The sequence below is a fragment of the Tinamus guttatus genome, unplaced genomic scaffold, assembly GCF_059628265.1.
Source record: "Tinamus guttatus ecotype Peru unplaced genomic scaffold, ASM5962826v1 Tinamus_guttatus_pri_ptg000259l, whole genome shotgun sequence".
NCBI lineage: Eukaryota > Metazoa > Chordata > Aves > Tinamiformes > Tinamidae > Tinamus > Tinamus guttatus.
The window spans coordinates 274,616-340,550 of NW_028288793.1; the positions used below are offsets into that span (position 1 = coordinate 274,616).

The 65,935-nt window shown below is 63.8% G+C and overlaps 5 protein-coding genes across 10 annotated transcripts; 1 reads left to right on the forward strand and 4 right to left on the reverse strand.

Moving 5' to 3' along the window:
* Positions 1-6,338: 6,338 nt before the first annotated feature.
* On the forward strand, positions 6,339-13,133 carry SOX13 (SRY-box transcription factor 13). The gene is made up of 13 exons (XM_088526933.1): positions 6,339-6,539; positions 7,125-7,230; positions 8,025-8,114; positions 8,480-8,652; positions 9,278-9,346; positions 9,460-9,574; positions 9,656-9,738; positions 9,820-9,979; positions 10,205-10,314; positions 10,475-10,571; positions 10,857-11,000; positions 12,558-12,774; positions 12,860-13,133. The coding sequence occupies exons 1-13, from the start codon at positions 6,339-6,341 to the stop codon at positions 13,131-13,133; spliced, it is 1,839 nt and encodes a 612-aa protein (XP_088383059.1).
* A 2,098-nt stretch (positions 13,134-15,231) lies between these two features.
* Positions 15,232-22,574, reverse strand: ETNK2 (ethanolamine kinase 2). Its single transcript, XM_010224719.2, has 8 exons — positions 22,284-22,574; positions 18,780-19,039; positions 18,094-18,231; positions 16,972-17,114; positions 16,776-16,859; positions 16,273-16,448; positions 15,769-15,842; positions 15,232-15,463 (listed from the first exon to the last, which is right to left on the reverse strand). The coding sequence occupies exons 1-8, from the start codon at positions 22,572-22,574 to the stop codon at positions 15,391-15,393; spliced, it is 1,239 nt and encodes a 412-aa protein (XP_010223021.2). The 3' UTR covers positions 15,232-15,390.
* Positions 22,575-24,831: 2,257 nt separating this feature from the next.
* Positions 24,832-27,612, reverse strand: REN (renin). Its single transcript, XM_088526869.1, has 9 exons — positions 27,506-27,612; positions 26,936-27,092; positions 26,742-26,865; positions 26,408-26,526; positions 26,069-26,265; positions 25,551-25,673; positions 25,294-25,438; positions 25,123-25,221; positions 24,832-25,037 (listed from the first exon to the last, which is right to left on the reverse strand). Exons 1-9 carry the CDS (start codon positions 27,604-27,606, stop codon positions 24,876-24,878), a joined length of 1,227 nt encoding a protein of 408 aa, XP_088382995.1. The 5' UTR covers positions 27,607-27,612; the 3' UTR covers positions 24,832-24,875.
* Positions 27,613-31,263: 3,651 nt separating this feature from the next.
* GOLT1A (golgi transport 1A) lies at positions 31,264-32,338 on the reverse strand. Its single transcript, XM_010224717.2, has 5 exons — positions 32,299-32,338; positions 32,004-32,095; positions 31,699-31,877; positions 31,441-31,504; positions 31,264-31,302 (listed from the first exon to the last, which is right to left on the reverse strand). The coding sequence occupies exons 1-5, from the start codon at positions 32,321-32,323 to the stop codon at positions 31,264-31,266; spliced, it is 399 nt and encodes a 132-aa protein (XP_010223019.1). The 5' UTR covers positions 32,324-32,338.
* A 2,374-nt stretch (positions 32,339-34,712) lies between these two features.
* Positions 34,713-48,787, reverse strand: PLEKHA6 (pleckstrin homology domain containing A6). 6 transcript variants are annotated; one of them, XM_088526874.1, is made up of 25 exons: positions 48,712-48,787; positions 48,470-48,584; positions 48,284-48,388; positions 48,129-48,201; positions 47,714-47,814; positions 45,430-45,605; positions 44,859-45,326; positions 44,256-44,766; positions 43,938-44,024; positions 42,989-43,042; positions 41,046-41,126; positions 39,787-39,855; positions 39,410-39,490; positions 38,993-39,142; positions 38,546-38,641; positions 38,345-38,456; positions 38,127-38,266; positions 37,613-37,762; positions 37,011-37,128; positions 36,689-36,798; positions 36,369-36,545; positions 36,082-36,246; positions 35,864-35,997; positions 35,644-35,786; positions 34,713-34,970 (listed from the first exon to the last, which is right to left on the reverse strand). In XM_088526874.1, exons 2-25 carry the CDS (start codon positions 48,569-48,571, stop codon positions 34,918-34,920), a joined length of 3,456 nt encoding a protein of 1,151 aa, XP_088383000.1. In that variant the 5' UTR covers positions 48,572-48,584; positions 48,712-48,787; the 3' UTR covers positions 34,713-34,917. The 6 variants fall into 6 exon arrangements, with proteins under 6 accessions (XP_088383000.1, XP_088382999.1, XP_088382996.1 ...); XM_088526873.1 differs by lacking the exon at positions 34,713-34,970 and adding an exon at positions 35,285-35,400 and having other exon boundaries at positions 45,430-45,545; XM_088526870.1 differs by lacking the exon at positions 34,713-34,970 and adding an exon at positions 35,285-35,400.
* Between the last annotated feature and the right edge of the window lie 17,148 nt (positions 48,788-65,935).

Below are 65,935 nucleotides of genomic sequence, written 5' to 3' on the forward strand. Positions count from 1 at the left end.
GCGCCGGGGTGCCGGTGCCGGCCCGCTCTCTATTTCTGGTGCTTGCAGGAAGCTCTGCAGTTTCCTGCTCGCCGCCGCGCGCGGGGAGCCGGGCTGAGGCCGGAGCTGCTCAGGCAGAGCTTGGAGAGGGCAAAACCAGCACAAGGGAGGCTCTAAAAACCCCTCCATCTAAAACCCCTTTGGTCCAGGCTCGTGGGGATGGGGACGGTGGGTGCTGGTGGCTCCGGGGTCGGTGCCCGCTCCGTGCTGCTCCCGGTGGGAACCCGATGATATCTCACGGGAGGAACCACTAGGCAGGTCGCTTTGGCTCTGCTGAACCCTGTATGGGGAAAAATACCATGTTTTTTTCCCTTGAACAAAAGCGGGAAGCTTGATCGGGAGCCGAGCGGAGCGGCTCCCTGGACCAAAGGAGCCGTAGTGATAAAAACAGCGCAGGCCGGACCCCCGGCTCCGTCCTGCCTGCAAATGAGCCCTCCGTGCGAGCTGCGTTTTCCTTGGGGATTTCCATGCGTCCCCAGCCAGCTGTGACTCTTCCCGGCCATGAAACGCAGCCGTGGTGGAGGGAGGGTGGCCTTGGCCATCGCGGCCGAGCAGACCCTGTCTCGGTGGCCCTTCTGCCCAGGCTTTCTCGTTGCAAAAAGTGCAAAAAATGGGCACTTTGGGGTTTCCGGGGAGCGCTGCGGCGAGGCAGCGCGAGCAGAAACGCGCCGGGAACGCCACGCTCCGATGTCAGCCCACGCGCCGGGGGCTGAGCCTGGGCCCACCGGGGCGCCCGTCATCCCACCGGGGGTCCCCCAGCTCTTCCGGAAAAAGGAGAGGGAGTAAAAGCCCAAACGGGCTTGGAAAAAGGGCAAACAGGCCCACGGATGCCCCACGCGTGCGGAAAAAGCCCCGAAACGGCTGTGCCTCCCGGCGCCCTCGTGCCCGATAGGTGCGCGGGGGCAGATAGCATCAGATCCGCTCAGATCCGCCGCGTTCCTCCTCCGCAGGCACCCAGCGGGCGAGGGAAGGGGGTCACACGTCGTGGGCCCTCCGACGGGTGATAGGAAAGTCCTGGTTGCGAGCGAGCGCACGAGCGAGCGCGGAAAAGGGCCCCAAACGGCCCGGGGAGGAGTTGGAGGCGGCTTGGGGACACGGGGAGCACCGAGGTGGTGACGAAGAGGAGGGAGACGCAGCCCCCGGCACTGGGTAAGTCGCCCGCTGGACCCTCCCGCCCTGCCCATCCACCCGCCGATTTATTATTACTTATTATATATGTAATTATATGCATTATATATATATATTATATGATTTCTTTCTCGTAGCTGGTTGCTTGCTACAAAGAGGTGATTAGATTTGCAAAGCTGGAGATGGCAGCGGGGCTGCGGTTCATGGAGAGGATGGCAGGGAAGGAGCAGGGCACAAGGACCCCCCAGTGCAGCAGCGGGAGCCAGGCCATGCACCTGTGCAAGGAGTTTTCCATTATTTATATGTCTTTTTAGCCAAAAAGAACCAAAAAAGAGGGGAGTAAATGGGAACGAGCAGCCCGTCTCATGGGCTCCCTGCACTTGGTCCTCAGGGCTTTGCACGAATTTAAATAATTCCAGCGCGATGGCGTTTCCTCCCCTTCCCTGATGAGCTCATTCCCAGGCCAATAAATATCACCCACAGGAAGTTCCACCTGATGTTCGGTTTAATTTTTCCCCTACTTAAAACCCTCCTATCACTCATTGCAGCAAAGGGAAAATGTGTTGGGTCGCGGCTGTGCAACCGGTGGAGCTGCCAGTTTGCGCCCGCAGAAGGATCCCGCGGCCTCTGTATTTGATTTAATTATTTAGATAGTTAAAAAACTGCTGCTCGGGCATGAAACCGGGACCAGGATTAGGGTTATGGCAAAGCTCGGCTGGATGCAGGGTGCCTGTCCACAGTCCTATGGATGCTGAGCAAATCCTGTGCATCCCGCACGGGGATCATTTGCATTCCCATCTCTGAGGGTTTGGATTTTGTACGGCGGCAGCTCCGGGTGGAAAAACCAGCCCAAATGCAGATGCCACGTGGTGGATTTGCACCAGAATTGGGTCTATCGGGGAGGAGAGCAGGACCCTGCAACAAGGGACACGGAGGAACCTGCTCCGGCAGCACCGGAAAGCGCCCGGCTCCCATGCGCCTCCCCACCAGCAAATCGGCAGCGAAACCTCAGAAACCCCAAGAAACCCCAACGAGCAGCGAGCTGGAAACTGTTAGTAAGAGAGGGCTGGGGAAATGGCCCAGTTAAATGGTGCCAACAGGACTCGAACAGACTCGAGGACCTGGTGAGAACAGGAGCTTTTTGGTGCATTTCTACCCCGTTCCCCTGGAGACATTTTCACCATCATGTTCCTACCTGGATCATCCTGCGTGGCCAGTCTGATGTCCCTATCCCTTCCCAGTGCCTCCATGGGTGTCTCCGAGGACTAAACCTGCTCTAGCTGAGCAGTTTTGAGTGCTCACACACAAAACTAGGATCTTATCCCACTGTATGCGGGGAGATGCTGCCGTTTGCTTAAGAAACCCAGATCCTTCCCCTCCGCCGCAGCCTTGCAGTTCAGATTTCTTTTTCATCCCTGTCTTGCAAGTGCAAATTCTGAAGTGAATTTAGTGCTTAACACATTTTTTCCTCCCTCCCCAGGTTTTGAATAGCAGGGCTGATTAGGTGTCCCCGTGACAGGCTCCTCTGCTGCACCAGTGAGATGTGCATGTCCTCAGCAGCGCTAGGTACGGCCGGGAGGCTCTTGAAAAGGGCAGGTTGGATTTTTGGAGAGAATTGGAGCTATTTGAGCTGCTCCTAATTGCTCGAGGGTTGAGTTTTGCTGCTGAGCAGTCTTCCGTGGGCCGTGCAGTAATAGGACCCGCTGTTTTTGTCATAGTAGATGGAGAATCAGTGGAGGAGCTCGAGGAGCTGTAATGTGACTGCGGCTTCCTCCTTGCAAAGAGGCAAAGGGAGTCCCCAAATCCTTCTCCTGGTGGGGACATGGGCACAATCCGGAGAGAGGGGACAAGGGACCCGGGGAGGGTCACGGTGCTTGGGGGTGGCACATGGAGAGCAGGGGGGGCCCTTTCCCGGGAGTTTCCGTGACGCTCCCCGCGGCGTCACCGCCGCCTCGGAGCCCGTGGGACGTTTCCGGACGGGCTCAGCCCCAAATCCACAGGCTCTGTGCAGCCCCGGGGCCGGTCCCGGCAGGAGGGACATTCCTGGGAAGCGACGGGAGGCTGGACAAAGACCAGTGTGTCCTGCTCGGACAGCGGGAAGACCTGGATCTCCCCCAAGCGAGAGCCGCCTCCTGCAATCCCGACTCCTGTCGGATGCCCTGGGATCCGTGGGCCGCTCTGGGGCAGAGCAGCCACCGCTGGGGACGTGTCCAGCTGCTTGTGAGCCGCTTGGGGCACCTTCCCCTTGTCCATTTGCCCTGGGGAAAGCGCAAGGCTCCAAAATGCACCATTTCCACTACCGTTCCTGTAGCAGGATGCCCTTGGCCACCAGAGCTAGCTTTGCAAACCAGAGTCCGCTGGAAAACACAAATGTTTGTCCCTCAAAGGTGTCAACCTCTATTTTATCCCACTGTAAATGGGTACGTTCTCCCGGGAAGCTGCTCCAGGCCCTAGCTGCAAACCAGGTGGGCCGAGACCCTGGCTCCGCGTCGTGTCCAGAAACCCCTTGATGATTATTTTTGCACGCACCGAGCTGCATTTCGAGCCGCCAGCAGGATGGCCACCCGGGGAAAGCCCCCGGCCTGGGGACCCGGGGGGCACGGCCGCCCCTGGCCACCCCCCCGCGGGCACGGAGCGGAGGAAATCATCTATTCTTTTATGTGCGAAGGCGGAAACGGTTGGAAGGAGCCCCGAAAGGACATTCCAAGCTCGCAGGAAAGCGGCACGCTCGTCTGGCAGGAGACGGGCTATTGTCTCTCCTGGTGGCCGGCGGGGATTCCTCGGGCTGCGCTGGGAGGAGAAGCCGTGCGCGGGTCTTATTTTTTCCTCTGCCCCCTCTCTCTGTCTCGGGGCCGCGGATGCTGCAGCTCCCAAACGCACCGTGCAAACACAAGGATGCTCAAGGATCCCCCAGTCCCACGGAGCAGTGGGAACAACGGTGCATTGCACAGGGATGGACCAAGAGCGACCCTTTCTCCGGGTGCTGCTGCAAAACGGAGCTGCGACCGCCGTCATCTTGCAGCTCCTCCTGGCCCCGTGGCCGCTCAGGGGTGTTTGCACCTTGTGGCTTTTTCCCCGCGATGCTTGAGCGAGGTTTGGGTTGCAGGCAGGCTGGGGCATCCCGCAGGGGCCGCTCCGGACCGCAGCGCTCGCTCGTGGTCTTCCGCTCGCCCTGCTAGCAAACCCCTCCTTGCAGCAGGGTTTTTTGTGAATATAAGTGAATACACCCGGGTGTGCGAAGGAGGAGCAGCGGCAGCGTTTCTCTGCCCGTGTCCGAGCACCGTGCGCACGCGGGCCGGCGCTCGCAGCGCTGGTTTCTGCAGCGCCACGTGCTCGGGGCGCGCGGAAGCAGGCGCAGGGCTCGGTCGCGGGGCCGATAGCATCAGCTGGTACCAGGAAGGGTGGCCAGAACGGCAGGATGTGCCCTGCGGAGCCGCACGGAACAGCCCTTGGAGCGGCGGGAACGGGCTGGGCCCCACTGCAAGGGGAGGACCCCCCGTTTGTGCGCGCAGGGCTGCAGCACCCAGGATCGCTTCCACGTGTCCGCTCCGGCCCCACGTGCAGCAGCAAAGCACAAGCGCGTGGGCCGGGCCACCGCGGCCACCGCAATTGTTCCCGGTCCCATTGTCTTCTTGTGCCGAGCACCTGAGCCACCCCGCCGTGCCGCAACGCGATATCCGCGCTCCCGCCCTCGCCTTTTCTCTTCTCTTTCTTTTTTTGTTCAGCAAGCCGTCTAACAAACCCACCTCTTTCAAACAGCCCCCTCTTATAGTGCCAGTGCCCGTGTCCGCATTTAGCTCCCCGTGGCAGCAGGCGTGATGGGAATGGGAGCCAAAAGGCACCGGAGGAGCGCGAGGCTGCGCTGATGCCCGGCTCCGCGTGCCTCAGTTTCCCCCTGGGAAAGCTGCGGGATGCGCGGGACACGGCGGGACACGGCCCTCCGGCCGCGCCAGACGAGCTTCCCGCTGGCTCCCGGCCACGTCCCGTTTTGCAGCCAAACGGGCCCGTTTCCTCCCCGGCCGGGGCGCGCAAAGGGCACTTGGCAGGGCGCTACGAGCGCGCCGGGCAGGGGGACACGTCCCATGCCCCGTGTCCCATCCGCACCGTGATGCCGATACCATCCCGAGGCCGGAGCGCGCCCGGAGAGCGCCGCGATGCGCCGGGCAGGGAGCGGAGATTAAAAAAAGCCCCGCTAAGATCAGAAAGGCTGGCGCGCACAGTGCCCCATTGTGGAGCTGTCACACTTCCCTTTGCTTTATTGCTTTTGTCCAACACCCTATTGTTCCACTTCCTTTTGTCCCCTATTCAGAGCGCTGGCTTTTCATTACCCAGCCGGCCTTGTTGTTTTCGTTTCTTTTGTTTGAAGTTCCTGAGAGGAAGGTTTTATTTTCAGCGGTTTGATTAATTCGCAGCTTGAGCCCCGCTTTGTTTGTTATGTAATTGCTGCCCCGGGCCGGGCCGCGGCGCCCGCACCCCTCGCCCCCCATTTCGGGGCCGGTGCGGTGGTCCCTGCCCCATTCCACAGCCCCCCTGGTCCTGCGTATCCTGCATCCTTGGCCGGCCTCCCGCTGCTTCCCAAGTGCCGCTTGTCCCCGTTGGAGCTCTTGGCTTCCCAAGCTGGCCGTGGTCACCTATAGCCCATTCCATGGGACAGGTCGTGCGCCTGTGCCAGGCCGGGAAGGGCAAGGACCCCGCTGCGGCCCCCTGGCCCGGCCGTTCCCGTCTCCGAGCCGCTCCGGGGACTCCCACAGGAGCGGCTCTGGTTGCAATCCCAGGCATTGTTTAGCGAGGCCAGGATTTCCATTTCCCCTTGGAACAGGAAACGCACCGGGCGGCCCGCCGGCTTTCGAGGCACGCTCGGCTCGCCAGCCCGGGGGGCGCCCGCTCCGTGCGGGTCTCCGGTGCCGCACGGCCTTGGATCCCTCTCCCGCAGCTTCCCCGCACTCGCTTTGGGCCCAAATCTCATGCTTTTGGGTGGCTTCACGCCAGGGCTTGGTTTAGCATCCCGCTCCCTTTGCAGCTGGGATGACGGATGTGGTGGTTTTTGGGGCCAAGACCTGGAAAGTGGGGAATGATGCAGGCACCGTGGCAAAGGGTGGCACCGGTGCCTGCAAAATGGGGGCGAATGGGGCACGCGGTGGCTCCGCTGACATCCCCGCCGGTCCCGCAGGATGTCCATGAGGAGCCCCGTTTCTGCCCAGCTGGAGCTCGATGGAGCCGGCACCATGGTGAACTGCAGCATCAAGACGGAGGAGAAGAAGGAGGGTTGTCCCGAGTCGCCGCCGGGGGCTGCGCCCAGCGCCGAGCCCCGCGCCAGCGACCTGCCCGCGCCGCCCCCCAGGGAGGCCGCCGACCCCCAGGCCCTGCCGCAGGTGGGTCCGGGCGCCCCGCGCTCCTCCGTGGCGTTTTGTGCCCACCCGCAGTAGTGGCAGGTCACCCGCTCCCCTATATCCCGTGTCCCGCCGGGCTGGCATTGCTCCGCAGCCGGGGACGCGTCGGCCTCCGTCCCCAGGCACATGGGGTTGTTTTTCCTCCCCTCCCATTCCTTATCCCGAGGAAATTAAGCTGAAACCTGAGGCTCCCCTAGGCTTTCTGGCCGCTCTCGGCTCAGCGCTCTTGCCTTGTGCCCAGAGCCTCCATCCCTCCCTGCATCCCCGTCTCGTTTTCCCTTTTTAATTGCTTTGGGCTTTTCTCTGCCCCTGACCAGTAGCCTCAGACCTCCCGCTCCCTAAGGGGCTCAGGGACACAGGGCAGGCGAAATAAATAATAGCAACGTGCTGCGAGCAAGTCCTTGCAGCGTGACAACGAGAGGCGCTGGCAAAGTCCCCGGCAGCTCCCAGCCCGGCACTGGTCCGGGAATATGCTGTAGGAAGAGGGTCCAGGCTGGGCTGGCTCGGAGCATCCCGGGTTTCCCACCCGCCATCCGCGGGTTCCCCGGCAATTTTTGCACGTCGCAGGAGTCCTGCTCGCCGGGCAGCGACGCGCAGGAGTCCGGGCGCTCCGCCTTCGAGCCGGCCGCCGGCGGCCAGGAGAAGCTGGACTTCAACAGGAACCTCAAAGAGGGTAAGAAAAGCCCCTGATCGCAGCGGGACGGACTCCCCGGGGTGCGTTTTGGGCCCCTGGGGACGTCCGCGGCGGTGTTGGCGGTGCGGGGCCGCGGGCCGGTCTGAGCGCGCTCGTTGATCATGAAGCAGCAGTTGCCCTCGTGGCCAAGAAGGCCAATGGGATCCTGGGGTGCGTTAAAAAGAGCGTCTCCAGCAGGTCGAGGGAGGGGATCCTGCCCCTCTACTCAGCCCTGGTGAGGCCACATCTGGAGTACTGTGTCCAGTTCTGGGCTCCACAGGACAAGAGGGATGTGGAGCTGCTGGAGAGAGTCCAGCGCAGGGCCACAAGGATGATCAGGGGCCTGGAACATCTGCCCTGTGAGGAGAGGCTGAGGGAGCTGGGCCTGTTCAGCCTGGAGAAGAGAAGGCTGAGAGGGGACCTGAGCAGTGTCTAGAAGTACCTCAAGGGAGGCAGTGAGGAGGATGGTGCCGGCCTCTTTTCACTGGTGGCCACTGACAGATCTAGAGGAAATGGCCACAAACTGAAGCACCAAAAGTTCCACAGGAACTTAAGGAACAATTTCTTGACAATGAGGGTGCCAGAGCCCTGGAACAGGCTGCCCAGAGAGGTTGTGGAGTCTCCTTCTCTGGAGATCTTCCAAACCCGCTTGGACGCAGTCCTGTGCCATGTGCTCTAGGTGACCCTGCGTGTGCAGGGGGTTGCACTGGATGATCTCTAGAGGTCCCTTCCAACCTTAAGCATTCTGTGATTCTGTGATTCTATGATTCCTCTGCCCTGCGTGCCCGCGGCAGCAGTGATGCCCACCATCGAGAAGCTGCTCTGCAGCGACTGGAAGGAGCGGCTGCTGGGCCGGAGCGCCGCCGAGGCCAAGGAAGTGAAAGGTGAGTCCTGCCGCCCACCGACACCGGCTTCCTCAATGCGCTGGGCTGGGAACTGGGTTTTCTGGGCTAACGGGAGGGGAAATGGGGGTGTCATCTTGCATATTGAATCAAAACATGTAGCTTTCTAGGGAAACATTGATTTAAGTTGGGGTGGAGGATGGCGAGAACTTGATATGGCGTTGCAAGGACTTGCCTCTGAGTGCACAGAGGTGATGCTGGAGCAGGAAGGTTCCCGGCCTATCCCAGAGCTTGCCAGGACCTTCGCATCCCATGTTGGCCCTGCCAATGCGTCTCCCACGAGCCCCCAGCTGCAGGGGCACCGCGAGCCCCTGACCGGTAGCTGTTTGGCTTCTCCCTCGGCCCAGGAACCCAGGAGAGCCTGGCAGAGAAAGAGCTGCAGCTCCTCGTCATGATCAACCAGCTGTCCACGCTGCGGGACCAGCTCCTGACGGCCCACTCGGAGCAGAAGAACATGGCAGCGATGCTCTTCGAGAAGCAGCAGCAGCAGATGGAGCTGGCACGGCAGCAGCAGGAGCAGGTGGGTGCCCGGCGCCTTCCCTGGCCCCATGGGAATCCAGGGGGGCTGGTGGTCGGGACCATCCGTCCCTTGGCACATCCCTTTGGCGGGTGGTGCTGGTGGGAGGGGGGATTTGCTGTCAGGCGCACTCAGGCTTCATCCCCTGCTCTGGAAACCTGTCCCTTTTCCATGCTGTGCCACCCCCAAGACATCCCGCTCTGCTCCATGATGCCAGCAGACTCCAAGTCATTGCTGTCCAGTCCCCTTCTGCATGTGTAGATGGGTGATGGGTGTCCAAGGAGATGGAAAATTGCTCTCTTTAAAATAATTAAACCACACTGGGTGTCTTCTCTCTCCTTTGCTCTTGAACATCCCTCTTTTTCTCTGCAGTGGCCCCTATGGCACTGTGATGTCCCCAGGCACGTGCTGCCGTGAGGCCTCAGCCCTGCAGCCCTTGTTTATCTCTGCCCGTGTCCCTGGGGCGCTCGCTGGTGTCTCCAAGCAGAGCTTGCCTGTATCCCTTGGGAGTCTCGGCAGAGCCGGGCTGTTTGTGCCGGCAGCGGGGTCCCTGGGGAGCCCCCAGTGTGAACCCCCCTGTTTCGCTGCTCCCAGCGCTCCTCACCCTCCCTATCTCCCTTCCCACCAGATCGCCAAGCAGCAGCAGCAGCTCATCCAGCAGCAGCACAAAATCAACCTGCTGCAGCAGCAGATCCAGGTACAGGCGGGGGCACCTTCCCGGGACACCCCCGGCAGCCCGGCTCCCGTTCCCCGGAGCCGCATCCCTCGACGGTTACCCAGCGTCTCCGCTTCTCCCCGTCTTCCCTCCAGCAGGTCAACATGCCCTATGTCATGATCCCTGCCTTCACCCCCAGCCACCAGCCCCTTCCCGTGACTCCGGACTCCCAGTTAGCTCTGCCCATCCAGCCCATCCCGTGCAAACCAGGTGAGGCGGATGCCGGCTCGGCGTGGGTGGCCGCGCGGGGTGGCCGTCCCCTGCAACGGCTCTGCCCTTCTCCTCCGGCAGTGGATTACCCCGTGCAGCTGCTGCACAGCCCCCCTCCTCCCACGCTGAAGAGGGCCAGCGGCTCCGGCCACCTCCCCATGCAGGTTTGTCCCCTCCCTGTCCCCGAGGCCGGTGCGCGGCGGGTCCCGCGCGCTCGCGCTCACCCTCCTCTGCCTCCTCCGCAGGAATCCTCGCAGCCGCTCAACCTGACGGCAAAGCCCAAGGGCTCCGAGCTCCCCAGCGCCTCCAGTTCGCCCAGCTTGAAGATGAGCGGCTGCCAGGCCCTCACTCCCAGCCACGGGGCCACCAGGGAGATGCAGGCGAGCCCGTCCAACCTGCCCTTGGGTGGGTACCCGAAGCCACCGTCACTGGATGCTCCTCTGGCCTCCAGGGCTGATTCCCCCCCTGGCCATTTCCACCTCCCTTAGGAGACATCTCTGCTCCCTGGGGTGCCCTCAGGGCATAGAAGCCCCCTCGCTGCCCCGTGTCACCCCGTAGGCTGGGACAGCTCGCTGGGGTGGGCCCTGGCGCTGGCTTGGGGTGCTGAGGGACGCCCCGTTTTGTCACCAGGGTTCCTGGGCGAAGGCGACGCGATCACCAAAGCAATCCAGGACGCGCGGCAGCTGCTGCACGGCCACAGCGGGGCCATGGAGGGGAGCCTGAGCAACCCCTACCGAAAGGTGAGCGAAAGCCGCCGTACCCATGTGCTTTATCTCGCCTTATCCCACCAGGAATGGCCACGCTCAGCATCCCCATCCACAGGCACATTCCCATCTTGGCACCTGCACACAGCTCCGAGCTGCCCCGGCCGGTGGTAGATGCTCCTCTGCTCTCTTGCAGGACCATGTTGGGATCGATTCTTCCCCAGGAAAGGAGCGGATGGAGGAGACCCCTGCCCATAGGCTGGACGAGGCCCTGTTGACCTGCGAGATGGATGGTAAGGGTCCAGCCCGGGCCAGTTTCTTTTGCTAAAAGCTCCAGGAACCCAGCACTCATGAAAATCAACAGGTTTGCAGCCCTTCTTGTTGCTGGCCCCAAGATAGCCCTGTGGGGATGCTAAGATACCTGCAGGATTTGAAGGTCTGTGGAAGAAGTCAGCACTGCACATGACTGAAAGGCTTCAAGTTCTCACTCCGTATCGCAGGCTGCTGTTTGCTCCTTCCTCTTGGTGTCCACATTTTGTCCTTGGTCTCAACATCTCTCTCTGTCTCTTCCTTTGCAGGCTCGCGGCACTTCCCCGAGTCCAGAAACAACAACCACATAAAGCGGCCCATGAACGCCTTCATGGTGTGGGCGAAGGACGAGAGGCGGAAGATTTTGCAGGCCTTCCCGGACATGCACAACTCCAGCATCAGCAAGATCCTCGGTAAGTGTTCCCGAGCTTCCCTTGCTGCTCTTGTTGGGGACGGGGAGGCACAGGTGAGGCCAGGGCTCCGCTCCCGCCTCCAGGGCTCCGAGGGGTGACGGGAAGGAGAAGGTGTCACATCCAGGCAACACATTCCTGCCCTGGGAGCACGTGGCCTCGTGCGCAAGCAGGGCTTGGGTGACCCCTTCCAGCTGCCCCCACACAAAACGAGGCCCTTCGGGGCAGATTCCTCCTTTGGCCGAGAACCTCCTGGCCAAAGTCCTGAGCCCAGCACTTTCCAACCCAGCAGACTTTTCCCCTCGCTGAAATCCTCACATTTGAACCCTTCCAAGCACTCTCCTAGGATGCCCTTTCCCACAGAGCTCTTGGAAGTTCTGGCCTCGACATTTGTCGCCATCCTCTTCCCCCTGTCCCCAAAGCCCTGCAGCTGCAGGACGCTGCTGTCACCTGCTTCAGCCTCACGTCCCCTCCACTCTTGGGTCTTCTCCAGCTGCTCACTGGCCCATCTACCTGCCGTGACCTGGGTTTTTTGGCCCGTGCGAGCGACCGCAACGGCGCAGGCCCCGTCTGGTCGTGTCTTGCACCCTTCTGACGCTGGTGGTTCAGCAAGGGCTCTGTCACAGCAGCCCTTTCCCTCGGCTGTGGTCATGCAGAGGGGGACCGTTTCACCCTGGCCTCACGCAACCCCTCTAGCTATTAAAAGAGAAGCCGTGTGGTCTCCGAAAAGCCCGTCCGAAGGGCTGGGAGCGAGCGCGCAGCAGCCGGGGTTTTGTGGGTTACCTTGAGCAGAGGCACCTCGCTCAACCTTGGACTCATTTCAGCAGCTCCGCTATTTAAAGACGAGGCGAAACAAGCCCCGGCCTTTTCCCTTCGCACGGCGCTGGCGGGATGCGCTCTGTGCGCCTCGCGGCCGGGCGATTCGGGAGCAGGTGCTCTGTGGTGCGCAGGCCGCGCTCCTCGGAGGGCTCCGCAGCTGTAAATAGCGAGCGCGGTTCGTGCGTGCGGAGCCCGACTCTCTGCTCAAGGAGTGCAGATTTAGCAGGCGATACCTGCGTGCGAGCGCACCGGGGCTCGCAGGAGGCCAGGACGGGGGGGTTCCGGGCTCTGCTTGCACCGTAGCTCCCCAAAAGCCGGGTCTGCACCCAGGCAAGCGGCCAAATGCACCGGGAAAGGAGGCAGCACAGGGAGGTTCCCGCGTGGAGGAGCCCCCGGGGATGCGCTCGGAGGACACGGAGCAGCCGGGGATGACAATAAAGGTCAGGGCTAGGGGGAACGCGAGGCTTGAGGCCGCAGGGGCTGTTTTAGCCACGGCACCTGCTCCCGTACCTTGGGGAGGCCGCAGCAGCGCCAACCCCGCAGATGTGACCCACAGAGGTGACATGGGGAGGTCAGCGGGGACATTGCGAGCATCGGGGTCCCACGTGGCGCATCTCCGGGGCCAGCACCGTTTGCACAGACGGTTCTCGGTGCCCGAGCCCCTGTGCAGCGCATGCGCGCGGCTTGCAGCCCGCTCGCCAGGGCCGGGGGTAAGCGTGCCCGTGGCTGCTCTACGCACAGGCTCGCGGTGGAAGTCCATGACGAACCAGGAGAAGCAGCCCTACTACGAGGAGCAGGCCCGGCTGAGCCGGCAGCACCTGGAGAAATACCCCGACTACAAGTACAAGCCGCGGCCCAAGCGCACGTGCATCGTGGAGGGCAAGCGGCTCCGTGTGGGCGAGTACAAGGCGCTCATGAGGAACCGGCGGCAGGACGCCCGGCAGGGCTACGTGATCGGGTAACGCGCCCCGTCCCGGGCTCTGCGCGCTGCGGCGGGAGCGAGCGCCGTGCCCGCGCGCTCACGGCATCCCCGTGTCCCGCAGGCCCCCGGGCGGCCCGCTGCCCGCCGCCGCCTCCGACGTGCTGTACCCGCGGCCCGTGGGCGTGCAGCTCACGCCGCCGCTCGTGGAGCACTACCTGCCGCGCGCCGCGGAGCCCGGCATGCCCGTCATCATCAACACGCGCAGCCTCAAGGACGGCGACGGCGCCGACGACGGGCACTCGGTGGCGGACGGCGAGGGGTTCCGCTACAGCGAGGACGAGGACTCCGAGGGCGAGGACAAGAGCGACGGCGAGCTCGTGGTGCTGACGGACTGAGCGGGCGCGCGCGGGAGCCAGGAGAGCCCCCCGGTTCGCACACGCGTTTTGCAATGGGGAAAAGCAAGAAGCGCCATGTGCTGGGGGTGGCACTGGTCCCCTTCCCGCGGGGACCCAGCAGGGATGCTCCAAGCCATCCCTGTGGCTTTTCCCGCTTGTCCGGCAGAGCAAATCCCCACGGAGGCTGTTTTGGCTTGCCTGAGCACTAGCCAAGGGCTCACAGAGGCCTTGATGCTTCCGGGAGCTCCAGCCCGGTCTGTAAATAAAGCACACTGCCCCAGCGCTGCAAAAACTGCAGAGGAGGAGCAAAACAGCAGCAATCCACAAAACAAACCAAAAAGCAAGGCAAAAAAGTGTCTAAAAACCGCCCGCACGGGCATGGAGCCCGTGCACCGCCTGGTGGCACCAGTGCAGGGAGCGAGCGGCAGCGCGCGGGCTGCAACGCGGGGCATCGCCACCAGCCGCGCGCGCGGCCCTCGGAGACAGAGCGGGGAAAAGAGAGGGAAGTCCAGGCAAAAGCCAAGCGATAGAGCACGTTGGAGGGGAAAGGACCAAGGCTGGTCCCTCGGCGGCGGCCTCGTCCCCCTCGGCCTCCTCCAGTGCTTTATTTATTCCCCATCCCGCGCTGCTCTCACGGGTCGGGTTGTGGTCCCCAGGGCCGGTGGCTGCCGGGAGCCACCGTGGACCCCCGGCCTCGCATGTGGTTCTCTGTTTTCCTTTTTTCTTCTTTTTCTTTCTTTCTTTCTTTTTTTTTTTTTTTTTAAAGAGACTGTAAATATAGATAGAGCTTTATTTTGTTAATAAGACGACGAGTAACTTAACCTGTGTTTTTCACACACTTGTTTACAACCGTCTCCCCTCCCGCCCCCTTGGCACAATAAAATGACTTTTTGGAGCAGAGACCCGGCCTCGGACTCTGCTGCTCGGGGTGTCCTGGCCACGGGGCTCCTCCTAGGCTGCTTTTTAGCTCCTTCTCCCACGCGGCCGGGCTCTAAGGGGTCCCCTCTGTTTTTCCCTCCCTTGCCTGTTACTATCCGGCTGCCTCATCCCTCCTCCTGCCCTGGCAGCACTTGGGTGCCGGCTCCGCATCCTGGGGATGGAGACACGGGACTGGCCCCTGGCTCTGCAGGGTGCCTGGGACAAGGACAGCAGGAGCCGGATCCCACCCATTTCACCTAGTTCCCTTTTCCAGTTCCTTTTTCCTTGTCGCCTGCTCCGCATGGCCCGGGATGCTAAGGGGATGCAGGATGCGAGGGGACATGTGGGGCCAGGAGGGGGGACCCGGCTGTGCATCCTCCAGCCCCTCTGCTCCTGCATCCCTGACTCACCCCCTCATGTCCAGCTCTTTTTTGTGGCCCCAAACCAGCCCCCGGCTGCTGCAGAGGCTGCGGCTCATCCCGGGGCAGGTTTCCTGCACATCCCAAACCTTTCCCTGCTCTCAGGCACCGAGCGGCTGGGCACCAGCTGTCACGAGCAGGGCAGTGCTCAGCAGGGGCCTGGACAGGGGTAGAGCTGCTGCCCGTGCCCACATTGGCTTCGCCCTCTTTAACCCCCTACCAAAAGAGACCTGAGGCTCCGCTGCGCCCCGGAGCGAGGATGGAGCTGAGACCCCGTCGCGGGGACCAGGATGCTGCCAGCAAAGCCCGGAGCGGGGAGAACAGCAGCAAAAAGAGACCTCGGAAGCAACCAGGCATGGGCAGGGGCTGCATTGCAGGGGGAGCAGGTACCTGGCGCTGCCCGCAGCGCCGAGGACGCAGCCCGGCCACGAGCAGCAAGAGAAGCACCCGGGAAAGCCGCTGTTCCAGGGTGGGAAGGGGCCGGGAGGGACCTGGGGCTGGAGCAGCAGCGAGGGGGGTGCAGCGTGTGCGTGGGGCGGCTGCAGCAGCCGGGCAGCCCACTCAGAGCTGTCGAGCGGCGGGGACACCCGTGTCCCTGCCTTGGGGACAGCGCAGAGGGAGCAGCCCGGGCGCCAGGCGAGCGGCGGCAGCGCCAGCGCCGCTGGCCCCGGCGTTAAGGCGATGGTAAAGGCTTGCTGGTGGAGGCCGGGGCCTCGCTGAGGCCGTGGCCCTCTGTAGCGTCTCATGGTCCAGTCTCAGTGTGTCCAGGGTCTCCTTTAATCGGTGGCTGGGGCAGAGATCCTCTTCCCCCTTCCCACCATCGGGATCTGCCCTCGGCCCCGGCTGGGAAGGGCGAGAGGGAGGCGAGGGCTGGGACGCAGCAAGGACAAAATAGCTCAGGGTCTCGCGGGCCGGAGATGCTATTTGGAAAGCTGCAGGGCTGTGACTACCGGCTTCATCTTGAAGTACTGTTTAAATCTGAGCTTTGCATATCTGCCGAGAGAAAGGGAGGGACGTGAGACGCCTGCTCCCGCGTACAGAGCATCCCTGCAGCACGAGGGCACCGTGGGGATCCATTTGCTCCAGCCCTTTGCCACTAGACCACGCTGGGAGCAAATGCCAGGGACCCGAGCGGAGCTGCTGCTTTTCCGGGAGCTCCTAGTCCAAAGGAACGCGAGATGGCAACGGAACGGCTGCTGCCACCGGCCACTGCCCTGCTGGGGAGCAAGGACACGGACACGCTGCTGCTCGGGGCTGCTGTGGCCAAGGAGGGCCTGCCAAGCATGGAGCTCACTCACCTTAGGAAGTTAAAGTCTATGGTGGAGTATTTAGCTTGGATGAGGCCCCAGCATGCCCAGAGGAAGTGGGACGCCTGCAAGAGACAGAGCCCGGGTCAGAACCTGGCCCAAGGTGCCCTCACCCGTGGCAAAGCCACTCGCCGCCCTCCCGGCCACGTCCCTGCCCTGGATCCCAGCCCGACCCCTGGCTTTTCCGAGAGGATTTTCCGGCTGCACACGGTGTCTTTGGCCGTGTGTGCCCAAGGTTGCAGCCATCGGGGACACGCTGTCCATTGGCAAACAGTGGTGGGTGGCTGGAGGCCAGGGCCATCTTTGACCTTCTCCAGGGGCTTGGTGGCCCTGACATGAAGCCAGGCTCTTCGGAGCAGCATGTCTGGACCCAGCCCCACACCGATGCCCATGGCGGCGAACCACAGCATCCCCAGACCCCCAACAAGCCCTTGTCCCCTGTTCCCTGCAAGAAGGGCCACCTCCTCCCCACAGGTGCCACCCTCGGGCACTCACTAAGGAAAACTTGTTCACTTGCACGTAGAGAGCCTCCAGCTCCTTTTCCGACACCACCGCTCCCCGGCCTCCTTGGTCGCCCTGCGTGAGCTGCTTGTAGGCCTGCAGGTAGGAGCGCAGCCACTGCAGCTGGGTGTCCTTGCTGGGGTACAGGCGGTAATCCACCTCCTTCACGCCTGCGGAGAGCCCGGTGTTACCGCGGACGGCGGGAAGAGGACAGGAGGAAGGGGACGGTTTCTGCAGGGCAGAGCACGCGGCCAAGGGGCTCCACGCACGCGACACCCATGGGTGCAACCACCGCGGGTCCAGGCATCACGGGGCCCAATAGAAGGAAAGACCCTCCCTGGCTCATCGTTGCATCCCAGCGCGGCCCTCGGAGGAGCCGCCTCCGTTTCCTATGGGAGCACGGGGGATTTAAGCACATCCTCCCTTCCTGGAGGACGTGGAGAGCACTTGCAAGCTGGGGGGTGGCCTTCGGTGTCGCGGAGAAGAGCCCAGCTCACCCGCAAACTCGTTGAAATGGTTCCCGATGTCGAAAGCCTGGTAGTTGTAGCCGGTGTACTCGTAGTCTATGAAGCGCACGTGCTCTGCGGGGGCAAAGCGGGACGTGTCACAGAGCTGGGGACTGAGACCCGCACGCCAGGACACGGCTGCAGGGACAGAGCCTTCCCAAGGGGCCCCAAAGCCCCCGGCACCCACCTTCGGTGCCGTTGTAGATGATGTTCTTGCAGAGCAGGTCGTTGTGGCAAAGTACCACAGGAGACCCCAGCTGGGAGAGGGTTTCCTTCATCCAGGCCAGCTCCTGCTCAAGCACTTCCAGGCTGGGCATGTCCGGATGGAGGCTGGGGAAGAAAAAGGGGTGGAATCACCGCTGCTCACGAGAGACCTCTTGGGAGGACAGAGGGAAGAGTTGCCCCCTGCTTCCCTCCACGCGTTCTATATACGGGTTGACCAAGAGCACGAGGCAGCTCTAACGAAGCTGGTGGTGGTGGAGACACCAGCGTGGGGTGCCCGTGTCTCCTCGGATGCTCCATGCAGCATCCGTGGCACCGGCACGGGACATCCCCAGCCTGGCCCTGCTCGCTGGTCCTACATCCATCCCCGAGTTTCACAGATCGGCACAAGGAGCCCCCAGCGCTCGCTGGCGAAGCACCCACATAACCCCAGGGCACGGGGAGGTTTTTGGACTCGCCGCGGGTACAGATTCTTTTAATAAATTCCAAAGTTTCAGTTGCAAGAAAAGCTCCCGTTAATGATTACCCCGCTGTCGGGATGCGAGGGGCAGGTTTGGGCGACGCGCAGCAGCGCGAGGAGCAGCCCCGGCGCCGGTCACGGCCGCGGGGCCGCAGGGTTAATCATTCGCTCGCCCTCGGGAGCCTTCCCCGCCATCAGCATCGGCGCATCCCTCAACGCGGCCACTCACCTGGCACGAACCCGAGCTCCCGGCGAGGCCTGGGCCGCCCCAAAAGGGAACGGATTTGCTTGGAATGAGGCCTGCTAGCTCTGATCCATGGGGGATTTCTAGCATTTCGAGCAGGGCTGAGCTGAGCCCCATCCTATCTACAACTGCAAACGCAGCCCTCGAGCCCCTGCTTGCAGGGCTTCATCCACATGTTTGCTTGCTGATGGAGCCAGTCCAAAGGCAGCTGGTGCCAGCATGGACACATTCCCCAAATCTCCTGCTCGCAAATCCCAGATTCCAGCAAAGTTTTACCTGGGAAGCGGGGCTGCCTCCCCCAAGCCCGTACGAGCAAGACAGAGACGGATGGGCAGCGGATGCCCAAGCCAGAGGTTGGCTCTTTGGGATCCCTCTGCCTTTACCTGGGGTTGGATACCTTTGGGCTGAGGTCCATCTTCACGAGGGCGAGGTATTTGTGCAGCTTCTGCCACAGGATGGGCTTGGGGATGCTGCCGTTGGCGTGGATGGCGTGAACCCGGGCCATCTCCTGGGCCACCAGCCTGCAGCGAGGCACACAGAGCAGGTTAGACCCCAGAGCAGCCCCCCTGCAAAATTCAGCCTCTCAAAAGCAGCTCCCCAAAAGCAGCGCTGAAAAAGTCAGCGTCCAGATGGCCAAAATTCCTCTCTGCAGCATTTTTAGATGGGTGTCTTTGAAAAATCTCAAGATACTGCCTAGGTCAACAGCAGCAATCCCCTTTCTGGGGTAAATTCAGATAAAAGACGAGACTCTCATGCAGTTCCCTTCATGCACCAAAACACAGCAAAAAACCTGCTGCTTCCTTGGCATCACCAGGGAATTTGGCCTGGGGATCCTTCATTCGGCTTAAGAGATGCAAGAAATACCGCAGAACACAAGATAAAATAAAATAAAATAAAATAAAATAAAATAAAATAAAATAAAATAAAATAAAATAAAATAAAATAAAATAAAATAAAATAAAATAAAATAAAATAAAATAAAATAAAATAAAATAAAATAAAATAAAATAAATATTGAGGAAAGGGAGAGGAAAGCACCCGCTTGGCATTGCTCCCCACAGCCCCCCACCTGAATATGCAGGGGTCCCGCACGTGGTCCGGTCCCAGGGCGATTCCCGGCAGGAACTCGTAGCACAGCCCGTTCTGGAAGGCGCAGTAGAGGTCGGGGGCGCAGCCGTGCGCTTGCAGCACCTGGAAGTTTTTCAGCTCCGTCTCCCGGTCCACAAACAGCTCCGTCTTCCTGCCGTAGACGCGCACCAGCACCGCGTCGGCCATGCCCTCGTCCGTGTAGCAGGCCACCAGCTTGTTGGTGATGCCGTCGGTGAAAAGCTGGAAGGGGAGAGGAACACCGGGGAGTTGGGGACGGCTTCGTCGCAGCGCAAGCCCAAGGCAGTAACAAGCAGCGTCGGGAATAACCCGGATCCCTCAGCCCCATTTCTGCCCCGGTGCAATGATGGGAAAGGCTGGAACCAGCACCAAGCTGCAGCACCCACAGCTGGGAAAAAGCTGCGGCAGGTGTGATGAGTTTGGGAGGCCTCGAAGCTCGTTTGCACACCAAGGCTCTGCAGAAGCTGCAGAGCCCGGCTGGGGTGGAAATCCAGTGCCGCTTTTCACCCAGGAGCTGTGGAATAGCTAGAGGTGCCACAGCACCTGAGCCGCACTGGGAACCGGTCCCAAAATCGGCGCAAACACCAGCACTTGGTGCAAAACAGCGAACAAGGGCGAGCAAACACCATCCCCTCCCGCCGGGCCGCCCCGCGCGGCCGGAGTCGCTGGTAGGCAGAGACGTCGCTGCTGGGGACGTCTCTTGTCACGGCTCTGACGGCTCCTCGCAGATGGAAAGCGAGTTTTGTTCTCGCGCCGCCCGGCCTTGGCCGGCTGCCCGGGCACATGGAGCCCCCGCGGCCGCCGGAGCCGCTCCGGGAAGCGGAGGCCGCTCCGAGCCTCGCGTCCCGCGGAGCCTCCTCTGCTCCCGCCGTTTCCTTCGTCGCGTTCAGTTCGGCGGGATGCGATGCTGCCGGCCGGGATGGGAGCGACGGCTCGTGCCGCGGGAGCAGCGGCGCTCGGGATGGGACAGGCGCCGTCTAATTTTAGACCTCTCACTCGGCAACTCGCCCTCCTATATGGGGTGCCTATATATAGGGCTCCCTATGCAGCCTCTGGAGGGAATCTCAAAGCGCTGGAATTAGATGCCTAAAGTTAGCGGCACAGACGCCCCTCTCTGCACAGCTGCTGTGCGGGGGGCTGCAAGCGGCCCCGTAGTCCGTGCCATCACCTGCAAGCAGAAGATTTCAAGCAACCAAGTGGCTCTTCCCATGCACAAATAATTTGTGTTTCTGCCACACTTTGCTGCCTCTTCTCTTTGTCCAAGATACCAGAAATTCAGGCAAAAACTGCCCTGGCCCTTGAGCCGATGCCCTGTGCAAGCGGCGTGCGGGGACAGCTCCACGCAGAGACACCCAGTCCTCGTTGTGTTTCATTTTGTTTTGCTGCTCCACAGCCCAGCGAGCCCTTTCCAGACATTTTAATGGGATTACGGAGCCTTTTGCCCCCAAACCAGCAATTTTGAAGACTGGTGTGTCATTAGTTGGTGCATGCACAGAGAGGGTCTTGGTTTGGAGGTGGCACCTCCTGCAGCTCCTTGCAGCAAGCACGGATGCTCGGGAGACGCCCGGAGATGCTCCTCATGGATCCGGTGTGCCAAAGGTGCAGCTGCGGCCCTCGGAATCCCAGGAGCCTGGCAGCAAGCGCCGAGCGAAGGCCTTGGAGAAGCAGCTCTGGGCTCCGCTGCAGCCGCCCTCCTCCTCCTCCGGCTCCCCCGGCGCGCTGCCGCCTCCCTGCACGCGGACACGGCCCCCGCGGGCGCTCCCGGCTCCGCTCCGGCACGTTTCCCACGCAGGGAATGAGCGATGAGGATGCAAAGCCCTGGGAAGGGGCATTACCTGCAGCAAAAGCATCTTCTCCCCTCTGGGGATGAGCATCACCGCAGCAGTGCGGAGAGGCAGCCCCTTTTCCTCCCCATCTTCTGCCCTCTCTCTGGGAACTTTTTAGGTGCCCCGGGCACAGGCTGGTACAGCCGGAGCGAGCAGCTGTGCCCGGTGAGGTGGTGTGAACCGGGCGCCGCTCCAGGGTGCGCAGGGAAGCTAACGGGAACGCTAATGGGAACCAGCTGAGACGCAGCGCGCAGCTCCAGCCCTTCCTGAGGAGCTCTTGTGAAGCAGTAAAGGGAAATGCACCCGGAGTTTTTTCCCAAGTTTTGTTTTGTTTTTTAATTCAAAACATGCACACGCATGAGCTGCTGCTGAATACTGAACCCCCTCCAGGGCTCGGAGAAGACCCGGGTATCACAAAGCTGGGGTCTTTCGTGAAGGTCCCTAGGCCACCAGCACCAGCGAGACACACTGTCCCCTCTGCTGTGCTAGGTACTGTGCAAACAGAGCCCAAGACACTTCCTGCCCTTAAAACTTTGCAGTCTGAGGAACTCTCAACTCTGAGCTTCCTGCCTACCACCATCTGCCCTTTCATATGTATTTTCCTGCAGCTTCTTGTATTTAATTACACTTGGCTATTAATACATTTTTAATGACACTCCAGGCACACGGGAAGCATGTGCCCTTAGAGGACGTGCATACACACGTACACGCGCTAACGCGCATCGAGCTCCCGGGTTTCCCCGCTCCGGTGCCCGCTCCTAGGAGCCATCGAAGGCGCAGATGCCCCTGGCCCACACGTGGTACCGGAGGGTGAAGCAGTTGGGCCGCACCGGTGAGCTCCGTGCGGACCCGCTCCCGGTGCCAGCTAGTTTCTCCCAGCCGCTGCAGCCACCGCTGCCAACTCGTGCCACCTGAGCCCGGGGCTGAATCCCAGTTCCCATCCCAAGCCCAGCATCCAGAGCAATAGTCCCAGCAGAGGCAGGAGCCCATCGGGAACCTCAGTGGGGACGGACTCCTGGGAAGAGCCCCCTCCTGCAGTGGTGGGACCTGGCAGCACCCATGGGGGCAACGCGGGGGGAACACGGTGCACAGGTCCCCAGCCTTGATAGCCCAGCAGACCCTGGGGACACTCTTGCATCTGCAGCCACCGCTCAGCAGCCCCCTGAGGGGTCCCCAAAGCCTGCGGGGGCTGGAGGCCTCTGCACACCTGAGCAGCCCCAGCTCTAGTCCCAAAGTGTGCGTGGGGGACGCTACGCCCTCCTCGGCAGCCCTATAGCCCCCATAGGATGGCCTATAGCAGCCCTCAGGCAGGCCCTACAGCCTTGCCAGGTGGACCCTATAGCCAACCCAGGCAGGCCCTATAGGGCCCCCCGGGGTGCACCCAACACCACCCCCAAGGACAGAGCCAGAAACCCACGGGTGGAATTTACAGCCGCATCAGGTGGGACCTATAGACCGCATCAAGTGGGGCTTATAGACCCCACTATAGACCCCCAGGCAGGGCCCTATAGCGGCCACCAGGTGGGTCCCACAGCCCCCTGGGTCTCCCCACGCCCGGTGCGCGGGCGGGATGCGGCGGCCGGTCCCGGGTGTTTGCGGGGGCTCCGCGCATCCCTCCCCCGCCGCGGCGGCGGCCGTACCTTGGTCTTCACCCGCGCCGTCTCCCACGCGGGTCTCAGCTCCCGCATGAGCCGCAGCGCCCCGGGCAACACGTCGCCCTCGTCCACCGCAATGCCGAGGTGGGGCACGGCCAGGGCCCCCCCGCCGCCGCCGCCGCCGCCCCCGGCCCGCGGCGGCCCCGGGCAGTCGGGGCAGCGGGCGGGCGGCGCGGCCATGGCCACCTCGGCGCGCCCCGCGCCGCGGCCCATGTGCCGGGGGCTGCCGCGGGGCCGGCGGCCGCGGGGAGGAGCCGGTCGCCGCTGCGAAGCCATGAGTCACGGGCCCTCCTCCTCCTCCTCCTCCTCCCCGCCGCCCGCCCGCCTCCCGCCGCAGCGCCCGCCCGCCCGCATTGTGAGCGCAGGGGGCTGCGGCCACCGCGCCGTGGGCAGCGGGGGGGAACGGGGCACCGAACCGGCACCGCGGGGTGGGGGGGGGCGGGACGGGGCCGGGCAGCGCCGCCGCCGCGGCGGAGGGGAGCGGAGCCGGTACCGGGGAGAGCGGGGCCGCGCACCGGGCATCGCAGCGGGGGAGGCGGGCGCTGAAGCGGCACCGCTTCGGGGGTAGCGGGACCGAGCACCGGTACCGCGCAGGGGGGAGTGGAACCGCGCACCGGGACCGCGGTACCCCGTACCGGTGCGGGGGCGGGGGGGAGCGGGTATCGCGCCGAGGGGAGCGGGACCGAGCACGGGGGGAGTAGAACCGCGTACTGGATATCGCGCTGAGGGGAGGGGATCCCGAACCGGCACCGAGCGGGGGTGGAGCAGAACCGCGCACTGGCACTGCAGCGGCTCCGGCCTCATGGGGAACTGGGAAGGGCGCCTGGCCCGGTCCCAGTGCCCGGTACCCCTGACCCTCTCCTTGCTCCCCCTTGCTGGGGTACCGGGCCAGGGGCCCCTGGGGGGCTGGAAGGGGCACCCACAAGGTGCCCAGTGCAGCAGGGCAAGTCACAGCACATCCCGCTGGGAGCCTGGCTGCAGGAGGGACACGTCCCCTCTGGAGAAGGTGGCTCTGCGCCGTTCCATGCATTAAGCACCATATGGATGAGGGGCACAGACAGATTAAATTGTCCCATTAAAATGCCCATTAAAGATGGGGCATTGCTTGTCCTTTGCCCCCCCTCTCCCCCGGCCCACAGCACGCTGACACCGCTCCAGCCTCGATTCATTATCAGAGGAAATAACAAGCGCACGTGGCTCGGAGCAAGGAATGCCCCCTCCAAAGTTTACAGCTGGCTGCAGCCGAAACCGGCTAAATGGACCGTGGAGACTTGGGGGGAATCGTTTAAGGAAGGGGAAAAAAATAACACAGTCTGTTCCTTGTATTTCTATATATAGCACCACTCTGTCACTTTTAATAAGATGGTCGTAATTGCTCCGGCCTCTTTGCAGGGCTGAGTGTGGCCTAATTGCTCGGCCGTACCCATGGTGAGTGTTAATACAGGGCGCTGCAGGTTAGCGGGGCCTTGGGGCCAGGGCTGTGCCACGGGAAGCGGGAAATTGTCCCGGCAAAGGCCATTAAAGGTGTTAATAGACCGGCTGCAGGGGCCCGGGACAGCACTGAGCAGCCGGGAAGGTTTTGTTCCTCCTGCTCAGGACAAGTGTGCCGAGTGGGAAGAGAGCCGGATGCGAGACACATCCTATTTTAGGCCATTCCGACCATTTTCCAGCAAAGAGCGATAGCCAGAAGCCATTGTGTGTTTTCTTGAGCCAACCCCCCATGCTTTTCCAAGCTCAGATCCGCTTGCGTCCTCTCCTTTGCAGCAGGGCATCGGGCAGAGGAGACCCAGGTTTTCGGTGCTTAAAGGAGCTTCACATTCCCCCCAAAAATCACTGCAGCCTGAGAGGCGGCTGGTGTCAGCCTGTGCTCCGGGCAGTGCTGGGAACAGCGGCTGGAGCCACCAGGGTAAGGAAAATAAACCAGACAGTGGGTTTGCAAACTTGCCATCGCACTCTGAGGGCTGATGGCATCTTCGGAAGAGGGGTGCAACACACATTCATGAAAATAAAGTTTATGCAAGCATCGGAACAGCCCCCATCATTTTTTGTGCGGATGCACTGGCACGAGCAGGGAGTGCGTCCCGCTCTGGCACAGGGAAGGATAAAAGCAGAGGAGCCGCTATGGCAAATTCCAATAAAGGAGCACTTGTTTTCCACTTCTCTTAAAAGTCTGCCCCATTTCTCTCTCCTCTGCAAGAACAAGCATCGATTCAGCAGCCTGGTGCTTTGAGGTTTTGTTTAATGCAAAGTTGTGGAGGGGGATAGGGTTAACACCAGCTCAAACAGTCACCAAATGCAGCCAGGTTATTTTTTCTCCCACTCAAAGAACAACACGGCCTGTGACAAATCGTCCCTCCTCGGTACGGCTGCAGCCTCCCGGCACTGCCGGCTTGGCCACACGCACGCTGGATTATTGCACATCCCCCTGATCCGCCCGGAGCAGCCGCGATGCTACTGGGATCCCCGCTCCGGATGGGCTCCATAGGAAAAGCAATTGAGGCCCGGGAGCAGAGGCTCTGGGAAGCAGCAGCGGGAGAAGGGGAGGCTCTGCAGCGGCTCCCGTGCGGAGCGGAGCCGTCACAGGGCTGTGGCGAAGCCGATGCGGTTGTTGCGCCGGTCGAACTTGGTGTAGTAGTGCCCGATGAAGCTGGCTCCTAGGATCCAGAGGGGACCGGCTGGCGGCGGGATGTCCAGGCCCGAGAAAGCCACCACGCAGATGTCCTCACCGTACTGGGATTGCTGCAAAGGGCAGGAGAGCCACGCGGTGACCGCGGGGAGATTCCCGGGACACCCTGGACACCCCTGTGGCGGGACACCGGCTTACCCGGAGGACGTACGCGGGGCCGCTGAGCCCGTACGCCTTCCCGCCCAGGTGGAAGGAGATGTTGGGCAGCTGCGGGACTTTGTCGCAGTCCACGACGAACTGGGGGAGGAAGGAGATGGGGCTGAGGCGCAGGCGCGGGATGCGCGCGCAGCGGGATGCGGCATCGCTCACCTCCCCCTCAGCCATTTCGGCCGCCCCGATGGCCTTCATGAGCACGGACACGGGGCCGGCCGGGCCGGTGATGTAGGACGCGCCGGTGTCGATAGCCACCGAGCAGCCTTCTTTGCAGAAGAGCATTTCAGCCCCTACGGACACGCTGGAGCAGAGCGGAGAGGGGTGTGCGGCAGCACGGCCGGATCCCATCCCCGTGCAGCCCATGGGCTTCTCCCTGCCCGTCCTCACGTGCCGGGAGGGCAGGATGGTCTCACCCCTTCATGCGGATCTGCCAGAAGCCGCTTTTGCTGACGCTCAGGTAGTGGAAGTCCCCGCTGTAATAGGCTGGATCGCTGCCTCCCAGGATGATTTCGCCCCCGGGTTGCAGAGGGGAGTTCCTGCGGGCAAGGCAGGCCCTGGTTGCCCCCGGGGTTGCCAAACCAGTGAGCAGGAGCAGCAGCAGGGCATGAGGTGGAGAGCAGGGGGTGGGAATTTGCACATGGAATGGGGGAAGGTGCCTGGAGAAGGGGCGCTGCTTGTCCTCTTACTTGGAAGCTCTGCAAAGAGAGAGATACCGTGAGCCTGGAGCCGAGACCGGCCCGACCCCACGCCTCAAGCTGTGGCTAGGCACAGCCAGCTGCTGCTTTTTCATTTATTTGCACATTTTGCTGCCTCAGCTGCAGCACTGCGTTTGCACCCAGCTGCAATTCTCCAGCAGCTGGAGGCTTTGCACAATTTAAAGGCAATGAACTAGGCAGAAGCAGCCGGTGCTGGCGCCCGCGCTCGGACCCACCGGCTGTAGTAGACAGAAAACACGTCCTCCTTGAGGATCTGCTGCGAGAGGATGCGGTCGAAGACGGGTGTGATGCCGTCGACGGCCTGGCTGGGGTAGCCCATGCCCAGCACACCGTCGAACCTGGCGAAGATGAAGGGGAAGGCGGGCAGCGCCGTGGCCTCAGCGAAGACCTGCACGATGGGGATATCCGAGACCTGGCGAGGGGAGGGGCATGAGGGTCTTTGCAGGGTGCTCAGGGGGCCAAATCCCCAGCGGAGCCCCTGGTTTTGGGTGGCTCCTGTTTTTGCAGTGGGGAGCGGAGCCGTAAGGGGTATCTCTGGCTCCGCTCGCGCTCACCATGACGACGTCCTGGCTGAGGAAGCCTTTGACGCTCCCCGTGCCGTAGCGGATGGCGAAGCCGGTGCCGTTGGCTACGTACGTGCGCGACTTGGACGAGTCGTAGCGGCTGTGGGACACTGGGGAGAAGGGGACGAGCATCAAAGGATGCCCCTGCTCCCCCAGCCAAACAGGACGGGTGTCCCAGCACTGGGGGCTCCATAGGAGCAGAGACCCCGGTGCTGCAGATAGGTGAGCACCCCCAGGCTTCTCCAAGCAGATAAGGGACCCTCAGGAATGAGGGCAGGCGGCGTTTCTCCCCCCAGCCCCATTCCCGGCGCATCCCGGCACTCACCGCAGGCGCTGTACAGGGGCGAGCACTTGCGGGACGGCACCCACAGGTTGGCGGAGCCCGTGTCAAAGACCACCTTGAAGGTCTGCGCCGGGGTGCCGATGCTGATCTCGCCGAAGTACTGGGTCTGGGGACAGCGCGGGACGCGTCACCCGGGGGCACGGCCAGGAGCCAGCTGGGCACAGGGGGACACTCACGTCCAGGTAGTTGGTGAGGACGGTGGGCGCCGTCCCGTTGCGGGGCCCCGCCGTGGCGCGGCGCCCGCTCGGCCGCAGCTCGGGGAACACGTCCGACACCTTCACTCCCATCTCCTGCAGCGTCTGGCGGATGGAGGGCATCCTCCGCAGCGGGATCCTGCGGGCGGGGAGGCCGTGGGCACCCCCGGCTCCCTCCCGCCCGGGACATCCAGCCGGGTGGCTCTAGGTGGCAGCAGCTCCCCGCCGGGCACGGGCCGGCGTTAGCGGAGCAGAGCCCGGCAAATCCCGCTGCATGGCAAGGGAAGCTTCTCCAGGGTCTCCTTGCTCTGTCTTTTGGAAGCGGGGATGCTGCTAAGCTGGGCAGTGCTCAAAGGGAGAGGGGAAGAAGAGCAAGTGAGAGCAGAGGTGCTGGCAAGAAAAAGAAAAGGGGAAGCAAAGGTGTTTTCTGGCTGCTCCAAAGACACGTGGCTGCCCCAGGGGCTGCGCAGGGGGGTCCTCAGTGCTCAAGCCCCAAGAAAAGCGGGGAGGCAGCAAGACCTGCAGCCCACGAGCAACATGCAGGGCTGCTACCTTTGCAGAGCCTGCGCTGACCAGGGGAAGATGCCAGCGCTGCAGGTGACGGCCACAAAGAGCAGGCACCGCCGCAAGGCGCTGCTCCGTCCCGCCGGCATCGCGCGCTCTCCCGGAGCCACCTCCTCCTCCCGCAGCGGATCCCTTCGGGTCTCCAAGGGAGGCTGCTTTTATAGCCCGAGTTCCTGCATCCGCGTGGGTTTCTCCTCCCTGGGGAGGGCTGGGGATCGGTGCCCGCTGGCACCCCATGCCGGCAGCGGGACACACGGCCCAGGCTGGCAGGTGGGCACCACCAAGGAGCCGCGAATACCTCGGCGCCGCGGACCCACGCGCTGTGCAATTAATAGCATTGCTGCGTGTCAGCACCAGGCCATCGTTAGCACGGCGTGTTTGGCACGGGCCGAGTGCCTGCTGGTGTCAATCAGGGGAGCAGCATTGGAGGCAGCATCCGGGCTTGCTCCGCCAGGGACACGGAGCATCCTCCGGAGCAGCTTTATTAGCCCTGTGCGAAAGGAGATGCAGAGGGTTTTCCCAAAGAGCCTCCTTTCCCAAGGAGGATTTTCCCTCATGAAAAGCAGGTGCTGGCACCAGCTGCAGCCCCCTCAGTTGCTCCAGACCATGCTGCCCTCTCAGGCACTGCCCAGAGTGGGAAAAGCACCATCCGGCCCAGCAATGCCAACTGGTGCCTCCTTGAATGCAGAGAACAGCAAAAACTCATTGCAGATGTGGCACTTGATGCTATGTCGAAGTAGAAATGCCTGTGGTCTGGACTTTCTCACTGCAGGCAGGAGGAGCTCGGGGATCCCACCAGCACCCTCCAAGAGCCAAAACACAGGCAAAGATGGATTGAGACTGTTAATAAGACTCAGATCTGCGTCTTATTAATGCAAGACCAGAGATGCACCTAGGGGGACTTAGAGACCGCATATTACCAGGAGGATGCTCAAACTGCTTGGAAAATCCCAGCTAGGGCTCAGGGGACATGTTTCTGCAAGGTTCATTGCTGGTTCCAGCCCCGGGCTCTGCTCCTGGCCCCGGTGCACGGAGGGCTCCAGCGCTCACCCAGGCTCTGCTGTATGGGGTGCCCTGGCTCCGAGCCAAACTCTCCATCCTGGGGAATCTCGATGGGAAATGACCGTGGCAGCAGTAAAAACGTTCTGGGAAGAAACCCGGTTATGTAACAGCCCCAGCATCGGAGCGCCCGGCTTCCCAGGCACGCTGACGCGCTCCCGTTGCACACAGCGGTCATTGGGGGCACTGCCGTCATCCCGTCCCGCGGGTACCGCTGCTGAGGGGCCACCGGAGGCTGGGGGGGGGTGCCCCCAAATAGGGGGGTCCCCTCCAAAGCAGGGCACGAGAGCGTTTCCCCCCGCATAGCATCGTTAAAGGGGGTGAATACAAGCGGGTGCCCAGAGGCTGTGTGGGCACCCCGGCTCTCTCCGTGCTGGAGCATCCCGGCTCCGGGCCCCCATCCCGCCAGGCTTTGCTCCGCGGGGTCAGCGGCCGGGTCCCCTGACGTCTTTTCCCACGCAGGTCGTGGTGGGGCCGGCCCGGCCTGCGTCACTCGGGGGAGCCGGGTGCCCCGGGCACAGCGGGCGCGGGGTCAGGAGCCCGGCCTGGGAGCGGCGGCAACGCGAGAACGCGCTGGCAAGCGGCCACCGGGCATAAATCCCCTCCCGGGGCATCCCGCCGGCTCCGCACAGCCGAGATTCCCATAGGAGAGGCCAGGGGCTGCTGGAACTGAGCTGGGGAAGGGGCTTCCAGCTCCCCTTTCACTTGGAAAATTGGGGGCACATCTGCGAGAGCCCGGGCATGTCCCATGGATGCTGGATATGGCAGCACCTGGGGAGGGATGGATGGACAGACACTCACCTTGCAGGGCTCGCGGTGGAGCAGGGATGGGCTGGGAAAAGTGGAGGGGCAGCAGGGTGGACCCTGGGGACACTCAGCTCTCTGCACCCCAGCTCACTGCAGAGCTGCAGAGAAACAACCCAAACAAACCATTTCCAGCGCGCTTTATCAGCGGGGAGGGTGCTGAGTTTGTCCCACGCAGCCTCAAAGCATCTGTAGCTTCTGCTACCTGCAGTGACACTCACCCCACGTGTTTGCAGCAAGGCCACCAGGCAGGACAGCAATTCTCACACGTGCTCCTCATGGAAACCCGCTGCGACTCCATGCAAACGGCTGGCGGTTCACATCAGTGCGTACCTATAAAGATCTCATCTGGAAATAACATGGCAACGAGCTCTTAGCTTATTTCCTGTCTGCTTTCAAGGAAAAACGATCGGGCTAAGAATGATTTCAAGGAATAAAAATACTTTCCGAAGAGAAACAAGTGCTTTCCTTGTTTCATTTCCTTGTTTCATTTTGTATTACAGATAAGCTCCTGTAATGCTGGGCTCATCTGAACAAGTGTAACGCTTAAATTGGGAATGTGAAGTACACAGAACAGTCCTTCTCTAAGCAAGATCATTAGGGAATTTCACCAAACAGCCCCCTAAGGGACCTTGGAAAATCATACAAATGGAGAACCTCCCCTGACCTTGAGGGTTGCTCCTAATTTATGTGTCCTGGGGAGCTCGTTCTGCAGAACATCTTCCACCTGATGCAAACTGCCAGCAAGGCCATGCTTCAGTCAGGAGGGAACAGGTTTCATTCAAACACAATAATTAATTCTTGCAATTTAGGAAGGGTATCCGCACAGGGACCAACTTTGATGCAGCTGCCCTGGTTTAATTAAACTTATGCTTCCCGTGCACTCGTAGAAATGTGCTTCATATCCGTTCAGCTTGTGGAAAGCTGAACGTGAGTCGACGGGGCTGTCTCCTGTGCTGCTCTCCGCAGAGCTCCGTGGAGCGATGCCGATGCACATCCAGCTTGGAAGCCAAACTCCTCTCCCTCCAGCTCCCGTCCTCCAGCAGGGAAAGGGCCCTCGGCAAAGCAAGTCCCGACAATGATGCTCAGAGCTAGGGAGCACTATCTCCATCTTTGTACTCTTCTCTCAAAGTATTTGCTTCACCCCCCCAGCATCTCTTGATTAATTAATAATCCCAGATGTCATTTGCTTTTTCATGGTCACTGAATCTGAAAAGGGTAATTTACTCTCCTCCGATCAGGTCATGAAATGTTAATGGGCTTTAATGGGTGTTTTCCTAACCTCCCCTGCCCTCTCCCACTGATCTCCAGGCAGCTCCACTCTCCACAGCCCATATCCGTGTTGGACTCCTTGGGAACACGGCTCCATGTCCCGCAGTGAGCCACCACGGCGAGGGGACACGGGGAACAGCCACCTCCAGCCATGGCCATGAGAGGGTTCCTGCATCCCCTCCAACCGTGGCCGTGGGATGGTCCCTGCGTCACCTCCTGCCATGGCCATGGGATGGTTCCCATCCCATCTCCCGCCATGGCTATGGAAAGGTCCCTGTGTCACCTCCAACCATGGCCACGATGCCTTTCGGTGGCACTAACAGGAGCTGGAGCAGACCCCAAGCCACAGGAACATGTCCCACATTTACTTCCAGACACGGATTTTATTTCAACCCAACTCGTTAAGGACAGACAGAAGAGGAAAACATCCTGCAGCGCCAACCGCACAGCTCGGGGCCGTGGCAGCCTCCTGTGCCACCCGCTTGCTCCGGGCGCGCCGCGGCCCGCTGTCCCCGTCCCCATCGCGGGCAGTGCCAGCGGTCCTGGTTGCAGTCGCATGGGGCCGGAGCTCACTCGCTGGGTCCCGTTTCCAGGACCACTTGTCACCGCGGTCACACGACAGAGCCGGTGTCGCCGACTTTCTGCAAGAGCTGCAAGGGTGACAATTCCCGATTAGCATCGAATGCTCCGGTGCGGCCTCCCGGAGCGGTGGAGATGCAGGACTTGTCCCCAGACGGAGCTGCTGGTTCACACCACCCACAGACCGCAGAGCACAGCGCCCTGCTCACCTTGCTCAGCAGCGGGATGTTCCCCAACGTGCCCAGATATCCAAAAGCCACCGGGAAAAAACTCCTGTATGAGAACACAAGTCCCTGTTAATGCCCAAGCTGAGGGTGCTCGCAGGGGTCTGGTGGGGCCGGGGCAATGGTGGGAGCTGCAATGTGCTCCCCAGAGCTGCTCAGGGGGGTTCTGGCCTGGAAAGCCCAATGACAGGGCTGTAATTTGGGAGAAGGTTGCAAGGAAGAGGCGTTTGGTGGAGCATGGACCTGAAGAGGGTGATGAAGCCATAGGCCTCCAGCAGCATGCCCAGGAGCGGCCAGCGCATGAGGACGATGAGGATCCCCCCCAGGAAGAAGCTGGTGCCCTTCAGTTTCGGCCTTTGGAAGAAGAAGTTGAAGGTCCTTTTGAAGCCGATGATGAAGACCAAGCCAGAGAGGAAGAGGATCTAGCAGGAGGAAATGGCAAGAGCTCTGCTTGGATGGTCTCTTCTCTCCTGCTTTGGCACCGGTGTCTTCTCGGTCCAGCCCAGTGAGGAGAGCCCCTCGGGCAGACCCAGCCTGGCACTACTCACATTCCCGAAGGCCAAGAGCACTGAATCAAAGTACAAGAGCATCCCAAAGAGGATGAAGAAGAGGCCGAAGCCGACCAGCCCCAGGCCGATCCCTGCGGAGGACGGGGCCCGTGGTGAGGGGTCTGGCACGAGCCCAGCACCCCGCATGGGGCTCCTCATGCCACATCCCAGCAGGGAATGCCACCAAGCCAGGTGTCCCTCCAACCGCTCCAACCCCCACGGCCCCTGTTCCCGAGCACCCGTGGGACCCGGTGGCACCAGGACAGCGCCAATCCCGCCCCCGTGCCCTGTTTACGCTGTAAGTCCGTCAGCGGCACCATCTTTCCGGGCCGGGGCGGCTGTGACCCTTGGAAAGGCCTTTAGTCCCCACGTCATCCTGCCAATCATTAACTCGCTGCAGCTCCGCCACGAGACATCGCCCCGGGCGGCCGTCCCAGCTCCATCCTCTTCCTCCTGCTCCCAGGAAGGACCCGACCACGCTCGGAAAGATCCTGGGACCTGGGAGTCCCTGGGTTGCATCTGGCGTAAGGACCTGCTCCATGCACCGCCTCTTTACAAAACCTGGTGTTTTTTGTGCGTCGGCTCTGTACAAACTTGCAGGTTTTAGATGCATTTCCCACCCATGAGAGTTGACCATAGAGCAGCAACACTGAAAATCAACAGTACGGGGAGGATTACCCCAAAAAGGGGAGGGAAGGAGAATGCCATGAGTCACAGACTGAAGTGTAGCCAATTGAGCCCTGTCTTTTTGCCCTAATATTATGATCCGCGGTCACCTCCGTACAAAAGACAAGGATATCATGTTGTTTCTTAGATACTTTTATTTCTCTAACACTAGCAAAAAAACCCAGAAAACAAATGTCCCCCTTCCACCCTCCCCACCCCAGTGCATAAATAGATTTCCTCCCGATGCAAATCCTGAAATCCTGTCTCGGTTGCAAGTCACTGGTGTATGAAGTGTTATGAAAAAAAACACAATAACCAAAATAAAGAATTAAAACAACTGTTAAAAAACCCCAGGTCCACAATACTGCAGTTGGGGGATCCTAGTGCATTGGGCAGATGCCTGGGGACTGGGGGGATCCCCCTGGGTTGGATCCCACCCCACAGCCAGTGTAAAACGGGGGGTGGCTCCATAGGGATCTGGAGCACCCCAATTTACACGGGCCGAGGAGCCTTCCACCACGGGGAAATAAAGGTATCACTGCTGCAAACTTACAGTTCTCTTTATATTTTATTTTAAATAAATTTGCTTTTAATAAAAGCAGAAAAAATATATATTTTTAAATAGTTTCTTTTTTTTTTCCTTTTCCTCTGATAAATTGGCAAAGAATCTGCTTTCATGACTTGGCAGGGCTGGTGCCAACAACCCTGCGGAGCGAGAGAAAGTTAGCACAAAACAGTACCTCCCAGAAAAGAAGAGAAAAAAACAAATATATATATATATTTATATATTATAAATGTATAATTTCCATAAAACATATATTAAGGCATGTAATAGCAAAATAAAGGGCCAGCTTTATGAGCTAAAGGGGCTGCGGGAGGGTCCCGGCGCGGGCGGGGGTCCTGGGACACTATGTGTATTGCTACGATTAAAGAGCCCGGAGGGCCGGGGCTTTGCGGGAAGCTCACGGACACGAGGGGCATCCCGGCACGGAGCCGGTTGGGAATCGCGAGGCTCTGGGAGCGGCATCCGAGGCTGAGGGTCCAGGGATGCTCAGCCCGGCCTGAGCTCAGCCCCTGCTCACGGCGTCGTGGTGTCTCCTGGTGAAAAGCTCACATGGGATTTTTGCATTTCCAGGCAGAACTGGCCTCGTTCTCCCTTTGGAAAGCTAAAGGAAAGGGAACTTGCTAGGGGGAAAAGCAAGCAAAAGGGTTGGGGGGGAATGGCAAGGCTTGGGGTTGACACTTGGTGCCGTAGGGACCCGGTCCCATCCCGGCACGTGAGACCCTGGGCACGCGAGTCCGTGTGGGAGCAGTGAGTCCGTGTTCGTGCTCCCCCTTGTGCCATGCCCACAGCTGGGGCATCGCCCTTGGGGACATGCCAAGGCCAGGTCCCCGCTGCCACCACCTACAAGTGCCCGTCCCGCGTGGCTTTGCTCCCGCTCCGCTATTCCCTGGGAACGTGCCTGTGTTCCCACGCTGACCTGCTGCTCCGTGTCCCCACACCGACCTGCTGCTCCGTGTCCCCATTCCAACCTGCTGCTCTGTGCCCGCTGCGTGCCGGGCACCCTCGTGCCACCCCTGCGTGGAGCCCCCCGCTTCCCCGGGCACCTCTGTGGGCTCCTCCGCTCTCCCATCCCCAGCTCCTTCCTTCCACTGCAGACGAGCTCCCGGGATCCTAAGAGCAGGCTCAGGTGAGGATGCAGGCAGGGAAGAGCTGCCTGCGGAGCAGGGATGGAGCATCCAGCTCCAGCTGCGGGTAAAAGCACCATCCACGGTGGGGACTGGCCGGTCTCCACGCAGGAGAGCCCCTTTGCAGACCCTTAGGGGCCCAGTACAGCATGGAGAACCACGGGAGTCCTACGCTCCTCCGGTGCTGTCCTGGGAGACCTCGAAATTGTGCCGGGCACAGATGCTGTCGTTGCAAAGCCCCTGCCCCGATGTCTGTGCTCGACCCAACGCGCTGGATGCAGCAGGTCCCGTGTGGCTGGAGCCCCGTGTGCTCCCCGGTGCCCTCGGCACCGCGGCTCTTGAGGGCAAGCTCCTGCGCCCGCACATCTCCCGGCTCCGGCATTTCTCCGGCCTGGAGCGGAGCACAGGGCCAGCAAGGACGAGGGAGCTGGTATGAGACCAGGCCCGTCCGCTACATCTCCTGCTCCTCCGACTGGGGCGGTCTCGCTGTTCGGGAGAGGAAGGGGATCCAGGACAACGGTGGCCGAGGAGAGGTTTGGTGTCGTGCCATGCTGGGGGGCTAAAACGTGGCCCCATGGAACTTGCCAGCAGTGGCAGCAGCCAGGGCTTGCGCTGGAGGGAGAGGAGAGCATGGCTGAGCCTGGCGCAGCGCCCCAGAATGTCCCTGTCACGCGTTCCCACTGAAACCCAACAGATTCCACCCCGGTTCCAGCCCCATGATCCCACTCCATGGAGGCCGTTCCATGGGGGCCATTTGATCCATGGGCTCGGCGCACTGTTAGCTGGAGCAAGCAGCGATGGACGAGCGCGGGGCAGAACGGAGCCCGGCAGGGTTAGAACAGCCCCCCCGGGCGCATCCTCCCGGCGCAGGCTGCCATGGAGAGCGCGTGGGATGGAGAACAAGAGAAAAGGTGCTTACGTCCGGCTCAGACACGCATAAAATGGCTGTTGTCGGCGCCCCGGGATGGTTCGGACGAGAGGGGGTTGGTCGGTGGAGTCGGGGAGGCTGGGGAGGTGGGGGGGCTCGGGGTAGCACATTGAGCTGGAAACGAGAAAGGGAAGAAGGGAGTGAAGAGCCCCGGGCAGCGGGGACGGAGCGGCCACGCGGCGGGGTGGGAGAGAGCGGGAGGAAGCAGGGGAGGGAGGAAGCAAGCGTGGGCAGGACGCACGGACACGTGAGCACCGCCAAGCATCCGCACGGACCAGGCGAGTCCGCTTTGCTCCCGGGATCCCCGCGGGATGCCCGCCCAAGCGCTCCGCTCGGTGTCCCCGCGCGGGGTCTCACCCGACAGCATGCGGCCGCGGCGGGACGCCTCGGCGGCCAGCGCGCAGGAGATCTCTATCCTCTTCTCCTGCTCCTGCAGCTGGGTCTCGGGGTCCGGCGGGGCGTCCACCTCGCTCTCGCTCAGCGGGATCACGTTCTGCAGGCTGGGGGAGAGCGCCGGTGTCACCGAGCGCACCCGGAGCGCGCCGACGCGGCGAGGGTGCAGAGCCGGCGGCCTCACCTGGACTTGGCAATGAGGGTTTTTATCCTTTCCACCTTCTTCTGCTTTTCCTTCATCTCTTCAGGGCTCAGCGGGGTGTCGGGCTCCAGTTCCACATAGCGCTCGGGGATGAGGACCTTGTCCGGCGTCGAGAGCTGAGCGCAGGGGTGAGGGCTGAGCCGCGTCCTCGCGCGCGGGGCCCCGTCCGCCCCGCTCGCGACCCGCCGCGCCGGCCTCACCTCCTTGTGGATGTCGACATCGTAGTGCTGCGGCTCCAGCTCCATCTTGCGCAGCCGGGCGATCTCCTCACGTGGTGTCTCGTACACCTTGTCGGGCTCCTCGGAGCGCAGCGCGGCCTCCAGGTCCGAGATGTCCACCTCGTGGATGCTGCGGTGCCGGCGCACCTGCGGCAAGCGCAGCCTTCATCCTCCTCTTCCTCCCTCTGCTCCCCACTGCTGCCATCCCCAAGGCCCTTGCCCAGGCGAGAGGTGGCAGTCCCTCGTCCCCAGCCCACGTGGGGACTCACCACCTTGTAGGAGGCCGGAGCGCGGGGACCCTCGGGCTGCTGGACGCCCGGGAGCTGCAGGCTCCGCCGCTTCTCCTTCACGGAGCCGCTCTGGTGCCGCTTCATGCGGTCGATCTGCTCCTCCACGCTCATCTTGGCCTTCGTCTCGGTGGCGAACACGGCGCTCTTCGGCCTCTCCTGGTGAGAGCCCCACGGGTCACGCGTCTCCTCGCGGCGCGTCCCTCCGCGTGGCGCGCAGCGTCCCCAACGCTGTCCCCGAGATCCCGGCAAGCGGCACCCCGGGACCAGCCCGGCTCCCGGCACCGTTTCCGTATCCCTACCCGGGAGCCAAGCCCGTTGGCCACGCTGCTGGCGCTCCTCCGCACCACGCCGGGCACCGGCGCCGCCTCCTCCTTCGCCGGGGACTTGGTTCTGGGGGGGACGATGCCCACTGTGGAGGAAGCCAAAATCCACCCTGAGACCTGCCCCGGGGCAAGGGGAGCCCACGGAGGAGGAATCAACCCCATCGCCTCTGCATCCCTGTCCACACCGCAGGCCAGGCTGCAAATGCTCCCCATGGTCCCAAGGGGGACGGCAGGTCCCACGCGAGGGGCCACCGTGGCCGAGCTCGGGGCCCTCTCCGTGTCCCTTGCTGCCACGCACCCTTGTTGAGGGCCGCTTGCTTCTCGGTGTCGTGATCCTGGCGGCTCTGCGGGAGCCCCTCGCCGGGGGAGCCGGCCCGCGGCCCGTCCTTCTTGCTCTGCTCCGCGCTCGCCTTGGGCTGCGGAGGGAAGGCGGGAGCGCCGTGAGCATCCGAGGGACCGCACAGGGATCCGTGGATGGCCCGTGGCCGCGCTCCCGGCATGCAGATGGGCACGCAGACACCAGCCTGGCGCCCAGAGAATTCAAACCCACTGGCACGTCCTGGTGCCCCTTGTGCCGGCAGGCACTGCGTGCGCTTGCAGCGGGGTCTGTAACCATCGCGTGCTGCCTGCACGCATCCTGACCCCAGCACAGCCCCCGTGCCCTGCCCGCTGTTGGGACACCCGCCGGGTGTCCCAAGTCCTGCTTTGCCGGGTGGATTGCTCTCCAGCATGGGGGACAGCGAGGGGACAGGGAAGCCAAGAGGGGGAGGCAGCACCGCGAGCACCCCGCACCGAGCAGGAGCAGCAAGTCCCCCGTGCCACATGCCACCCTCGGAGGGGACGGTGGCCCTGGGGTGGGAAGGGGCTCCGCGCCGAGGCGCTGCAGTGACGTTTCGGTACCTGTCCCCTCTGCGCCTCGGCGCCCGGCTGCCAGGAAGGGGAGGTGGGGTACGGCCAGAGGCGGCCCTCGCTAGGCAGCGGAGGAACCGTCGGAGGAGACTCCAGGGGAACGTAGGACTTGGGAAGGGGAGGTCGCGGCGGGCCCGGTTCCTGGGGCGGAGAGGAGCGAGAGGCGTGAGAGCAGAGGAGCTGAGGCGGGAAGGAAACCAGAGTTAGAGACAGACGGAAAGCGAAACCAGCGGAATCTGCGGGCTGGGAACAGGAGCAGGAGGAGGAGGAGGAGGAGGAAGAATCCTGCTGCCACCGGGACGCTTGGTTTGGGCTCAGCCCTTCACGGCCAGCTCGAGCCTCCCCATCATTCGCATCATCATCACCCTCGTGTGGGTGACGTGTCGTCTGCTGCAACCCCAACCCCAACCCGCACCCGTGTGACCTTCAGCACCCTCTGGGAAGCCCCTGCCCCTTGCACACGGCCAGGGGGGTCCCTCAGGCTGAACCCCCCTGTGTCACTCACCTCGCCGGGTCCCTGCTTGGTGGGTGAGCCCTGGGAGCCGGAGACGAGCGAGAAGGGGCTCAGGGGGCTGGTGAGGCTGGCCGAGCTCAGGGGGCTGGCGGGGCTGGTGGAGCTGTACGTGCCCGAGGGACCTGCGGCCACTGCGGACGGGAGCGCAAATGGGCACGGGGCCCAGTGGTGAGACGGGGCCCCGGCGCCGCGGTGCAGCCGGCGCTCACCTCGGTGCTTGGCCGTGTCCGTGCCGCGCGACGGGTTGTTCTTCCGCAGCCCCTCCATCACGTCCTGGATGCGCCAGATCTCCTTCTGGATCTGCCGGTTGAGCATCTCGTTCTGCAGGGGTGGATGGAGCGCTCAGAGCAGCTCCTCGGGGCACCAAAGCGGCCCCGAAGCTTCGGTCTCGGAGGAGCGGCGGAACTTGCCTGGATGTCCAGGTTGAGCTGCTCCCAGAGGTCGTCATGCAGCGCGGACACCTCGCTCTCCAGGCTCTCATACTCGGCTGTGCTGTTGGCCAAGGCCTGCGCAAGGAGGAGGAGGAAGAGGAGGAAGGGTTTTGCATCTCCTCCCGGGCCAGCACTGCATGGCAGCATCCCGCAAAGCACAGGAAATCTGCTCCCGGAGCAGTGGTGGCAGCAGCAGGGTACCAGCCACGGCCACCTCTCAGATGTGCCGTGACTTCGGGAGCTCTCCGTCCCGACGGCACGAAGGGAATGGCCGGGATGGAGCCAGAGCCAAGGAGACAGAGCGATGCCTGTGCCCAGGCCCAGAGCAGCTAGTGCCAGTGGGAAACCAATGCCATAGGGAAGTGGTAGGAGGAGGAGGAGGGCGGTGTGGGACGAGGAAGGCCGCGCAGGCAGCAGAGCCGTTACCGTGCTGGCCTGGGACAGCTCCACGCGGATGTTGATGAGCTGGTTCTGGAGCGACTCCTTCTTGTGCAGCAGCTTCTCCGGGTAGGCCGGCTGGCTCCCAAACATCTCCAGCTCCTGGTGCGTCCCCATGAGGGCACTCTCCAGACTCTCCTGGCGGGAACGGTGGGGTGACGCAGCTGGGAGAGCTCTCACGGTGGCCCTGGTGCCACCCTGGGCTCAACCCAGCTCTGTCCTTGGGGACCTGGGGCAGGTCCTGCAGCAGAGCCTCTCCTTATGCGTGCACCATTAATGCATGGGAGCATTGGGTCTGTGGCATGGCCAGGTTGCCCCTGTCCCTTCCTTGTCACCACGGTGCCACCTGGCCATCGCTCTGCAGCAGAGAGGCTGCATCCTCGGCACCCCACGCGCCCCACGTACCTTCTCAGCGCGGAGCTGCTGCACCAGCCGCTCCTGCTCCCGCAGCACCTTGTTCTGCTCGCAGAGCTTCCCCAGGAGCTTCTGTCCCCGCGCGCGAGAGAGGGAGGAAGCGCGATCAGAGCGGGCAGCACCGGCCGCTTGTGCAAACGGGGCTGCGCGTGGTGCTCGCTTGGCCGGAGCCAGGACCCTGGGGAGGGGACGGCCACCCCGGGACCGAGTGGCCGGCCAGCACCTGAGCCGGTGACAGGGCAGCGGGGAGGGTTTCCAGCCTCCCAACCCCAGAGATGCATCCCAAAACCGAATGCGGGGCAAGAACACGCAACGGAGCTCGGAGCAGAGCGCGGTGGGGGACAGTGGGGACCAATGGTGGCTCTTACGTCTGTGTCTTGCTCGCTTATCTTGTAGGTGTGCAGAGTCTCCCTGTAGGCTTCTGGGAAGGGTGTCACCTGCAAGGACAGTGACGGGTGAGCGCTGCCCCAGCTGCGCTGGCACTGGGACTGCCCCTGTCCCAAAACGGGGCCAGGAGAGGCATCGACGGGGCTCCGCTCCCATGGCTGGGAACCAAAGCGCTTGGAGCAAAGGTTGGAGAGCTGGAGCCGCTCCCTGTCCCCAGCTCCAGCACAAATGGGGAGCAGGAGGAATTCACCGGGGACAAACTCGTTGCAAGACGCCAAAAGTTCAGCTAAGAGCTGTCCTGGGGATTTCTAACCATCTGGAGGGCCACAGCCTCCATCTACCAGGCAGGCGAACAAGATCAAACCGTGATCCCACTGCACAGAGCTGAAGCACCTACAAATGAGCAGCCGCAGGAAGGCCTGTTCACCATGCAGCTTTGCACTGACTCATTTTCCTTTCCTGGAAATCTAAATTACTAATGGGACTCCAGCAATTAAATGCCTCCGAGATCTCGAGATGAAAGGCCTGAGATAGGAAGAAGGGCATCGTTATTGCTAGAAATCAAGACGCTCCTCTGGAGCGATTTAAAACCAGGGGACGATGCAAATAGACCCAGACCTGGGAAGTGCCCAGCCTGGCTGGAGGCAGCGTCTGGCGCGGGCTCCGCTCTCACCCTCCAGCTGCTCCCTGCTCCGCTGGCATCACCCGCTCGTCACCCCGTTGGGTGTCCGACCACCACGTGGACACACAGCTGAGAGACACCCGGGATCTCGCCCCACGTGTGGGCACATCCCGCCGGAATCCCGCGATCCGAGCGGGCTCGGGGCCCCTGCGCCGGCGGCGTGTGATGAGTGCGCATGAGTGATGTGACCTGCCCCGCTCCGGGGCTGCTCCTGCGGCTCTTGCCGTGCTCCAAGCGGGAGAACTTGCTTGGGGCTGGATTCCTCCCATCCAAAGTGAGCCCTGCCCTTCTCCGCGCTCAGAGGCTGGCGGAGGGCGAGCAAAGTGCCCGAGCCCAAGGCAGAGAGTTCAGCGCTTCCCAACTTGTGCTTCCCGGACAAGGATCTAGGGGGTTCTGGAATGGCTCATGGATGGTTAAGCGAAGCCTGCGATGGACTAGCGTGTCCCCAAGCGTGGGATGTGCCGGAGCCCTATGGATGCTGGATGAGCGGCAATGCCGGAGGCGAGCTGGCGGATGGATGGCGTGGGGGCTGCCGGGCTCGGCCCCGTGGACGCTTACTTGCATGTAGAGCTGAGCCCTAGGGGAAGAGCTCTCCACCATCCTGTTCACCATACTGATCAGGGTCTCGCTCTCGCTCATCTGCGGCACACAGGGAAGGAAACGGCAGAGTCAGCGGCGCCGCCGCGGCCCCCGGGTCCCGGCTGCAGCGCGCTCGGGTGAGCCAAGCTCCGGCCAGGGCACCAGACCACACGGTGCCACCTCCAAGAGATGCCCTAGGGGCTCGAGCCATGTGGGGACAGCTGTCCCAGGCCGTGGCGGCTTCACTTTTTGTGCTCAAGAACATCCTCAGCTGTTGCCTGCCCTGGAAGTTTTTTTGGGGGAAAACGGAGACAAATGCAGGCCCGGGTTGGACAGCACCGTGCACACACAGACACAAGCCCAGCGCGGGGACGCCCCGCTGCAACACGCGCTGGTGCCCCCAGCAGACACACGAGCAGCCCCAGCACAGGAGCTGCAGGATCCTGCAGCGGCAGCACAAGGACAATTTGGGAGCCGCTGCTTCCAAGTCCAGGTCCTCCAGGACCCTTCTCGGTGCCAGAACCCCCACAGAAGCGCTGCAGGATGCTGTGGGCAAGAGGCAAAGCCCCCACACTCACGATGCTGCCGCATCTTGTGGCTCTGAGGGGACATTTAAGCCCAGACTCACGCCAGGGCCTAGGAGTTTCCCAGGAAGGAGCAGCCGGGAAAGTGCCTGCTCTCCCAGCACAGCTCCAAGGACAAGTGAGGAGATAAAGAATAAAGCAGCAAAGCTGCTTTAAAAACACAGAAGCAAACGGTTTCAAAGAGAGATGCTTGACAGGGACATTTTGAATTAGTCTCTCCAGAAATGAGGAGGAAGAGGAGAAAAGCCTTTTTAGGAGCGTTGTAAGGAGGCTCAGGGAGTGAGCATTGCTACCGATGGCTGTGAAATAACCCAGGGAGCTTTCACAGCACCGAGCGGCCCTGCTCGTCTTTGGCTCCGCTCCAGGACAGACACAGATCGCGGTGATTACAGCGCTGATGAGGATTTGCAGACTAATGAGATTGTCTCCGGAGCAGCTCCCGTGGAGCAAGCCCGGCTTTTGCAGGCGAGCTCCGGGCTGCAGCGCGGCCCGTGTCCTTCCTCCTCCTCGGCTGCAGATGATGCCTGTGGTTTCCACCCCGATGCGCCTGTTTCCCAGAGCTTTTCCCTCTCCCAGGTTGGTGTTGCCTTTGGCTTCCCTCCAAACGCAGCCTGGCATGTGCCAAGGGGGCAGCGCATGGCACTGAGGGGAGCTACCACTTGCTATCAGTACCGGGGATGCTCCAGCCCACCCTGCATGGGGTCCTGCATCCTTCGAGGATGCTCAGCGTCAGGGCATCACCAAAACCACCCCGCGTGCTCCCTACGAGCACAGGCCTCGCCGCGACAAACCTCAGCCTTCTCACTCCTCTCGCTGCAAGGCGGGCATCGCTCATCACCTGGACCGCTGGGATACAGAGCGGATGCCAGCCCTTCCCAGCCTGCCAGGGATCCTTCCCCGGCTCCTCAGCTGCTTGTGCTGGCTCGCTACCCTGCACCTTTGCACCATCCTGCAACCCGGAGACCAACCAGGAATGGGGTTTGGAGCACTGCTTCCCACTGGCACCCCTGCCTAGTGCCTGGCACCTGGGAACGGCTCCTGGAAAGCCAGGACACAGAGGAACAAGATGGGATGGACCCATCATCTGCTTCACCCCGGCTCCCCATGGCACACCCGGAGCCCTGGCTCCGGCACCCACGGCGCTGTCAGGGGATCTGCCAAGCAATGAGCGACCTGCGGGCGGTGGGATGGAGGAAGCAAACCAAAAACCACTCGTGCTGCTTGGATGCCAAGGAAGGTGCAGGGGGAGCGTAGGGAGAAGATGCTGCACTGGGAGGGAAGGGGACGGGGCGCACAGGGCCGTTAAGCAGCAGGGAGTTTGCAGCCAGCTCTGCCTACCTGCTGGTCCAAATACTCTAGGTTTCTTTGCAACTGAAGGTCTAAAAGTTCATCCTACCAGGAGCCAGCAGACATGCGGCAAGAAACGAACACACAAAACAAATAGAAGAAGAAGCAAAGCAGTTAGGTGAAGGCTGTAGAAATGCAAAGCCTTCCTGTGCGGAGAAGCGAGGCGCCACCTCCTCGATCGCCGCTCGTCCCACGCGCGGGACGCCTCCGAAGCAGCAAGGACACGCAGCCGCAGCGGGAATCTGGGCACGGAGGTACCTGCTTTGCCCTCAGCCTGGGGCCAGTCCTGCCCCACCGCTCCGTGGGGCTGATGCTGGAGGCTGGTGCAGGGATCTGCAGTGCCCCTTCGCCTCCCACCCCGAGCCTGGTGCCTCTTGCTGCCCCGCTGTGCCAGGGGCTCCTGGAAAACCCTTCCCTTGGCACGGGATCCATGAGAGCAGCAAAAACCGTCCACTTGGCGCAGGGCAAGGAGATGGGGATGCACCTGCGCTCCACCGCTCTCCTTGACCAAGACCTCTTGGAATTGCCCTGCTGTCTCCAAATCCCCAGAGGAAAGTACAGGTCAGGAAAAGATGAAGGGAGGAAGTCAGCAGGGAGCAGATGCAATGGGGCAGTGTCACCCCATCCTCGCCGGAACGGCCCCCAAGCTAAGCTGGATGACAAGCCCAGGACCTGTCCCAGACCAGCATCTCTATGACCCACAAAGCTGCTCTCAAGCTAGAGCATCTTCCTCCTTGGCCACCTAAGCAAGGACCCCTGCCCTGGCCCAGATGCGGCACAGACGGCCCATTCCTGATGCCAGCAGATGCTCTGGACACACCACCCTGCCCGGGCCATGTGCCACGAGCTTGTCCCAGCTTCCCTGGGCCCTGCACCAGGTGGCACGTGCCTGGGGACATCCTCACGCGGGTGGGCCACAGCATCCCGGGAGCACACGTACCATCTTGTCGTGGACCGTGGGTGACGCCGGGTAGTGGAATGGGTACATTCCCGCTGGGATGGGCCGCCGGTCACCCAGGTAGTCGTACTGTGGAAACAGGAGACCCCCCGGGAGACCCCAGGGATGTGAGAGGGCTGCAAGGGCCCAGGAAGCGCATGCAAAGGGCAACCCCAGGAGGCCTCATCCGCGGGAAAGTGGATATGGGAATATGCACTCGGAGCATGGCATGGCCACTGCAGCAGGGCACCAGCTCCCATGCAATTCCTCAGGCTCAGACCCCAGCTCTGCATCCCTCAGGATGCCCCATCGGGCGATTACCTTGGGCGAACTGACCGAGCGCCTCATCACGAAGGTAGCCGGGTCAGTGTAGATCTCCTCTCCCCGGGGCGGCACCCTCTCGAAGCGGGCGCTGGGCGAGCGGACGGGCGAGTAGAGGCGCGAGCGGCCGTAGGAGCCCTGGCTGGGCGAGCGGGGCACGGAGCGCGAGCGGGGCTGCAGCGACAGGCGCCGCAGGGAGCCCGACGCCGCCTCCACCTCCTCGTAGTAGCTCTGCTGCCGCCCGGGGCCGGGCAGCCACACCGGGACGTCCTGGCGGCCGTAGCCCGGCTGCTCCTTCCACTCGCGGAGCTGGTAGGGACCCCCGTTGCGGAAGGAGAGGCGCTTCTCGTCCAGCGCCCAGGGCGGGCTCACCCGCTCGTAGGCAGGCATGGAGCAGATGGAGTCGGGGCGCACGCCGGGCGGGTAGTACTGGTAGTCCTCGGCGTACTGCGGCGAGTAGGGGGAATAGTAGTCGGGCACGCGGCGAGACACGGGGAAAAACCTGGTGGGGCTGCAAGGGAGAGCGCCGTGAGCACCAAGTGGGGGAGACGCTGGTTTTCCACCCCCAGGAAGGGTGGGATGCTCCCGGAGCATCGCGCCCACCTGCGCAGCTCGTCGGGCGGCGCGTTGGCCCGGCGCAGGTTCACCCACTGCTGCAGCTGCGTCATGGAGCTCTTGCGCTGCGCGATCTTGTCGGGGTGGGCGCGCGGCGCGAAGCCGCGGCGCGAGGGCCCGGCGCCGTCGGCCGGCGCGGTGCTGCCGGGGCGCCCGGGCGGCGAGCAGGGCCAGCCATTGGGCTGCTGCGGGCGTTCCGCGGTGCCCGGCGCGCCGGGGTATGGGCTGCCCGGCTCCGAGGGCATCTCCTGCCCCGCGACACCGTTGGCCTTGGCCAAGGGCTCCTTCTTGCTTTCCGCCCGCTCCGCTTTCCTCTCGAGCTTCTCGGAGCCGCGGCCGTCGCCTTCGCCGCGGGTCTTGGCGTCGGGGTCGGCTTTGGGGTGCTCGCGGTGCGCCGCGCCGCGGTGCTGGTGGTGCTTGCTGGGCGGGATGTTTTCCGAGTCTGGCTTCTCATGCCTGACGGGCGCGGAGACACGGGAGGGCATCAGCTTCCCTTGGAAGCGCTCGGGGACAGCAGGTATCATCCCACCGCCCCAGGGGCTCCCCAGCCCGCTCTGACCTCTGCGCCGGTGGGATCTGCACCCGGGCCGCTTCGCCCATGGCTTGAATCCAGGATTCCTGCTCCTCGGTGTTCTCGGCGCTGAAGAAGTAGGTGCGGATGCCGGCGTGCTCGGCCTGGGGAGACAGGGAGCGCTTGGTGCGGCCCGGCGCCTCCTCCGCCCAGCACACGGTCACCTGCAGGGAGGCAGAGAAGTGCGGAGAGATGGAGAGGCGGGTGAGAGCGGGCCAGGTCCTGTTGTCCCCGGGCGGTCCTGGCTCCATCGCGGGAGGAAGGCTTTGCACCCCGAGCCCCTTCCTTGGACGCAGCCGGAGATTGCGCTCCCTGCCTTTAAAGAGCAAATTGCCACCGGCAGAACTGGTTGCACCTCCGGCCTCGCGCCAGCGACCGGCGCTTGCCCAAAGGCACCGGAGCAATCGCTCCAAACCAGCTTCTGCAAACGGCTCTTGATGGGAAAACAGCCCCGGCCCTGCTGGTTTCTGCAGGCCCTTGTAGCTGCCGAGCGGCTACGGATGGTGGCAGAAGGGCCAGGTCTCGCTGCGGGGCAGCGGGTCCCCCTCAGGTTCATTAGCCACATACCCCATGCGTGCAGGGACACAGGCTCCCCCGTGCCACCTCCACCAGAATTACTCAGGACCAGCTTTTGGTGCAGTAAGAAGGACGAGCACCCATTAGCGGGGTCCCCTCGGGGTGCTCGGAGGCAGATGGAGGGTGAGCGCGAGCGCTGCCCAAAGCTCATGCACTGCCCTCGGTCATGCAGGGCTCAGGGGAAGGTGGCTTCTAGACCCAGAAGGTGTTTGAGGAAAAAAAAGTCCCTTTTGGCCCATGTCGGTGCCCACTCTCCACCCCGTGCTCCAGGGGTGGGAAAGCACAGGTTAGTCGTGGTCTTTCCGAAGCTTCCACCTTCCCCCTCTTTGCAAGGGGTTGGCATGCAGCAAGGAGAAAGGAAAAGGGGTTTCTTCCTGAAATGCTTTTCGGGTTTAATTCCTTTAAATCAAAGCAAAACCCAGGGTTGTGATGAACACTCCCTGCTCCGCGCCAGCCCCAGGGGCTCCTTGCAGCCCTGCCAGCTCCATGCAGCGACGAGCACGGGTCGCCGCGAGCGCGCGCTACCTACGCGGTGCTGGCGCCGGGACCTCCTGTCCGAGGGGGATCCTCGCCCGGGCGGAAGGGAGGAAAGAGACAACAGGTCACACACGGCCCATCCGGCCACCACGAGGAGATGCCAGGACCTCCATGGAGGCCAAGCGCTGCTGGGGGCCTCTCTTTTAGGACCCTCTCTGCCTTCTTTAGCATTACTGTGAAACGCCGAGGGTGGGCTGTGACATGGACCGCCTGGGGGCTATTTGGGTGCAAATGAAGCACCGCAGCTCAGAGGATGGGGTGAAGTGGAGGTGTCATCGCTCCTGCCACACTCCTGTGCAATGGATTTGGCTGGAGCTGAGGATGGACGGAGCCTTTGCAGGTGGCAGGTCAAGGTGACCCTCGTTTCTCAACAAAACTACCCACCAACGCGCTCACGTGCGTGGGGAGACACCCCCAGCTCAGGCCTTAATGGATCAAAATCAGTCTGCAAGAACCAGCTTGACAAGGCTCCTCTCCCACCCATCTCGCATCCCAGCGGGGAGGTTTCAACACTTTGGGGACACTTCTTCGCCACCGCCCGCAGCAGACGCGGGCGAGCAGACACCTCGCCTTGGATGACGGTGCTGGGGACGCGGGAGAGCCCGCGTGCACCTCCTGGGTGCTGCCAAACACGGCTTAAACACAGGATTTGAGCTGATGGCTCCACGCGCATGAGTCAGGACCAGGCGCTGGGGCAGATTAGTGGATATCACCGCTTATTTTGCTTAGTCCATGTGCGCAAACACCTGGAGAGGCGCGGGGCCGGGGCGGTGCAGCTCCCGTTGGCGATCCCAGCGGGAAGCCGTGGGCTTGGTGCTTGCACAAGCGCGTGGGGTACGGGGCACAGCGTGCACCGTGGGCGCCTGCAGAGCCGGGCTGCAGGCAGCACGTGCAGCCGCATGGGGGAAGGTGCAACGCGACGCCCGCGAGCACCGCGACCGGCTCAGCGCTGCCGTGGCGAGGGGTCCGGGGCATTGCTTCCCGGGGGAAGGCATCTGGGAACCCCTCTGCAATCTACTCCCCGCATCCCAGGGGGAAAAATCCGCCTCCTGAGCCTTCTTCCCCCTCCGGCATCCCGGTTAGCGCAGTGCTCCGCTCCAGCCCCGTCAGCAGGGAAGCGGGGGCATGGGGGACCCCGCGAGCGCCGCCGCGCGCTGACCTTGAACGTGTGCTTCCTGCTGATGTTGTCCGAGGGCTGCACGGCCGCCACGCGGAAGCTGAGCAGCGGGATGCTGCCCAGGATACTCTCCTCCTTCTCATCTAGTGGGACAGAGCGTGGTTAAAGTCGGGTGTCATCGGTGCCACCCCAGCAGTGCCATAGCTGCTTCCCGTGGCCTGATGGAGCAACCGTGTCCCTGCTCCCGAGCCCAGGAGCTGCCTTAGAGGAACCCGTTGGTCCCCACGCTGCAAGAACCTGCACACAGGGGACATCCCTGTGCTGCTCGGTGTCCCCCGGAGGGCGGTCACCTCCTCCCGCTTGACCCAGCAAGTCCTGTCTGGTGCCAACAACCTGGCACCATCTGCATGTGTCACCCCCAGCCCTACGTCCCCTGGATGGGCTCCGGGCCACCCACCTTTGTAGTAGAAGAGGCAGCGATCGACCAGCACGAACCAGCGCTTGTTCCACTGCTTCACGCCCGAGCTGGCCTGTGGGAGAGGCCACGGTGAGGGGCTCTGTGGGGACGCCCACCCCACGCGGGACAGCTGGGCAGTGGCTGCCACCCTGTACCTGCTTGTAGAGCCACCCGCTCTTGGTGACGGCCGCGTTGGGGTTCCTCTTCATGGAGTTGGAGCGCTTCCCGAAGGCGATGCCCTTGCGGGACGGGCGCGAGGCCTGCGGAGAGGCAAGGGGGACACTGAGCAGCCGGGGCTTCCCGCATCCCGCCGCTCATCCCGCGCTGCCGTTGGCACCCACCCGGCCCCCGGGGCGCTCCGGCGGCGCCTCCGACACCATGGCGTGGTTGGACGACTCGCTGGGGACGGTGGCCGGCCGCTTGCCACCAGTTTTGCCGGACATGTCCAAGGGAGGTCTGTGGCACAAGCAGAGAGCGGCGTCAGCCTCGCGAGCATCAGCCCATCGCCGCACCGGTCCCCCTGCCCACCCCATTGCAACCCACTCCCCAGCCCCAAATCCGAGGGAGCCCGAAGCCAACCTACTTTTGCAAGGCAAATCTTGCGTTTTCCTCCGGGATCTGTCCCGTCACGGGGTGCAGGAACGTGTTCCGCCTCTCATTGTGGCTGCAAGACACAGAGGCGGTTTGGTTGCATCAGGGACACGATGGGGACAGTGGAGGGGTTCGGCGCCCCTCGACTGATGCCCGGCACTCGTGGGGGTGACAGCGTGTGACAACCAGGTGCCACCACTGCGCTCGCCCCCCTGCCACCAGCTGCTGACCCGGATCGAGCGCCTGCTCATGTCTCTGTCACCAACCCCAGCTCCCTGCGCCTCTGCAGTTCGCACGAGCTTTGGGAATTGCCCCTGTGGTGCAAAGTGGCTCCAGCCCGGAGCACCGCTCCGGAATTGCCGTGGGCCATGCCAGGCCCGCGGGCACATGGGCGGCCCCAGCAAGGCAAGCGGGATTTACCGGGCTTCCCGGGAGAAGCGGCGCTTAGAGGGGGCTCCTGAAAGCACCTCGTCGCTGCCTGCGGATTTGCAGCACTTACAAATGCCAACCTCACCTAACGCTAATCCGTATGATGCTAGTCCATACGATGTGTAATCCGTGCAGCAAATTTCATCTGCATTTCCGCAAAAACACTCGCCAAGTGGTACTGGTCCCTGCCCCATCCCGCAGAGCCAGTATTCCTGGACCAGCCTCCATGTCGGAGCTTCCCTTGGCCCAGCATGAGCTGGCTGGGGCAGGAAACACATCCAGGAAGTGCTTCCAGGAGGAAAGCAGCCCTCAACATTAAGGTTTTGTCTTCTGGAAAGGACGAAGGGCACCTGCAGCAGTGCCGGGAGTGAGTGGCCTGCAGGGGACACGAGCCGGTGGCGCACGCCACGAGCGCGCAGGGCTCCACGGCACATTTTGAGTCTGGCCCGCGGCCACTCGGCTGCAGAGCATGAGCAGGTTGGAGGCACCGCTCACATCAAAACCTTGAGCTCTCCTTGCTCTGACGAAGCAGGTGCCTGGGAAGGAGGGGACCGTGGTTGGCGCTCCGTTGCTCCAAACCTGCGCTGCCCCAGCGGGAGCGCAGGCATCTCCACGCATCTTCCCTTTGCTAAGTCCTCCTTCCTGCAGCCACCGAGCTGGCACCACACATGGGACCCCGGTCCCCATAGACCCCTACAAAGCCAGCACGCCACGAGCACCAGCAAAACGGGGAAAGTTGGAGGAAGAAGCTGCAGCCGCCAAGGCCCATGCGGCCGCGCTTCGCCTGGGCTGCAGCCAGTCTCCGGAGACTCTGGGGCTTTCTGCCAATAAAGCCCTGCTGAGCGGCATCCCCATCCAGGTCCCATCCTGGCCACCGGTCCGTCCTCTCCCCATTGCCGTCCTCTTGCTGCGGGGCAGCTCTGAAGCCTTTGCAAGGTGCACGTGCGCCCCATGCGAGGGGCAGAGCCCCTTACGCACCCCCGGGCACCCCCACCGCCTCGGCTGCCCCCCAGTGAGGGGTGTGGGGCAGGGGGTCTGCTCTGGGACAGCCTCCTCGCCCCACGCGCCCTGCTGGGGCTCCGGGGGTGCATCTGCCACCCCTGCCGGGAGTCGCTTCCAGAGCATTTGCCCCGCGGCCGGTGACGTTGGAGGAGCGACAGCGTGACCATGACAGGGGCCGGTGACAGGCGACATCGGGGACAGCGCCGGCTCCCGTCCTTCGCAGCGCCCGCGGCAGCGCTGGCAGCGACCCAGGCGCCTCCAGCCCCCGCTCTGCCCTCTCGCTCCCGGGATGTGCCCGGGACCCTCCGCCAACCGCCCGCTCGGAGCGGCCGCCCGGGCTGACCCCGCTCCGCGAGCTCCGGGGCTGGCGGCTGCTGCCCAAGCACCGCAATGCAGCAGTCCCTGCCCGGGCTGGGCCCCCCCGCGCCCGACACGGCCGCGGGGCGGCCCCCCGCGCCCCCCACGCGGGTCCTACCTCACCCGTCTGTCCGCGCGAAACTTGAGCATGGTGCAAAGTGCCCCCGGGCCGCGCGGCCGCCGCCAGCGCCGGGGGCGGGCAGGGGGGCGGGCAAGGGGGGGCTCGCCGGCCTCTCCGCCGCGTCCCCGAGCCCCGCGGCCGGCGACATGGGCCCGCCCGCCCGCCGCGTCGCCGCCCGCCTCCCCTCCCGGCCCCGCCGCGGCGGCGGTGACAAAACGGCGCGGCGGCTCCGTCCCCAAGGAGAGCGGAGGTGACGGGCAGCGGAGGTGACGGGCAGCGCCGCCTCCGCCCGGGGACGGGGAAGGGAAGGGAGAGGCGCGGGGAGCGGCTGGAGGGGGAGGCAGCCGCCTCGCTCATCCCCCTCATCCCGCCCCCCGTATCTGCCCCCCATCCGCTGCCCCGGGGACTTTGGTGCAGGGGTGCACGGAGGGAACGGGACTGGGGAGCCCGGAGCGGCGGTAACGCTGGGGAGTTGCTAGCGATGGGGCTTTGCGGCACCCCCGTGGGTCCTGCTAGCCAAAAAAAAGCCCCTTGCACCCTGCCAGATTCCAGTGCCTCCGTGCTGGAAGCGGGAATTGGGGAGGGGGCTCTGCAGGATCCCCCTGCGCCGCCCTTGGCAAAGCAGATGCTCATCCATCAGGGCGCCGTGCCGGTCCAGGGGAAGGGAAGGGAGAGGAGGCGGCACCGACATTTCAAAGAAAGCTCCAAAGAAGGAAGCGGAGCGCTCGGAGCCGCCTGCCTTGCATCACATCGCGGCCCCGCTGCGCGCACGCCCCGGGACAGCGGCCTGGCCCTGTGCCGGGACCACCTGGGGACACTTCTCTGCTGCTGGGACGTGCCCTCAAATCACAGCTGTCCCCGAGGATGGGGCAGCCTGGAGCCAGCCGGATCCCAGGAAGAGGCCGGGATGCAGCAGCACGAGGCGGCTCCTGCTCTGTGCCGGCCAGGCGCCTCGTCAGGCAGCAAGCAGAGGATGTGCCAGCTGGATTGCAGCTCCAAAACGGGCTAAATCTACCCCCCCAGGGCACCCTCGGACAAACCTGCTCTCCGGAGCGCGCCGGAGCCACGGCCGCCTCCTCGCTGTGGGCTGCCCGCCAGGGCTGGGACGCGCGCGGGCAAGGAGGGACCTGCCCGCTGCGGTGCCCCGAGGGCAGCGCCAGCCTCACATCCCCCCTGCACCCGCAGTTATCGTCACCCGCTGCAACGGTGGCGGCCAAGGTCCCCCAACCGCCCCTGGACACGGGCCAGCGCTTGCCATGGGTGAGAGCAAACACTCCCCAGGCAGCCAGGGACGCGATGGCAAGTGGGAATGGCAGCCTCCTCCTCCTCCTCGTGCCCATCCGCTGCAGCCTCGTGCCACCCCTGCAGCCGGACCCCCCATCCCGACACAGCAAGAGCCCCCAGCAAGAGCCCCGAGCTGGGACTGCAGGGAGAGACACGCAGGAGCAGCCCACGCTTTGCCTTCACCCTTGTTATTTCCAAGCACAGCAAAGAAACCAGCAAAATCCAAACCCGCCACCCCGAGGACTGCACACCCCAACTCCCCTGCAGCAACACAATGCTCCAAGAAACCCTCCCAGCCCCAGCAAAGCTCCCGGTGCAGGTTTTACAGCTGCTCTCAGCACAGCCGGGAGCGCAAGAGTTAACGCAGCCCAGCTGGGAAGGAGCAGGTGAAGCCAGGAGGAAGCGATTTCCCTTGTGCCGGCCTCGCCTCCTGCGCGGTTTCCCCGGCTCATTTGCAGCCCTTCCCTCTGCACCCTGAGCACGAGCAGGGCTCCCTGCGCGTCCCCGGCCAGGCCAAGCACCCCCGTGCTCATGGGAGCTGTGCTGCGGCCATCCCCGGGGCGTCTGGGCGCCGCGGGGAGCAGATGGGGATGGGGAGATGGAGTCTGACAGGCGGCGGGGGGATACAGGGATGGGAAGTGGGGCAAAATCCAGGTCACCACCCCGCGCTGCAGCTCCCGGCGGCAGCTCTGCTCCGCGGGGAAGGAGCCACCTTGGACGCCCACATCCCGACCCGGATTCCGGTGCTGGCAGCTCCTCTCCTGCCCCCGGAGCTGTCCCTCCTGGGCGGCATGGACAGGGATAAAAGCGCCCATTTGGAGATGTTGCCTGTGCTGCCCAGCCGGATCGGGGCGAGCATCCGGGCCGCTCCGGAGCCCAGTTCCCCAGCACACCCAGTGTTTGGGAAGCGTTTTCCATCCACGCCGGGAGCACAAAGGAGAGGCTCCATCAGCGAGGGAGCCGGTGCGGAGCCGGGCAGCATCCGTGGTGCCTTGGGAAGATTTATGTCCCGCCAAACAATAATCCCAGGAGCCGTCGTGCACATGCACCATGGCCTGGGCTCCTCGCCTGCCTGCTGGTACGCGGGCAAGAGAGCAGCCCATACAATTCCCAGCGCTATTCCCGCTTGGGCCAAGCCGGAGTGCAAAGAAAGGATGGGAGCGCTCAGAGACGCCGAGCTCTGGGGCTCCCAGCCCTGCCAAAAGCCCAGGTTGCAACCCCGTGGGAGGAGAGGCAGGGATTCAGCCGAACAAAGGGAAGGTCAGGGATTTGCAGGCAGAGAAGTTTGGGAATTGCTGCTCTCAGCATTTCTGAACGCCCCGCGCTTGGAAAGGGATGCGCCGGGCTGGCTCCTGGCGGGAGAGGATGAGGAAAGGGGAAAGCAGCATGGGGAGGAAAGGGACACGGCAAGGATGGGAAGGACAGCACGGAGCAGCTCCCCTGCCATGTGAACCTTCGGCCTCACCGGAGCCGAGGGGAGGGCCGGGAAACCCTGGCACTGACCAGGTTTGCGGCTGGGAAGGCGGCGCCTGCGGCGCTGGAAAACCGGAGCGCGAAGCCGCTGGCGGGGGTTTCCCGGGAGCCCAGGGCTGCCAGCTGGCCGGCTCCCCCCGGCACGGCACGCACGGCTCCGCGCCTCCCTCCTCCGTAACCTAATCCCTGTCCTCGTCCCGGCCCTGCCGCTTCCGGAGCTGCCTGGAGCAAACTGGGAAGGAGCTGGGCGCAGACGGCAGCGAGGGGCACGCGGGGTTGATCGTCCCCCCGCTGCCCTCTCGCTTGCACCGAGCGGGGTCCCGGCTCTCGCTCCGTGGGAGCCATCCTGGCCGTGGGGCTTGGAGAGGCCTTGGAGACGCAGCACAGGGATGTCCAGGCCGGGCTTTACCTGCGGCTCCCGCGCGCTCCCGCTCGCTTCCCGGCCTCCGCAAGCTCCGCACGGGGGAGGCCGCAAAGCCTGAGCTGGATCATGTGGATGGATGCAAAGCACCGGCGGGATGCACCAGGAAAAGCCCCCAGGGAAGGAGGGCAGAGCCCTCGGAGCACCCGGCTTTGCAGGAGGAGCGATGGGACATCCCGCGGGACACACTGCATCTCCTGGCCAGGATTCCCTGCGGAATCTGCCTGGCTGTGCCCAGGGTGGAGGGAGCTTGAGGACCCCCCTCCGTCCATCTGTCTGGCCGTCCACGTCCGTCCATCCAGCCGCAGCGCATGCAGGGAGTCAGGGCCGGCCGGGAGCATCTGGGAAGCCAGGGGATTTCCAGAGAACAAAGCGGCTCCTGGCAGCCACGGCAGGGCCGGACCGAGCCGGCCGCCTCCTGGCTCCCAGCGGAGGCAATCGGGAAGAGAAAGCACCGGCTGTTTGTGTTTTATCTCCCTGGCAACCCCAGCTCTGCCGCTCCGACTCCGCATCCAGAGGGGCTCCCGGGGGCAGAGGCGCAAAGGACATCCCTGGAGCGAGACCGCATCCGTGCCCGGCCCCTGCGAGCGCCACGAGCTCCCGGGGAAGCGAATGGAGGGATCCACGATGCCCAGAGATAGCAACGCATCCCACAGCCCTCATCCCACAGCCCCCATCCCGGCTCCGTGGCCACCGGCACCCGGAGCCGCCGTGTCCCTTCCGGAGGAGCCGGAGCACCCGGCGACCTCCAGAGCGGCAGCAACGCGACGCTAACGGCGACCCGAGAGCAGACCCCGCTGGACCCGGGCCCAAGGATCAACCCTCCTGCTGAGCCCCTTAGCCGGCCCTTCCCGCGCACAAATACCTGTCTTGAGCAATCCCGGCTGCGGGATGGCGGAGCGGAGCGTGAGCCGGCTCAGGCGGGAGCGGCGGATTAAGGGAGCCGCGCTGGGGAAAATCCTCCCGTGACGAGGCCTGGGCACCTGCTTCAAGCGCTGCGGGCGCTAAACCCGGCAGCGTCGCATGAGCCCCCGGGGCTGCGGCGCCGGCTCCGGCGCGACCGGGCTGTGCGGCCTCCTCCGGAGCCCGTGGCTGCCATCAATCATTAACCGGCACCGCGGCTGCCGGCCGGGCTTAACCCCCTCGGCACCGCGGCGGGGGCGCCCGGGCCGGCACGACGGAGCCGTCACGGGGAGCGCGCGGCTCCGAGGGGCTCCGCGTCCCCCGGCGCAGGGCTGCTCGAAACGGTGTCCTATGTTGGTCCCTATCCACCGGGAGCAGCGCAGAGGGGTGACCGAGTGGCACCTTGCACATCGCGAGCACGCTGTCCCCAAGGGACACCCGTGTCCCCGCCACTGCGCACTGGCAAGGACGCAGGGGACCGCGGGGAGCGCTGGCAGCTCTAACTTCGCCCCGGTGTTTGCAGCCCGGCCACGCGCTTGGCTCCCGCTCGCCCTGCGCCCAGAGCGACCCGGGGGGACACTCACCCCTGCGGCTGGATCACGGACCCCGACGGCCGAGGGATTTCGCCTCCGCCAGCAGCACGTCCAGAAACAGCCCCGGACACACATGTGCGCCGGGCGCGTGGTTTTAATCAAGATACCAGAGCCTGGAACGGGCTAAGAGCAGCGCGGGCGGAGGGCAGCGCAAACACACGCAGCCGCAGAGCCGCAGATGGAGATGCCTCCCCGGGGATGCGCCGGAGCCTCCCCTCCTTCCCTGCATTGGGAATGCAGGTCGTGCCCTTCCCCGCCGAGGCGCTTGATTATTTTTTCCCGAAATTACCAAATCTCTGCTGTTCGCCAGCAAGCGCCTCTCCATTAGGGGAAAAGCACTTAAGCGCATTAGCGAGCACGCTTGTACGGAGGGAAAACGCTCGCGGCGGCTGCGGCAGCGCCGGGGGTGCCGCGAACCCCGCGCCGTCCCGGTGCTGCCGCGCGGCCTCCGCGTGAGTCACCCGGACCTCCCGCCGTCAAGTCCGGACGCATCCGGCGCATTCCTGGCGTTCCCGGCCCCTCCAGCGGGGCGCTGCAGGGAGCCCCGCGCCGGCGCGGGTTATTGGCACGGGAGCTCTGTGCCCGGCTTTGCTTTCCATTTGCCTGGGCGTGACAGAGGCCTAGGAGAAAACGCTCCGTTTTTAAACCCAATGCGATACCGGGAACAGCTTGTCACCAAACTGGGATGCAAGCGAGGGCAGACCCCACGCGCGGGCTGCTCCGGCACCGGGAAGCGGAGCGGGAAGCAAAGATCCCGGGTGCGGAGGCCCTAAGGAAGCAGGTTTTGGAGCAACACAAGCAGAACGGCAGCAAGAGCGCAGGAACCTGCTCCCTGTATTGGCACCATCCGACGGCGAGGCCGGGCGGGCCGGGCGCTCAGTTTATGGCCATCACCAGCCCATCCCGCCCCGGTGTCGCCGGTGAATCATCGGCACCTGCCCGGCCTCGCTCGCGCTCCCGGCCGGAGCGGGACCAACAAGGGCTGGGGCAAAGCAAGGAAGTGCAAGGGCCGTGGGCGCCTCCGTGATGGAGCCTCCTGCTTTCCCGGGATGGGATGGGCAGCAGAGGGACCGCAGGTTTGTGCCACCAAAGTGCCCTTTCCTGTCAGCCGCTGCATCAGCCCCGCGTGGGCTCTGGACAACAAGATCCTCCCCCAACCCGAGCTCGTTCACGGCGGGATGTTTCCAATTGGAAATCGGGACTGTTCCAGCCTGAAAACAAGCCAGCATTCCGCTTCCCAGAAAACCCCATTGCGAGCAAGCCCGTGGCCGGCCAGGCTCCCTGTATCCCCCAGCAAACAGGCGCAAAGTGGCCCTGATCCCGCCCCACCATTGGAGAATCCCTCTGCCCAGCGTCACCTTGGGAGGGGACAGCGGCATGGGGACCGTGACACCCAGAGCCGGGCCCTGGGCGGGAAGCAGGCGGGATGGGAGTCAGGGAGCAGGGATTGCGCCGGGCCTGGTGCCAGCGCTCGGCTCCGGAGCACAGGTGAGGCCTGCGGCACTGCTTGCAGGAAGCTTGCAGCCGGTGGGGCTTGGGAATTGCAGCATTCCTCATGCCTATCCTAGCCCTGTGGGAGGAGCGCGCGGAGCTATTGCCCTCCGTAAGGAACCGATTCACTCCGCGCTTCCTGGGAGACGGTGCTGGGAAGAGCCGGAGGCTCCTGTGGAGTCTCCCAAGGACAGAGATGGGGTCGAGATGCATGGGAAGAGCGGGCGAGCGCAGCGGGAGCACGGGAGCTGCTCCGGCACGGCCCACGCCGCTCCGGGCCATGGCGCCGGCTTCCTTACGGAGGAGGCCAATCAGCGGTGGATTCTCTGCTGTCTCGTAAACAAGGAAAAACGAGCAGCAAAACAGCGGCGGGCGCTCGACGCCTCCCCCGAGCGGCTCCGCTGCTGCCAAGCGCCGCGGCTCCTGCCAGAGCGGCCGTCCTTCAGACAACTCCCAGGAATGCGAGACGTGGAGACCACCGTCCCGCAGCCAAATCCGGCTGGAGCTACCCGGGAGGCCCAAAAGACACCGGGAAGCAAAGGGATGGAGGGAGGAGCAGGATCACAAGCCTTAAATCCTTCTGCAACTAGTTAGAAGCAGGGGGAAAACCAACCTTTCTAAAGGAATAACCTCCCTGCTTGCACGTGCTTCTCTGGCAGCACAGAGCAGGGACGGTGGAGATGACATCCCAGCTCCGCGTTATGGTGCTCCTATTAAAAAGGAGCCATCCAAAAATGCCCATGTGTGCAAAGCATCGTTTCCTTGACCCCAGAGCGAGCAGGAGCCGGAGCAGCATCCTCCAGCATGCACAAGGTGCTGCCAGCTCCTTCCCTCCCTGCTCCCGTGTGCTGGAAAGCAGTGGTTTGGATGGGGGCGGGTGCTTTTCCAGGCTTTGGGATGGAGGAGCGGAGCAGCCCGGGGTCACCCCAGCCCGGTGCACACAGCGACCGCAGCGTCTCCCTCGCAGCAGAGCGCGGCTTTCAAGCAGCGTTTCCTACAACACCCCTGCAAAGCGGCTAAATCACCCCATTGCATCCCCCCGGCTCGGCTGCACCTACCTGCTCGCAGCGGGAGGCTCCGGAGGGAGCGGAGCGGCCGGGAAGCAGCGCGGATCCGGCTGAAACCCGAGCCCGCCCGCTGGCTCGCGCGCTTATAAGCGGCCGCTCCCGCACACCCCCGCGCGCCGGCCCCGCCGCCGCTCCCGCGCGCTCCCCGCGGCATCCGGGCGCTGCCGGTGCCACCGGGGACGTCGCCTTGGTGCTAAGAGCAGCAACTCCGGGCACTTCCCACCGGGGAGTTTTTAAACCGAGCGAGGATTCCGGTCAGAGGGAGGTGACAGGGCACCCCCTGGCACCCCTGGCCATGCTGGTGGCACCCGAGAGCCGTGGGATGTCCCCACGCGGCACTGGCTCCCGGCTCCGGGTGCGGCGAGCAAGGCGCAGCTCGCCCCGCCGCAGGAGCCCGGCCTCGCTGCCAGCAGCCTCCCTTGTTTTTCCCAATTTTCCGGGCTCACCTATGGCCCTGAACCGGGGCGGCCGCATACCAGGGCTCCGCGTGCCGGGGAGGGGACGGAGCTGCAGCCCTGCGCTCCGCGGGAGGCTCCGCTTGGGATGCTCCGGGCCCCGCGGAGCTCGGAGGCGGCTCCCTTCCCGCTGGCACCGGGCGGCCCGGAGCGCGCGGCCCTGTACCATGCACCTGCTTCCAGCAAGAAAAGCCCCCAGTTGCTGTCCGACTTGGTGGAAAAATGAAGTTTCGTGGCATTTTCTTTGACTTGAAGCACAAGACGCGGTGAGCTGAGCCCCCGGGCGAGCGGCCCGTGCCCATCTGTGCCAGCAAGCGGCCCACGCGAACCCGCCGCCCACCCCAAGGCCTCCTTATCGCTCGTGTGAGCCCGTCTGGCGATAAAACCCGGCCCGAGATAAGGCCCTGTGCAGCCTCCCACCACGCAAAGCCCTTCAGCCGGAGCCGCAGCCAAGGCCGAGGGAGCCAGACAAGGTCCCGGAGCCGGAGCGGGGTCGCCGGCGGCTGCAGCGACGCTCGCGCAGCCTCTCACCTTGATGAGCCTTAAAAGATTCACGGTGTTCTCACCCTTAACCGCTGCTCGCTGCTTCCGAATAAGAGGAGCTGTTAGAATCAGGGAAGAGGGAAAAGGAGGAGAAAAACAGCCCTGCGCTCCCATCCGCGCGCACAACACACCAAAGCAAACAGTGCGGCTCGGAGGAGCCGGCGGCAGCGAGGGAGGAGCCGCGAGGGCAATTGCATTAGGCTCGCAATAACCACGGAATTGCTAATCACCGCTGAAAGCGGAGATGATGCGGTGGAAAACGAAGCTGCGGGGGCACGCGGGCTGTGCCGAGGCCCAGCCGGCACCCCAGGGCCCCTCCTGGGATACCTCGTCCTCCTCCTCTTCCTCCTCCTCGTCCTCCTCACTGCTTCATCCTGCCCCAGCCCCTGGGGCGCTCAGGCCGCTCTCGCCCCAGCCCTGCAAAGCACCGTCTGTGCAAGGTGCCAGTCGGAGCGCGGTGCGGGAGGATGCTCAGCTCCAGCCCGGCCTCAAAATCAGGAGATTTGCAGGGGGAAAAAGGCAAAGCAGCCTCCTCCTCGCCTCCAAGCATCGATGTCCGGCTATAAATAAAAAGATCTCTCCGTTCTGGGCACTGGGAACTCTGGTCTCCCTCCCTCCGAATGGCATCCGGTAATTCGGGTGAAAAAGGGAAGGGAGGAAAATGGCCCTAAGGGCCAGAGTGGGTCACACACACCAGCATTCACCACCCACTGCCCTGGCAGGACCCGGAGCACTGGCACTTCCCAGCTCCATGGGGAGAAACTGCAGAACCGGGAATTGCGCCTGAGCAATCCCGAAGCGATGCCCTGCGCGGGACGAGGCGGCCACGAGCCGGGCGAGCTGCACTCCCATCCACCGGATGATGTTTGGGGGTAGGAACAAGTGAAGGCGACGGAAAACCCGTTGGCAGAGGGAGCCGGTGCCAGACGGGAGAGGAAGGGAGCTTGGAAAGGCCCCTGGGCAGCGTGCCAAGCTCCGGTGGCTCCCATGCAGCCGGCTCCCGCATCCCGGCCGGCCCCAAGGAGGAAGCCCCTTCCCAGCACGTCCTGCCCCACATCCCTCCCCCCGGATGCCAGCGGGTACCTGGGGGTGCAGGGAGGCGGCTGGACAAGGCACGGGGGGGGGACGCGGAGGCTCCCGCGGGGCACAGGGAAGCAGGAAGCGCGGGCGAGGGAAGCGCGCGCGGCCCGGCCCGGCCACAGGATTGCGAGCTCATTACAGAGCAATTACAGAATAATTAGGTGCGGGTAACACCCAAAGGCCGATCAGGAAACGGGCCGGCCCGGTGCCAGCGCCTGCACGCGCGCGCACACGCACGGCACAAACCCTCCGTGCGCTCTCGGAGCGGCCGCGGGGCCCCGGGACACGGCAGCGTCCTGTGGGGCAAGTCGCATCCCATGAGCTGCATCCCAGAGCGGGGTGGCCGGCGGCTCCATGCGCTCCCTGCCTCCCCAGTGAACTTTAGCTGCATGAGCGGCATTCCTGCCGGCTCTGCTGTTATCGGCGGAGGGTCAGCGCGTAGCCCGGAGGAGCCGCAGCTCCGTTGCAGAGCCCAGGGATGTCGGGAATAGGGATGGACGGCAGGACAGGGGCCTTCCCGGCTGCGCTGCGCTGGAAGGGCTGGGGGGTCCATGCACATGGACCCGCCAAAGTGGCGCCTCCGCTCCTCAGTGTCCAAAGAGCTTGCACGGAGCTCGTAGCAAGCGCAGCCCAAGGAGGAAGCGCGGGGATTGGGAGCGGGGGCTCCTCGGAGCACGGGGCCAGCTGGAAAGGCGGCTGCAGAAGCCGCCCGCCAGCGAGCTGTGTTTGTGTGCGCCGCGGAGCAGGATTTGCATTCCTCCTTTGCAAACCAAATGGGATTGCACCATGGAAAGCCGCCTTGGAATTCTACCCCTTCCTCTGTGGAAGGCGCCTGGACGGACTCCAGGACCGGCCGCAGAGCAACGCGCTCCCAGAGTGGCTCCGCGTCCCATCCCGGTGGGACCCTGGAGACCACCCGCGAGCGCAGCAGCCACAAGGACGCAGCAAAAGCACGACGCAGCTAGCAGAGAGCGGAAAGGCACAAGTGGCAAAGCAGCGGTGACAATGCCAGGATAGGACCTGGCATCTCCTGTCACGCGGGCACCAAGCAGCCACGGGCTCCCTCTCGCCCGCGGGAGCCATCGCTGGCATCGCAGCCGAGCGCCGCAGCCCCGCGGATGGCACGGAGTTCTCCAAACGCTCCCTGACACGCGGGGAAGCAGCCGGCAACCAGCACCGCAGCTCCGAGCAGCCGCCGCCAAAGGTCACCACGTTTGCACGTTTGCAAAATATGCATTGGGGGAAAAGAAGAAAAGAAAAGACAAATCCCTGCACTCGCAGAACCAACGTGGAGGAAGCTCCGCGAGAGGGGCCAAGATGCGGATAGACGCGGGGCCACCCCGAGCAAATGGTCACATCCACCGTATCACTTGGGACCCACGGTGTCATCACGACACTGCTTTAAGAATAATAAGATGTGAATACAGAACTCACGGATTTGTATCTCTTGATTTGCTCTTCTATTTCTCGGCCCTTAGGGTGCAATTGCGCTTTCCAGCTTGCTGTGAGAGCAAAGGGTGGGAAAGCAGCAGCCGTGCCCAGCACAGATCGCAAGAGGCTTGGGGGACCCCGCATGCTTGTGCCCCTCTGCATCACCCTCTGTGCATCAATCCCATGCAAGGGACCTGCTGCATCACCTCCCATGCAGGGGACCTGCTGCATCACCCCCCTGCATCACCCCCATGCAAGATGCCCGCTGCATCTTCCCCTATGCGTCACCCCTATGCAGGTTACCAGCTGCACTGCCCCATGCATAACCCCCCCATGCAAGGTGCCCTCTGCATCACCCCCCATGCACCACCCCAATACAGGGTTCCCTCCACATCGCCCCCCATACTTCACCCTCCATGCACCACCCCAAATTCAGGGTACACTCCTATTGCCCCCATGTTTCACCCCCTGTGCATCATCCCAAATTCAGGGTACCCTCCTACTGCCCCCATGTTTCACCCCCTGTGCATCACCCCAAATTCGGGGTTCCCTCTGTGTCATCCCCCATGCATCACCCCCCGTGCACCACCCCAATGCAGGGTACCCTCCCTATTGCCCCCCAGTTCCTCCCCCCATGCAGGGTACCTGCTTATTGCCCCCCATGCATCCCCCCCAAACAGGGTACCCGCTGCAAGGGAGCAGCTGGCAGCAGGACAGACCCAGGCCCCGTGCAGGCCCCGTGCCAGCGCGGTGCAATTCCCCGGGGGGCCGGGCCCGGCTCGAGCAGAACCGGCAGAGCAGGCTTGGGAGGCGGCGGGTCCTCGCGCCCCGGCCCGGCCCGGCCCGGCCCGGCCCGCCAGACTGGTCCCGGCTGTTCCGCCGGCTCCGGGGCCGGCCCGTGCGCGCGTTGCCGGCTGCCCGGTCCGGAGCGCGGCTCTCCCGCCCCGCACGTGCCCCGCGCCCTCACCCGCAGCGCGGCCCCGCGCCCCGGTACCGGCGGAGCCGCTGCCGCCCGCTGTTATGTAACGGCGCCGCGGAGGGGAGCGCTGCCTCCAAATCCCCGGCGACTGCGGGCGGGAGGAGCGGAGCCGCCGCCTCTCGCTCCCGGCGGGCACGCGCCGCCCTGGCAGCCGCCGGGACGGGAGAGGCCCACGGGACACGCGGGCGGGACACGCTCGGCAAGGACAAGGAGCCCTGCGCCGGGACGAGCCCCCGGGTCCTGCTGGCACCGCCGCGATTCCCGCGATCCCAGCTCGCACGGCCTCCACGTCCCGCATCCCGGAGGGACAGAGCCCGGCCCTGCAGGGACAGCGGGGACAGCAGCGAAGGTCCCGCACCGGGGATGCCGCAAGGGCTCCGCGGCGCTCCCGGCTGCTCGGAGCAGCCCGGCCGTGGCTGGGCGAGCAGCAGGGATCACTCCGACCTGGAATTTCTCTCCATTGAGAGGAGCGTTAAGGGGCTGCTCTGCAAGCGCGGAGCTGGGAGGGCCCCGGAGCGCGGACGCGAGCGGGCGGTAGCGTCAGGCGTGCACAAAAGCGTCTCATTAGCCCCTAATTAGTGCCTCACCAGCGCCTGCAATTAACACCCAGGCAAGCGGCTGCTGTCGGGGTAAACAGAGGCTGGAAGGACCCTGGAGCGGCTGGCGGGGCACAGACCACCCCGGCGCTGAGCACGGGAGGTTCCGAGTCACATTCCCAATCCAGGGCAGGGATGCAACCCCGGGGGCGGAATGCTGATGCATCCGTGCAGGAGAGGGTCACTTAGGGGCAACAGCGCCATGTGTCACCATCTGAGGCCACCACAAAGAAGACCTAAACCTGCCACCGCGTGTCCCAGAGCAGCAGGAGATGTTCACAGGAGCCTCGGGAATGACCAGGGCTGGGCCGCAGGCTCTGCACCCCAAACACCTTCCTCCTGCATCTGCAAGATGCAAGGGGAGGCCCCGACAAGGCTTTGGTTCAAAAGGTGCCTCCTCTAGAGACATCAAAGCAAAGCAACTGCCGAGGGCTTAAATAGCCTTTCTCCAGCTGACCTAGAAACGCGGCTCAAGAGCCCTCTCATCCCTTAATTGAGAAGTTGGTGACTTTGAATCTTTATTAAAGAGCTTTGCTAGATTCGCAGATTAAGGCCACGACTGGCCAGGGCCACCATCCAACCTGATTCCCCGCATACCGTGGCCAGAGGGACGAGCCCTCGCCCGGCTCTCTGCTGCCTTAAACCACTACCAAAAGAGCGCGAGTGGAAAAACACCCGGCTGCTGAGCCCGACCTCAGCAGAGCCCGCACGTCCCTTCCAGCACCAGCAAGTTTCAGCTTCCCTGTCATTCCCAACAGGCAGATTTTGCTAACGAGGGGCTGTGCACGTTAGGAGTGAGCGGGGGGGACGTCCCCGCTTCGCTCCCTGGAGCAGCATCTCGTCACTCTGCGCCTGCGAGGCCGAGCAGACGCGGAGCTGTCAGATCCTGGGGAGAAACGAGGCTGAAAAGGAGCCGGCGGGTTCCTCCGTGCACGATTTCTTCCTCCTGCGGATCCCTGGGCTGGAAGCTGCTACTACAGAGGCTGGGGGATGCAGGAAGAGCTACGGCTCTGCAGGGACGGGCCCTCCGGAGAGCCACAACAAGGTGGGAGAAATCCCAGCCCGGCCAAACCCTGGGGAGCAGCCCAGACAGCTGCTCCCGGGGCACAGATGGAGCAGAAGAAAAACAAAAAACCGACCAAAAAAAAAAAAAAGAAAGAAAGAAAAAGAAAAACATTGCCTGGTTGCTAGGGTTAAGCCTGAGCTGAAGCCTCCCGGGCCGGGGGAATTTGCAGGGTGGCCGTTTGGAGCGGGAGCTGCTGGGGAAGAGCGTGGCCGGCTCCGGCGCTCACCCGTCTCCCTGCTCCTTGGGTTCTCCCTCCTGCCTGGGCCAGCTGCTGCTCCCTCCGGTTTCTATGGGAACCCAGCAGGAAAACGCAGCTTCCCAGCAAGGTCAGCGGAGGCCCCGGCCGCCCGGAGCACGCGGAGCGCTCCCCGCTGCTCCCAGCTCACCGACAGCTCCGGTGGCCGCGATACCTCGCTGGGGATGGGACACCGTGTCCATGGCCATCCCTATCCCGCGTGGGGACCCACCCAGGATAACGGCTGGGGGCATCCAAGGGATCACGGGCAAAGGAGGCAGCGGCCTCCCCAGCGCAGCATCCTCGGCATCCCAGGCGAGGCCAGGGGGACGGTGACACTCGCCTACATTGTCCATAGCGGCACGGAGGCCAGCGTAGCCTCTTCCGCTGGCCTCCAGCGCCGAGCCAAGCGGGCCAGGCTTTAATAGACTCGTGGCTCGCTTAAGATGCATCATGTGACGAGGCCGATCGTGTTCCCTGCGCTCCCGCGGCAGCAACAAAGCGGCGATTGAGCGCGGGGAGGCGAGCGGCGGCTCCCCGGCCCCGAGCTGTTGCGCGCGGCGGAGCGGCGGGAGGGCTGCTAACAAGTGCGCAGCGCGCGGGGAGCCCTGCGAGGGGCTCGGGTTGCTGTTGGTGCCAGACGGCGTCTGCGGCTCCATCGATCGCGGCCTCTCCTGGCTGCAACCTCAGCAAAGCGCCGCTGCGAGATGGAGACGGAGCCGACCCGCGTGCGGCAGCTCCGGGTTCTCCCGGAGCCGGAGGGGAGCGCCCGGAGCCTTGGCTTTGCCAGCCGGGTGCGTTGCTGTCATGCAGCCGTGTCATGCAGCCCCCTGCTCCCGCTGCAACCCAGAGACACAGCAACGCCGCGATGCACAAACAAGGCGCCCGCGACGCGGCGCAGGACCCCGCTCCTCGCATGCAGTGCGGCCGGGGAGGGAAAGGCGGGCGGATGGGGACGGCTGCGGCTCCCCCAGCCCCTTGGGCAGCCGAGGGAGGGGACAGTCCCCCAGGGGAAGGGGGGGGACTCCGAAAGCGCCCCCAGACCCTCACCCGCACCTGGGATCCAGCAACCCCCACAACCACCCTCCACTCGGCGCGGGGCCCCGCGCTGCATCCCCGGAGCGGGGATGCTCAGACGGCTGCGGGAGGAGGAGGAGGAGGAGGAGGCAGAGGGGAGGAAGGGCACTCACCGAGCGGCGGCCGGGGGCCTCCCGCGCAGCCTAGCGCCGTGCGGGCGGCGCGGGGCCGGGGCGCCGCATCCCCGCGCGGAGCCGCCGGAGCCCCCGCGCTGCAGCCGCAGCCGCAGCCGGCGCCGCAGCCGGAGCTGGGCATGCTCGCTGGGCCAGCGGCACGTGACGGCGGCGGAGGCTGCAGCGGGGGGGCCTCCGGCAGCCTCCGCCGAGCGGCCTCCCCGCAGCCCCGGCCTCCGCTGCCTCCTCCCCGCACTCCTGCGCCCTTTGGGGGACCCTGTCCCGCTCGGAGGGACCCACAGTGTCCCCCCCCGGCATCCCTGCAGTGCTGGGGGGTCCAGGCTGGATACCGGCTCCTCCTGCACCCTGCGTCGCTCGAGGGGGGCACGGAGCAGCCCATGCTGCCCCCCTGCAGCATTTACCGCGTGGGGGGAGTCTGGGCCAGCACCCCCCCAAATCCCTGGTGTGGTGCCAGGACCGGACCACGCTGCCCCCCTGGT

Coding starts and splice junctions, on each gene's coding strand:
- SOX13 (XM_088526933.1), top strand. CDS start 6,339: ATGTCCATGAGGAGCCCCGTTTCTGCCCAGCTGGAGCTCGATGGAGCC. Junction 7,231..8,024: donor CAACAGGAACCTCAAAGAGG/GTAAGAAAAGCC, acceptor TGCCCGCGGCAG/CAGTGATGCCCACCATCGAG. Junction 9,739..9,819: donor CCGGCCACCTCCCCATGCAG/GTTTGTCCCCTC, acceptor CCTCCTCCGCAG/GAATCCTCGCAGCCGCTCAA.
- PLEKHA6 (XM_088526876.1), bottom strand. CDS start 48,571: ATGTCCGGCAAAACTGGTGGCAAGCGGCCGGCCACCGTCCCCAGCGAG. Junction 38,267..38,344: donor GGACACGGCCAAGCACCGAG/GTGAGCGCCGGC, acceptor TCCCGTCCGCAG/TGGCCGCAGGTCCCTCGGGC. Junction 35,998..36,081: donor ATGTCGACATCCACAAGGAG/GTGAGGCCGGCG, acceptor CCCTGCGCTCAG/CTCTCGACGCCGGACAAGGT.
- GOLT1A (XM_010224717.2), bottom strand. CDS start 32,323: ATGGTGCCGCTGACGGACTTACAGC. Junction 32,096..32,298: donor GCCGCTGACGGACTTACAGC/GTAAACAGGGCA, acceptor CGTCCTCCGCAG/GGATCGGCCTGGGGCTGGTC. Junction 31,505..31,698: donor GGCTTCATCACCCTCTTCAG/GTCCATGCTCCA, acceptor GTTCTCATACAG/GAGTTTTTTCCCGGTGGCTT.
- ETNK2 (XM_010224719.2), bottom strand. CDS start 22,574: ATGGCTTCGCAGCGGCGACCGGCTCCTCCCCGCGGCCGCCGGCCCCGC. Junction 17,115..18,093: donor CCAAAGGTATCCAACCCCAG/GTAAAGGCAGAG, acceptor TTTCTTCCCCAG/CCTCCATCCGGACATGCCCA. Junction 15,464..15,768: donor ATAGACTTTAACTTCCTAAG/GTGAGTGAGCTC, acceptor TTCTCTCGGCAG/ATATGCAAAGCTCAGATTTA.
- REN (XM_088526869.1), bottom strand. CDS start 27,606: ATGCCGGCGGGACGGAGCAGCGCCTTGCGGCGGTGCCTGCTCTTTGTG. Junction 26,266..26,407: donor TCAGCCAGGACGTCGTCATG/GTGAGCGCGAGC, acceptor TCCCCTCGCCAG/GTCTCGGATATCCCCATCGT. Junction 25,222..25,293: donor CCGAAATGGCTGAGGGGGAG/GTGAGCGATGCC, acceptor TTCCTCCCCCAG/TTCGTCGTGGACTGCGACAA.